Raw genomic sequence first — 71,741 nt, forward strand, 5'->3', positions numbered from 1 at the left:
ATACCCAAAATCACTAATACACAAATTAAAAACATAACTTCTAAAAAATAAACAACAAAAACAATAATAAAAAAAACTAAGGAAGCGTGATGCTCTGTTTTCAAATCTGAAAACAGAGCATTACTCTTCCCCTCTTTCTTCTCTCACAAACAGAAGGTTCCGTTCCCCTGTTTCTTCTTCTCCCTTGGACCAGCCGGCCACCCCCCTTCAGCCGAGAGCTTTGGCCCAACCGAGCTCTTCCTCCTTCTCTGGTTCTTGGCCTCAACCCCCAACTGAGCACACCCTCCTTCTCTCTTCCTCCTTCTCCTCTTATAGCCGCGGATGGACGCCTGATGCGGAAGGGAGATGGCAGACGCGGTGAGGACGCGGGGAGGAGTCGATCACGGACGAGATCCGGGCGCTGGGAGCAGGCTGGATCGCTGATCACGGGCGGAAGCTTCGTGGACGGCTGCGAGGCGGAGGAGGAGCGATCTTGGCGTGATCCGTGGAGGAGATTGACCACGGATGCAGCAGATGCTGATTCGGGAAGCGGTGAGATGCGGTTCCTTGATCACAAACGGAAGGAGATGCGATGAAGACGCGGTGGGGGATCGTCGGGATTGGAAGCGGAAGAGGAAAGATGCTGGGAGCTGAAACGGAAGGTGGGAACGCGGTGCGGGATCGCCGGAAATTGGATCACGGCTGGGGCTTTCTTCTTCGGGTGCTGGGATTTCGGGATGATGGGATTCCGGGCGTTGCTGGCACGGTGGCTGGCTAGGGCTGGAAGTGGGCTCGGGCCGGCCCGAAGCCCATCGGGTCGGGCCGCCCGCGGGCCGGGCTATGGGCTGAATAATTAAGCCCATTTCTATTTCGGGCCGGGCTCGGGCTGAATAATTAAGCCCATTTCTATTTCGGGCCGGGCTCGGGTATCTCATTGGCCCGGCCCGGGCCCGACCCAAGCCCGAGCGGGGGAGGAGGAGGTCGGCGGGGAGAAGGGGCAGTCGGAGGCGAGGGAGAGGAGGGAGGAGCGGAGGAGGAGGAGGTCGGCGGGGGAACATGTCGACAGCGAGAGGGTCGGCGGATGGGAGGCAGGGGAGGAGTTGGAGGAAGGGGGAGGGCCAGAGGGTGGGGTACTCGAGGCGGATGAGGGCGGCGATGACCTGAGCGAGCTTATTGCGGAGGAAGGAAGGGGATGAGGGTGGGAAGGGGCAGTCGGAGGCGAGGGAGAGGAGGGAGGAGCGAAGAAGGAGGAGGTCGGCGGGGGAACATGTCGACAGCGAGAGGGTCGGGGGATGGGATGCAGGGGAGGAGTTGGAGGAAGGGGGAGGGCCAGAGGGTGGGGTACTCGAAGCGGATGAGGGCGGTGATGACATGAGCGAGCTTGTTGCGGAGGAAGGAAGAGGATGAGGGTGGGAAGGGGCAGTCGGAATTAGATCTGTCTCCAGATGCATCTGCCTTCCTCTTCCGATGTTTATCACCATCTCCAATTTCGACGTCGGCGACTTTACTGTGACTATTACTGGTATAGGAGCGCAGCTGGGCGAGGTGGTAGTGGCAGAGGGAGTGGGGGAGGTGCGCCGGTCTCTTGCAGCGCCATCCTTTGCCGTCTCTTTTCTTGCATAGGACAGGAGTATCGGTGGTCTCCTTAGCAGCTGAATCAACCTCCCTCTCCTTCCTCTTCCTCCTCTTCGCTACCTTCTTCTTCTTCTTATTACTCTTACATTCCTTCTCATCTGCTCCCTTCTCCACCTTCATCTCCTCACTGTCATAAGAATATCCATAGAAATGCGAACACTTGGACATAAGAAGCTGCCGCTCTCTTCCATTATATATATTTGCCAGGATCGGGCTGGCCCAATTGGGCTCGGGCCGAGTTTCTGTAAAACTGTTCGGACCTAGGCCCGGCCCGAAGCCCGGAAAATAATTTCGGGCGGGGCTTGGGTAGAGGTGTGGCCCGGCCCGGCCCGGCCCACTTCCAGCCCTATGGCTGGCACGCGGAAGGACTTCCTTCTTTGGTTGCTGGGAAGGAGCGGAAGGTGTGGCTGGCTGGCGGGCTGAGGCGTTGAAGACGGGAGAGGAAAATGGATGCGTGATGCTGGGGATCTAACGGGAGCTGGCACGCAGAATCAAGATGCGCGCGATTGGGAGCTGGAATCAAAGTTGGGCTGAGACAACGGTGGGTGGCAGCCGGTAGTGACTCGACTCCATCAGGGTGATGCCCGTGGGAATTAAGACAAGTCAGATGCAGTTGGGCTCGGTTGAACCTGGACATGGAATGTGGGATGCTTGCACAAATAAAACATTAGTTAGTTAATTTTATTTTAAATGATTAGCTAAAATACTAATTAAAATGGCCTGACGATTGCACTTTTGTGCTCTCATTATTTATTATAATATATTTTATATGATTAATAAATATATGATAAGGGCTACTAAAAATAGAATATGTGACAAAATTATGAAACTATTATAGAAATTAGCATATAGGCTTATATTTTTGATTCATGAGAATTAAAAACACATAAAAGTTCTATCTAAGATATATCAGAGATATTTGTGGTATTATGTGATCCGTGATCTTGGATCTCCGTACCATACCAAACAAGTTACTAATGGATATCCGAAGATTTTTAATCACTGAATCATGGCCTACCAAATACATTGATTTTAAATCACTAGGATCAAATCACTCTAATATTTGGATTACCAGAGATCTTAAATCACCATGGTGATCCTGTTGGGGTTATCAATGAGCAGATTCAACAACCTTAATTTTATGAGTCGGACAAGGCCTTGTAGTCCGCGCCCAGTTAAACGAGAGTCGGCGATCGGCGAACCGGATCTACCGATGGGTCCGTTGAGATAAATCGTAGAGGAAATCGGTGCGATCCATACTTTCGGATCGTTGTGGGAGAAGCTCAACTGGAGGGGCAGCAAGAAATTGGAGCTTCCCTTCATTCTTTTGTTTTAGCTCCTTTTTTTTTTTGTTTCTTTCTTCATTTCTAGGTTTTTCCTTTTCTTTTCCTCTGCCTTCGATACGTCGGTGGAGATCGGCGGATTCCACCCAACTCATCCGCGATCGCAAGCCTTAATCTTCGAATTTTCGACTCGATTTCCTGAAGAAAACAGTCGGATTGGATCAAGGTATCCGGATCTTGGTTGGATCTTCCTCGAGGTTTGTGGATTTGATCGACCGCTTTTCTTGATCCCAGGGCTTCTATACCTCAGAGTCTCATTGGATTTCTTTTTTCTCTAATAGCATTCATGCTCGATCTTTCTATCTTTTCAAGTCTGACCGGTTCAATTCCCCTGTGAATGCTGCCAGAAACCGATAGGATTCTTTTCTCGAATAAAATTAAACTAAAATTCTACGGAATTCAAGGTGTTATGTAGAGAATCTCGATCCAGCTCTCTGCAACGGGTCCTTGTTTTTCTCATGAATAAATGGTTCTTGAATTTGGGAAATATGGTTGTTTAGAATTCCTTTGGTGTCTTCAAAAGATAGTGTATCGTAACATTGTATTTTGCTCATTGATGCAGAATAGATCCATGTCTATAAGGTTGGCATTTTGACTTTGGATCGAGTGGGATTCTTGTCTCGATTAGAGAATGGCGTGGTTGGGGAAGGTCTCATTGGGAGGCTTCCCAGATCTTGCCGGGGCGGTGACGAAACTGAGCGAGAGTGTGAAGAACATCGAGAAGAATTTTGATAGCGCTCTTGGTTTGGAGGAGAAACCAGAAGCTAAAGCTGAAGGTAATGCTATTTTCCTACATGTTCATGTGTTTGTAAATATACGAAATAATTAGTTTGCTAAGGATTAGGATGCTTGGATTTTTGAAAATTTTGATGTTGGTGGTGGTTCTCGATCAAGTATCCTTGGGTTAATTTCAACCTCATCCAGATGATATGGTCGAGGATAAAATAATAGTTACGAGTTTTAAGTCAAGCCAGTTATACCCTGCTATTCAAATGTGGATCTAGAACTTTAGCCATATGAATGTTTTTTTTTTCTTATTTTGTTTTTTTGGTAATGAATTAAGGACTTTTAGATACAATAGTGTAAGGACTAAGGAGTCTCCTTCAAACTTTGTTAATTATACCTGCAACATGAGGACAGAGTCATGCACTTTCTTGATCTTTTCATAGGTTTACATTGATCTTTCATGTCATTATATTAATCTGCTGATCTTGATTGGTGATACTTATATTCAATTCTTTCCGATTAAATCAATAGGACTTTTGTTAAAGGTTCTTATCAAAATCAATGAAACTCCTACATACTGATTTCCCTCACTGCAAATTGCCAGAATGCTTCAAATTTCCTCAATCTTCCATTTCTCGGATATGTTAAAGTTCATGGCTTAGACATTTACTTATCTAACTTGTTCTAACTTATTAAGTTGTCTTTTGTTTTACTACTTTTCCATAGACCAACATTGTTGAAACATAATAAATTTGTTTTCAACTATGTTTTAATGGACCAATCACTTTTTATGTGTTTTTTTATTTCTTTTCAATCATTAGGTTCGGGAGCATGGGAAGCAGCGTCAGAAAGGAAAGGGCTTTTTGATCTGGGGGGTTTTATGGGGCATATAGGAGATGGAAGTGCTCCTGAAGCATCAGTAGAAGCAGAATCCTTGGTAAAAGAAGAATCATCAGTAAAAGCTGAAACATCAGTGAAAGATGAATCTTCAGAATATCCTTCAGCTTATGATAGTATTACTAATGAACGATTACCTACATCTACGGCGGAAACAATTGCTTCTGTTGAGATGGAAAAAGAAGATTCTGAAAGCAAGGATGAAAATGTTGATCCTCATAAAGTAGATATTTCATCTAATGCACCTGGAGAACTTGATGAAGACAGAGTTGATGCTAAATCAGATCATTCACAAGCTGAGAACAATTTATCTACTGCTAGGAGTATTGATGTAGTAGATTCTGTTCTTACATTACAGAATATAGCAGATGCTGAGGTGGGAACCGTCAATGAATTACAGCCAGGAGATTCCATGCTAACAAGCACAGATGGCTTAGAACGAATTGAGAGCAATGCTCCATCTACACCAAATGAGTTGCATCATATAAAGGATTCACAGGTAAATCAAGACAAACATGAGATGGAACCTGAACAACTTGTTGATAAAGGTTCTCCTGATCAGGCTGATGTTTTAAATAATGGGCAAGTGAGCCTTGAAACAGAGTTTTCAAGTGTGATACCAGTTGGTATGCCAAAGCATGAAACTGCTGAAGAACAATCTGAGGATCACATTCCAAATTCTATCAGCTCTGAGCAGGATCCAGCAGTAACTCCTGAATCTATATCTCATGATACCGATGCATCTAGTGAGTCAGTGGAAATGAGCTTCCAAGGGAAGGATCTTGAAACTGATGAGAAGAAGCAGTCATCGAGCACAACAGTGAATGTACCAGGTTCCACAGATCCTTTAGTTGAAACAGAGAAGGTGAAAAAGGAAATGAAAATGATGGAAGCTGCATTGCAAGGTGCTGCTAGGCAAGCCCAGGTAATGTTTTAAATACTTAGACAATGAGAGTAATTAGAAAGTCTATAATTAGCTCATGCTACATTTTCTGTATTTTGTTTTGCGAGTATAGTACTTAGTTCAGTTGACATTTTGAAGTTATCACTTCTAAATGGTTTTTTTAACAAACTCTAGTGCATTTTTGTAGCTAATGCAGGCTAATTAGGATTTAGAACCAACTATTTTGAACAAGCTATTTTTGTACTTGGTCAGTCAGCTCCAGCTGGTGCAGTTCATCCATGATTTTTAGTTTCTAAAAGAATTCTCCTTACTCTAGCAGTATTCAGTGGCCCGACCAACAAAGCAACCAGAGAATATAATTAATGATCCAGCACAAGCTGTTCATTTTCTTTACATGAGCTCCAAATTATGCTCCTCTGAAAGCCAAAAAAAAAATCCAAGTTGTAACAAAGTATACTGGGTCGAATTGACATCTGGTATACAGACATAGAAAAGCCTATTTAATATATCATTTATATAATACATCCTCTTTTCTTTCAACATAAAATGATAAAATGACAGTGCAAAAGAGATGAAAAAGGACCTTTTGCTTGTGATTGTGGTTTTCATGATATTATGTAGCTAATAACTTTCTGGTATAAGAATGCACAAGCGGAAAAAAAAAGATGTATAAAGTCTTGGCATCAAGTGGCTTTTAGTTCTTATGGTCTCATGCTTCTATCTGCATTAGGTTTAGAGCATCAATTATTTCAATAGCTTGTCTTGTGTTTTTGCTTTTCTGTAGAGCGTTAAAAATTTAAAACCATCTCATGTCTGGAGACAGCACTCTAGTGGAGGGAAAGGGGAAGCTCTGAACTGTAACCTTCATATAAGAGTTTCTGCACTTATGTCATGTTCCATTACAATTTTAATATCATCAGTTTTTTTATCTAGGGACTGCGGCATCACCATATAGTAATTCTTAGTTCATCTTACAATGAAGATGAATTATCCTTCAACCATCCTGTAGTATTATCTACCAGACATTACGTTTATATTTTCCGATGCTTTTGCAGGCCAAAGCTGATGAAATTGCAAGACTTATGAATGAGAATGAACAGTTAAAATCTACCATTGATGATCTGAAGGTAGGTATGGAGCTTAATGCTTTATATTCTCTTGCTATTAAGAATACAGCAGATGCCATCAGTTGGTATTTGTGGCAAATTGTGATTTCTTAACTGCAGAATTGTGGATTGGTGTATGCATAGTCATGTTTTAATTGCCCCTTTTTTGATACTTGCCGCAAATTTTGATTTCTTAACTGTAGAAATGCAGATTGATGTATGCACCGTCATGCTTTCCCTGCCTTTTTCCCAATGCTGCCATTGGTTATCCACATTCAGGTGGGCTTATTGATTGTGCAGGAAAATGGTTTCCTAAACAACATCTGCCGAGATTCAATTTTGCAAATGAGAATATCCTTTCACCTTGGATTTAAATATTTTGTAAACTATTGTATGAAGAAATAATTCATACAGATGAGTTATGTTTGTGGGCACCATTGTAATGGAGGGAGCATGCAGGGAATGTGAAGGATATCAGCTTTTATACATACCACATGATCTATAAGTTTAAGAAAAAGGCTGAACCAATAAAAAATTCCAATATAATTAAATTAGAAGTAATATGCTCGTGTATGCTTGATCTTAGGCTTAGTGGTGAGGCAAGTGTAGGGCACATGCAGGGGTGATGAGATAATAGATGACACCCCTGAAAAGTTGATGCTGAAGAATATTTTTCTTCTATTCCCAATATACATGTTTGACTGTAGTGTGTGGATTAATTGGAATTAAATGGATTTGGTGGAGTTGTTCTTAAAAATGATACTCTATGGATTAGTATAGATGTGCTATATCATCATTGCTGATTCATCATTCCTTGTGAAACTAAACCCATGGGATCTGTATTTGTTTCATGTGTGCTAATTACTGAGTTTTAAAATTCATCAATCTTGTTTAGATCTTAGAAATTTTTTACTAACCCCCAGGAATCATGTTTTTATGTCCACATTTTCACTAGTTATGATTCAAGTTCTGCTAATCGTGAGACATGATTGACGGCTAAGCCTATGCCTATAAGGCTATTTGCTGCGTTGCTCCCTTGATCAATCTGCCCACTGCGACAGTGCCTCATATAATTGGTGGTACTATTGAACCAGACATACAGGCATACAGCTGGCAAACAACCGATATAGTACACTGAGATAAATTATCCCTGTTTATGCAGCAACTAGCTATTTGGTTTTTCAACTGGCTGGCAAAAGTTCAATCCAAAATCACATGTTCTTACAGTTGTCCATTTATATTATGTTGGTGTTTATACTAGGGACTTCTGAATTAATGAAAAGTTGGGTGCAAATTGTTACTTTAATGGTTGAGTGGTAGTAGCAATTGTTTAATGACTACATGAATTAAGAGTTGTTTCTAATACATTTTTCATTTATATAATGTTTCTTCTCTTGATTACTATATGTCAGAGAAAATCCACAGAAGCAGAAATCGATGCATTACGAGAGGAATATCATCAAAGGGTGGCATCTCTTGAAAGGAAGGTGCATTTCGTTCGCACAATTTACTCATTTTCTTCATCTTATCCCCAATGTCTATTTTAAACTGTAACAATCAGTCCCTGACTTCATGTTACTGTAATGATTCCTTTGTTTATTACTTTGGAGTTGTGTTGGCTTTTTGCACAAGGCTTGCTTCATTTGCACGTCTCAAATTTTTATATATGGTATAGTGATGGGATAAGGCTTTTTAATTATGGTCTATAGATTTAAGTTTCTCTCAAAGACCAATTTTACATGTACTTAATGTGAAAAGGAGTTACTCATGCACATTACGACACGAAGTTAGCCAATGACCGGCCCTTATCTTAGTACTTTACGAAGAGTATTCTAGACAACTAAATACAATATATTTCAGAAGATAATATTTTTTTACATCCATAAATAAAGTATTTCATAACTTCTTGGATTGCTTGGTGCAATGATAAAAGACTAGATTTGACAAGTACAATGACATGGGTTCGAGTCCTGGGCAACCACTTTGTGCTAAAAGATGCTAGAAGTTAGGTCTGTCCCACTTTTCCCCTCCCAAGATTCCTGATTGTTGGGATCATAACTGCGTAGATTACTTTTATAACCTTGTGGATTGGTGGGAAGCCATCTCATGTTTATCCTCATCTTTATCAATATTCTCGCCCACATTGTGACGTTGATGATGGTCACTATTATTTGCATGATTCATCTTGCAATAGTAGTGTGTTATTGAATAGATAAACCTAATTTATTTTTCATTCACGTGTATTTGTCTTGTTAGTTTATGCTTGGTTGATTGATATTTGGTACTTTATTTAAGTGATTGGTACGTTCATGTCATACACTCAATATAGATGCAATATAGTTTAATTTCAGATTGAAAAAAAGGCGTCTCAATGCACAAGGCTCTCGCCACTACGGGGTTTGAGGAGGGTCGGATGTGGGCAGCATCCTTGCCCCCACGTGTGGGGAAATTGTTTCCGTATTTCGAATCCATGACATCCAGGTCATAATGGAGCAATATTACCATTGCACCAGGGCCTACTCACTAATTTCAGATTCAAAATACCCAAACTATATATATTTTGATTCTAGATAACTTAAAATACAATCAAATGATGAGAAATGACTTGCTTAATGTTTAACTTCAGCCTAAAACTACCCAAACTATATAATTACGAACCTAGATAACTTAAAACACAATCCAATGGAAAAATAACTTATCTTGCTTTATTTTTTTTTTACTATTTTTAGATATTTTTTCCTATATTTTTTTGGCTAAAACTTTAAAACCTGGAGCGAAGCTGCTGAAGCCCAAAATCTACCCAAGGTGCTGAAACCAAAATAGGAACCAAGTTGTGAAACCTTTTTCAACATTAACACAGAATTAAATCATTATAATCACTAACTATTAAGAACTAATAAACACTATTTGACTAGAGTTTGATATAAGGCTATCAAAATGGGTTGATCAGCATCATCCACTACTCCTGCATCATATGTAGTACCTTGTAGTTATGTGTGTATGTAGTAAAGTACTTTTGAACCCTTGTAATTGATTATATGACTTTCAATAACTAAATTTGATTGATTCGATTCCCTTTTAGCTATTCACACACAGAGTTTGACTGTGCTTGAATTTAATTTGTGGCAGTTATTTTGTGTCCTGTTTTGCTAATAATTTTTTTTGTTTTTTTCCACTCTCTTTACCATGTACCATATACCTTCTTGTAAGTCCATTGTGAGGAATTTCTTGAACTAAGGATTCATTAGGCTCAAGCGACACCTACTAGTGTTTGCTTTTGTTGGAGATTAGTATCTTTATAGAGAGGCTTAATTGGTCCGATAAAGTTGTAGTCCTGTGGTTGAGGAACTGTTTATTGGTTGGTTTGTTCAACTGTAGATTCATGAAGTACATGTGTTCTGTTAGAAGGGACATTTGAGGGGGCCTCTTTCACTTGTATACTTATGATTTTGTTAACTATGGCATATTATATTAGTGGACAAAAGAAAGATGACTGCAAGGGATGCCAATTTGTGGGTGGTTAAAATCCCCAGGCCAGGCCTGATGTGCTGTTTGCATAGCAAAACCTTGTCTTTAAACTACAGCAGAATATCCTGGTCCCAATGGGAAAAAGATTTTTTTTTCCGTTATGATTACTGAGCTTGGCCTTTGTCACCTCCTATCGTCTCCTACAAGGGCATACGGTTTCCTCCATCCCTCTTGTGTTCCATGCCATGATCACCATCTCAGAGACTCAGACCTAACTATAGTCACCTCATGCCTCCTGACACCTTTACCTTTCTCTCCCATGTCTAGCCCTCTCATCCTCCCATGGCTCCTAGCATGCACCCTCTTATGGACCTTTATTGCCCCTTCTTTGAGGTTGGGGCAGGGGTATTTAGCAATGGAAGGAAAGTTGGTGTCTGTTTATGGCTAAGTCTATTTTTCTTCCCTTCCCAATGAGAGCAATGAAGAGGAAACATTAACTGACTGTAGCTCGGTAACTTTATTAAGAGCAGCTGGTTCTTGTGAATAGCATTATATTATTTTTCTAGAGAATTTTAATCCGGAAGTAGTCAATGGGTTTCGTGATCTGAAACTATAAACCAGACTCGTAGCAGCCGGTGATTGGTGCACCTTCGATGAGCATGTCACCGGAGCAGAATAGAAAGCTGCATGGGAAGGCATAGTGCATGCGAGGTGCGAGTTGGGAGCAAATAGTATCTACTTGGAAGGCGACTCGGCTACGGTGATCGCCTGGATTCAGAGTCGGCATGGCAATGACAATCATGATTCGAGATATCTGCAGGATTGCTGGGGGGCTTGTCGCTTTCGGAGCCATTCATGTTTTTCGGAAAGCGAATAGCGCCGCCAACTAGATTGCTTCTTATGCTGCACATCACTCAAGAGCATTCCTTTGGGAGTGCCCCGAGGTTGTTCCTCCCCCCTTTCCTCCCTCCCTTCGTCACCTCCTCTTGTCGGATTGTACTGGGTGCACCCACGCCCGTGTGGTGTGAGTCACGGTGTATCAAAAAAAAAGAAAACAAAAACAAAAACAAAAGGAGATCTTTGAGAGAGCTGAAGGAGTGCAACATGTTATTTGGAATTGTGATGTTTTATCCACAATTGCTTAAACAAGAGACGAAATGGAGGGTGTTTTGCAACTTGACTTCCTGTTTTTAATAATTTTAATACAAAACAGAAGCTCCAGTTACTCGGGTTACAGGATATTTGCCATCTCTGCATCCAAATGGAGGATAGGACTATAAACCTCAAGGACTGTCCTCACATGGGATGATAGGTTTCATAACATATGATGAATATATGGATTCTGTAATGTTTTTTTGTCCTACAGCATAAAAAATCCCAACTATGCAACCATGCCCTAAAAGAATTTATGCAGATTTTAGTGTTGGTGATCGAAGCTATTGTTCTGTTGATATTACACCTATACTCTGAAATATCTTGCATCTTGCTCGCCATGTTCGAATGTCAGGAAATAAAGGAAGTGTTATATGTTTTAGACAGGTGTTTAAGTGAGCTAACTTGCTATGAAATTTGTCTGCTATTTATCTGCTTTTGTGGCCCGTTTGGCATGTTGGAGCTTGAAGTCACAAGTGGAGCAATTATTGGAGAAATAGATGCCAGGCTGTATTGATGTCTCTTGAACTATTCTAAGGGGGCGTACTTGCATCAAATAGAAGTATATCCTAGTACGACAATATAAATCACATACATATAGAGTCACTAAATAGAAAGTGAGTTGGGAAGCATAAGAAACAAATTACCAATTGAAACCTGTAAATGTTCTGGAGGAACTAAATTTGGAATTGATCCAGTGTTAATCAGGTAGAAATTAATCAGTGGATGAATTTGCTGAATCCGCAAGAAAATGGTAAGTTGCATTAAACGAGTCCTTGCTGCAGCAAACACATATTTCTAATATGGATAGAGGGTGAATGCTTAGGATTAAGCTTTTGATTATTTCTTAGTGATGCTGCAACTGTACCAGAACTCTATCTTTTCTTCTTTCTCTATGTTGCAAACATATATCTGCACCTTTTATCACATTCCATTTGATGTTATTATGAGTTGCAAATGTTTGTAACCATGAAAAGATACTAATCGGGCTAAATGATACTTTGGTGTGCGCACAATTTACTGTCTCTCTAGAAATCTTTTGCAGGGTTTGGTGAAAACAGTAATGGAAATCAAATCAATGACTCCACCTTTCTTACTGCTATTGTTATGTAAATAACAATAAGGAAAGTAATAATAATATTAGTCTTAGCGCGTGCGCACACACATATAGGGATGAATTTCGCTCCTTTCAAGAGGAGGAGGTATCTACTTCTCTCAGGTCCAAAATCAATAATCAGGTATTCAAACTGAAGGTCCACACCCTTGATTATGATCTATACCTCTAAAAATGCCTAGAAACAAAAAATCACATGTTTCGGTGTTCTCTATCCTTTGCATTAAGTAGATAAAAATGGATAGTTTTCATTGTGCTAATGTGCTAAAATACATGATAAAGCATTTAAATTAAGACCATAGCAAAATATGTATCGATTGAAAATTAATAGATCTTAATGATTAGACCCTAGCAAAATACGGTCCCATATCATTTTAACTATATATTTTTATGTCTGATATTGATGCATAGGTTGGAAACCACCACACTACATGACTTTTGGTTTTTAGACATTTTCAATGATACAAATTATGATCAACGGTGTGAATCTAGGATTTGGGTGTCCGGTTATTGATTTTGGACCTGGAAGTAAAGGATAACCTCTTTTCTTGAAAGGAGCAAAGTCCATCTCTTATATATAGAGAGAGAACTAAGGAGGGAGAAATCCTTGTCACAATTTATGCGAAGGGGAAACTCATTTAGGTACTTGGTACTAATTCCCAAAGACTTTACCAGCTACACTAGTTATCATGACAATTTTCTTGTTCAACTGGGCTTTAAGCAGTCATAGCTCACATGTATGCTCTTGATGGAAGAGTAGTGCTTTTGACGTAAGAGTTCCTTGCTTGAAAAATATTATCAGCCATGGAGAATGTTCAGGAATAACAGGTAACTCGACCAGTTGTTTTATCATTTCAAAGCTCCATCAGAACAACTGATTTAAAATTGCTGCTTCGTCTGTAATTGAGAAAGATATTACTTGTCTGGAAAGGTTTTATATGTTCAGTTCATCCTTTTAGATACAATTTACATAGTTATTGTGCAGTATTATTTCATGGAAACAGCTTGTGTGGTATGAAATAGATACTGCTTGTTACAGGTTTATGCTCTCACCAGGGAAAGGGATACGTTAAGGAGAGAACATAGTAGAAAAAGTGATGCAGCTGCTCTTCTGAAAGAGAAAGATGAGATAATCAATCAAGTTATGGCTGAAGGTAAATATCAAAAGATCCATATGCATTTTATTTGTGCAAACCAAGTTGTAGGCCTTGCAATATTCTTCCATAATATTTGCACATTATTTCTTAAATTTTTATAAGCAACATCAAGGGTAATACTGCTGTGGTTACTGTATAATTTACCTTCATTAACGTGGTTGTACATCTATATTATCAATATAAGATGATTTGACTCATAGGAGTAAAGGCTAGAGTTTGTCAAAGCCAATAAAAAAAGAAAAGAACATTGATAGGACATAAAATGGATCGTCCTATTCCGGTATAGACTCATCCAGTTCCGGCCAAGTAGACCTCAGAGCCGAGCAGGCCGAAGAGGTACAATGACGTTCCGGTCCGAGCACCGGGGCACCCTACAGTGTCGACCGCGAGCCGAAGAGGCTTCCTCGATCACAGGCAATGCCGTGAAGAGCCAGGCAGACCTCGGCCCCGCCAAGAGTCAGGCAGACCTCGGCCCTGTGATGAAGACATGAGGAAGGTCATTAGAAATGCAGCAAGGAAAGCAAAGCGAGCCGAAGCTAGAAAGGCAAAACAAGTGGTGATTGGTTGTGTACAAGGTTTGGAAGGGGGCTTGCATGGACGAATTGCAATTGGGTGTGAGCCTAAATTGAAAGGAGGCGTGCAAGGCTTGATGGACCAGCAAGGTGGCATGGCATATGAGGAGCATGGCATGTGGCTTTCTAAATCGTAGAGGGAGCAATCAGCCATTTGAATTTAAATTAAAAGGCATGTGGATGAGCCATTTGAATTTAAAGACATGTGCATGGGCTTGGAGGTTGACTTGGTCATCCCTTGAAAGGAAGAGGATCTTTAGGCTTTAGAGTTGCTGTTTTGAATTTGAAATGTGAGTTTGAATTGTCTTCTTTTGAAGAGATGGCTGAGATCCTTAGAGGATCCTATAAATAAGCCTCTCATGTAATTTGAAAGGATCTTTTGAATGAATAAAAAAATTATGGACATTAGCTCTAAACTGACCCAATTTATCCATCACATCATCAAGCCCCAACCAGCCATCCTACCGTGGGCGTTCATCCAACACTTTGGTGAATCCTAACTACTCAACACACCATGAACACAGCATCCACCATTCATCGTTTGAGGGCTTCCATCACCCCGCCAGAGGCCAGAGTCGACCTCCACTAGAGGCTAGAGACCGAGCCGACCTCGGCAAACACATGTTGCAGCCATTGCCTGCAGCAGCCTCACTGCGCCGTACTTGGCTTATTGGTCACGCCATGCGTGTCAACCAGGGCCATACCCTGCCATATCAGGGGCTTTACCCTGCCATACCTGCCAGGGGCTATACCTCCGCCATCGGGGCACCCTGGTAAGAGATATAAAAGAGGCCATGAAAAGGTACTCAGGAGGACTCTCTCTCTCCTAACCACAGCAGGATCCTCCGCTAACTTAGCCATCGGAGGGCCTTCGCCGGAACCCCCGGTGAACGCTTTGTGCAGGTATCCCGGACTGCAGGAGGTGGCTCTCTCTTCTCCGCCCCGGCCGACGTCTTCCTGGAGGTACCCTGGAGCACCGAAGGTGGCCTTCTTCTCTGTCCCGGCCGGCGTCCCCTCTACTCCCTTATGCGTGCTCACTCTTAGGCTAGATTTCAACCACAACATCTAACGCTAGAGGAAGGGCCTAAGTCGTGGTCATAAAGTTGAGGATTACAGGAACCTCTAATGCATCGAGGCGCCGAACACAGATTTCCGGTGACTCGCTCCAAAGCCCGCCCCCTGCGGCACCGGCAGATGAAACTCCTTAGGTCATGCTAGAGCAGTTCAATCTGCTTGTTCAGCAAGTCCAAACACCCACTGTGGCCGTTCAGGGCTTGCAGCAAGTAAGAGTCCAGCCTGCACCTCCTTTTTTGCAGGCACGGGTCCTTATTACGACACTCGCGATGTCACTCCCTGCTAGGCAGTGAACGGAGGCCGGCAAAAGGGAGTGTCGTCCCTATCGAGCTCGGTCCCTAGGCCTGATGCCCTGAGCATGGGAACAACCATCAGAGATGGGGTCCGGCCTACGCCGAGTTCAACAGGAAAGTCGAGGAGTTGAAGCGAAAGATCCAGACGCTCCAAAAGCCATGGGTCCTACATGCTAATGGCTCCTCGACCTCGAGGGGCAGCGGCGCAGGCCTCCTCACCAACTCGGATTGAGTAGTAGCAGAGCAACCCCTGCACTTCGAAGTCTTCGCTTCCAACAACGAGGCGGAATATGAGGCGCTAGTTGTAGGGCTAAAGTCGGCGAAAGAGCTTGATGCCCGCCGCTCGAAAGTTTCTAGTGACCCTCAACTGGTGATAAGCCAAGTTCTGGGGAATTTCGAAGCGTGGGAGCCGCCAATGATAAAATACCTCTAAAAGGTATCAAGCACAGAGGACCCGAAACCAGTACGGTGCAAAGAAGCTGAACCGAGCTGGACAGACCCTCTTATTAACCTCCTATGAGGCGGGGTCCTCCTTGCGGATAAGCTTGAAGCCCGACGAGTTGACGCCAAATGACAACATCTCATGTGCGAGGGCAAGCTATACCACCAGTTGGTCACATCGCCACTCCTTAAATGCCCCTGCCCTTCAAAGGCTGACTACGCAATGAGGGAAGTGCGCGAAGGAATCTACAATGACGCCCTTGGAGCCGAGCTCGGGGCGCTCTGCAGAGTCGACCGCACACCACAGGCTCCCTCAACCGCAGGTACAATGATGCCTCGACTAGAGTGGGGCGCCCTGCAGTGCCAACCGCGAGCCATAGGCTCCCTCGACTGTAGGTACAATGACGCCCCGACCAGAGTTCGGGGCGCCCTGCAGTGCCGACCGCGAGCCATAGGCTCCCTCTGCCGACCAAAGTTCGGGGCGCCTTGCAGTGCCGACCGCGAGCCATAGGCTCCCTCGGCCGCAGGTACAATGACGCCCCGACCAGAGTTCGGGGCGTCCTGCAAAGTCGACCGCGAGCCACAGGCTCCCTCGACCATAGGTACAATGACGTCCCGACTAGAGCGGGGGCGCCCTGCAAAATCGACCGTGAGCTACAGGCTCCCTCGACCGCAGGTACAATGACGCCCTGTCCAGAGAGTGGGGGCGCCCTGCAGAGTCAACCGCGAGCCACAGGCTTCCTCGATCGTAGGTACAATGATGCTCCAACCAGAGCGGGGGTGGCCTACAGAGTCAACCGCAAGCCACAGGCTCCCTCGATTGCAGGTATAATGACGCCCCGACCAGAGCGGGGGCGCCTTGCAGAGTCAATCGTGAGCTATAGGCTCCCTCGGTTGCAGGTACAATGGCGCCCCGACCAGAGTTCGGGGCGCCTTGCAGAGTCGACCGCGAGCCACAGGCTCCCTCGGCCACAGGTACAATGGCGCCCCGACCAGAATTCGGGGCGCTCTGCAGTATCGACCGCGAGCCACAGGCTCCCTCGGCTGCAAGTATGATGACGCCCCAGCACCGGAGCGCTTTATTGTGTCGACCACGAGCCAAAGAGGCTCCCTCGACCTCAGAGAAAATTTAAGGATGCCTCGACCTTAGTTCGTGCGTCCAAGTTGAAGCCTAAAAAGATCTACAAGGTCAAAAGGCATCAAAACTCACGACGACCTTCTATCTAAAAGAGACCCCGACAAACTATAGTGAAAGTTAAACGGGTCGCGAGCTCAAAAGGTTCGAAGCAGACCTGATGTCCGACCTCGACGCCTAAAGCGCGTCGGCGGATGAGCTCAGAGGCAGCGGGCTCTTCATCGACTTTGCGTGACCATCCCAAGTCTAAGTTGGAAGCAAATGCCAAGCGCAAAAATCCAACACAAGACGCACAGTAAGACGAGCTTAAGCACTTGCCAACATTTTAGAATAAAGTGCCAAGAAAGTGCATTTTATTGATGTCAAAAGGCCAAAGGCCGACTACAAAAGATACCGACCTTGAGGTCAGATTGAATACAAAAGAGGTCAACTACAAAAAGGCCTAAGTGGCACATTTCACAAGAATAGCAAGAAAAGGAGCAAAAAACAAAGGGGTAAAGCTCAGGCGGCCTGCGCAGCTTTAGGCTCGACCTCGGCGGCAGCCCCGGCTCCGACCTCAGCAGCGGCCTCTGCAGAGGCCTCAGGAGCATCTCCGTCTGCATCAGAATTGGGCTCGTGCAACTCAGCGAGCTCGCCCACTTCAGCCGTGATCGCAGACTCGGCGGCTCCACCCAGAAGCGGACAAAGGCCGCTGAAGTCGACCTCGGGGCAGAGTCGCTACGTTTGATCGCGGCAGTTCTCAAAACTCCGGATTAGGCTGTCAGTGGCCTCCTCCAGCTCGTCCAGGTACACCTCGGACTGGCAGTAATTCTGAACGGCCTCCCAGACCCGCTCCTCGGCCGACCTAGCGAGCTGTTCGGCTTCGCGCTTCTGGCCGGCCAGTACAGCCTCGAGCTCGAAAATGCGACCCTCGGCGGCTCGAAGTATCGAATGAGTGTGGTTGCGCCCGACCTCGGTCTGAGCTTTGGCCGTCTTTGCCCTCTCCTTGGCCTCTTGCTGCCGTTGCATGGCAGCCGCCACTTGGGCCTCAGCCTCCTGTTTCTGTCGCTTGGCGGCCTCCACCTTCGACCGAGGCAATCTCACCCGGTCTCGGTAGTTGGACACGGCGTTCACCAACATGTCAATCACATGAAGGTGTTGACACAAGAAGCAAAGCATTAGCCGAGGTCAGGTATATAGAAAAATATAAAAAGCAAGAGTGTGATATCACTCACCATGACGCCAATAGAATATGCCTGATCGACGAAGCCCTCGTACCCCAATTGTTCCAGCCGTTCTCAGTCGGTCGGAAGAGGCGCAGTGGACGATCTCGCGAGCAACGTCGCCAGAATCGAGGGCCAAATCATCCTCGAATAGATTATTCCCGGGAAGGAATGGTGTCCTCCCGGGCTCGGAGGGAGCAGTCTCGGAGGGAGTGAGGTTAGCTCTTGAAGAGCTCGGGGCCCCGGACAAGGTCAGAACCCTAGAAGAAGCCGGAACCCCGAGCCCACTCCCTGGCTCAGGCCCCGATCTCTGCAACTGGACGACCTTGCGGGCCTTCCGAGTGTCGCCGCCAGGCGCCGCGACCGCCTGCTCCACTGCGGCTCCTTCAATCGGCGGGGGTTGCTCAGCTTCATGAGCAGGCTTGCCTCGCATGACATCGGAGGAAGACGCGGCCCTCGGCCTCTTCGACCTCGGCTCAGGCCGAGTTCCTGCCGAGCCGGCCATCCTCTTATTATATCGGGCCATCAAGGTCTCGTCGCTGAAGACCGTCCCTGCAATTTCTGACAGTAGGAACTTAAATAAGAGTCAAGTGTGAGAAAGAAAAAGAAAGAAAAATTACTACATCGCCCTTACCCTCGAGATGAACTGAGCTCAGGCCGACGTTCACCAAAACTTCCTCACTGAGCAGGTCGGGAAGCTTCACAGTTCCGCCCAGCCGGAGCAGCCCGTCTACAATCTCCCGCTTGGACTGTGACAGCTTGGGTGCTTTATTGTTCACCGCGGCTAGCGACGAGCCCCAGGTCGGGTCAAACCCCCATGACCGCTCGGAAGTAATGAAGAGTAACTTATCCTTCCACCCATGAATGGAGAAAGGAGCACCTTGGAAGAGTACGCAGCCTCCTCGAAAGGAGTACCACCGCCCTTTGTCTGCGGGGCTATCCCTTAGCATGAAGCAGCCCCGGAAGACATTCCAAGGTGTGGAAACCGTGAGCTAGGCAAAGCGAGAGGAAGCCTATAATCATTCTCCAGGAGTTCGGAGCGAGTTGTGCAGGAACGAGGCGATAAGTCGTCAGAAGCTCGTTCACGAACCTATGGAGAGGGAACCTCAGACCAGCTCGGAGCGTCTCCACATACACCAATCTAGCCTCGAGGAGGGTTGGTCATCCGAGCCCCAGGCCCCGGGAGCTCAAGAATGAACTCGCTAGGGAAGAAAATTCGAGCCCGGATCAAGCCCAGCTCCTCTTCGGTCAGACTCGAGCTGATTCCGCTCGGATCATGATCTAGCCCGAGCTCGCCCTCCCCGCATTCGGAGAAGCCCGAACCCGAGATGGACCCGCGCTGGGCCTAGAAGCTCTCGAAGGCGAGTCCATTACAATCAAGGGCTCCGCCTCGCTCACAGAAAATCAAAAGAAGGATAAACTATCCGAGCGACCGACAAGGAAAGAGAACACCTACCTAAGGCTCCCTCGGAGAAGATAACCAAAAAGAGAGCAGGATCGCCAGAAACCGAAGATGCGGAAAAGAAATCCGCTGCAAAGCTCCCAGAATGCTCTAATAACAGCTTGAGGACGATGATGGCGGCGGCCAGGAAGAAGAAGAGTGAGAGCGTTGAAGGTCGAATAGGGCCCCTAAGGCCTCCCTCACGGCTTTATATAGCCTACCTCGACGACTCTGATCGACCCATTCGGGCGGTTGAACAGCCAGATCTTGCTATATGGTAGATCCGAAAGCTTCCTCAGCAAATCTTCCTGGATCGTGGCGTTAAAGGCCGATCATCATGATGGCCACTTCAGGAGACAGAGCATTGATGAGTGGCCCCTCGTATACCGTCAAGTAACGCCTCGAAAGGGAGCACGCAGCCACGCACGCAACGTATTAAAGAGCTCCCTTGGCCACCTTAGCCTAGAGCAACGTGCCAGTTTGGAATCGCGTGGCAGTTTAAACTATCCAAGCTTGGCTCGAAAAACTCGACCTAAAGCTACTAGCTCCAGCAACACAAGAGGTGCACCCTACTCGGCACTTATATCTTCACAAACGCCTGACTGTATTGCAGGACGATCGATGACTCGATTACTCCCTTTGCCCGAGCCAATGAACGACTCGAACTCGAAAGTCGAGGGACAAATGATAGGACACAAAATGGATCGTCCTATTTCAATATGGAGTCACCCAGTTCCGGCCAAGTAGACCTCAGAGTCAAGCAGGCCGAAGAGGTACAATGACATCCCGGTTCGAGCACCGGGGAACCCTACAGTGTCGACCGCGAGCCGAAGAGGCTTCCTTGACCACAGGCAACGCCGCCAAGAGCCAGGCTGACCTCGGCCCCGTGATGAAGACATTAGGAAGGCCATGAGAAATACAACAAGGAAAGTAAAGCAAGCCGAAGCTAGAGAGGCAAAACAAGTGGTGATTGGTTGTGTACAAGGTTTGGAAGGAGGCTTGCATGGACCAATTGCAATTGGGTGTGAGCCTAAATTGAAAGAAGGTGTGCAAGGCTTGATGGACCAGCAAGGTGGCATGGCACATGAGGAGGAGCATGGCATGTGTTTTCCTAAATCTTAGGGGGAGCAATCAGATGAGCCATTTGAATTTAAAAACACGTGCATGGGCTTGGAGGTTGACTTGGTCATCCTTTGAAAGGAGGATCTTTAGGCATTAGAGTTGCTGTTTTGAATTTGAAATTTGAGTTTGAATCGTCTTTCGTTTGAAGAGATGGCTGAGATCCTTAGGGGGTTCTATAAATAAGCCTCTCATGTAATTTGAAAAGATCTTTTGAATGAATAAAAAAATTCTGGGCATTAGCTCTAAACCGACCTATGGAAATAGGTGCTAGCTTGAGCTAGTCCTATCTCCAAATCCCACCATCCTTTGATTTTTGGTGCTGCCCCGAGGTGGGCCATTAATCCCATCCATCCATCACGCCATCAAGCCCCAACCAGCCATCCTACCGTGGGTGTTTATCCAACACTTTGGTGAATCCTAGCCACCCAGCACACCATGAACACAGCATCCACCATCCATCTTTGGAGGGCTTCCATCATTGGTGCTTTCATTGAGATGCATCCAACCCAAGGAAGAGGAAGCTATTGATGCCAACAAGAAGAAGATTATGGCCGAAAGACAACCAACTCATAGGGAGCGGATTGAAGCCTTGGAAGCAACCTTAGAGGCTCAAAACGCTGCTGCCAATGAGAGACTAGGCCGCGTCGAAAAGGTGCTCCATCAGCTCGTGGTGTCCATGAACAAACAAGAAGGAAGAAGAGCCAAGGGGGACCAAAGCTCTAGAGGATCCGAGGGATCTAGGGGCAAGAGGCGCCATGAAAGGTTAGAAAGTTCAAGTTCATCTAGTGAAGCATCTTCAAGTCAAGCGGAGGAGTCATCCGAAGGGAGTGAAGAAGATGAAGAGGACCGAAGGGAGAGGAGGATATGAGAGAAGACCGAGGGGAGGGGCAGCTATGCCTAAGATGTATTTTTTCAAATTCAATGGGGACGATCCTAGCACATGGGTTAGCCGAGCTAAGCAATACTTTGAGCACCATCCCATGAAAGGTCAAGCAAAGGTGTCTTATGCTGCCTACTTCTCAGAAGGTAAAGCTAATCAATGGTGACAATGGATGAGGAAGACCTACAAAGCCCAAAGAAAGGAATTGAGATGGAAGAGGTTTGTCAAAGAGCTCTTGAGGAGGTTCGGATCCCCTGATTATGTTGACTACCATGAAGCTCTTTTGAAGATCAAGTGAGCGGGTTCCTTGAGGGACTATCAAAAGAAGTTCGAGCACCTATCTACTAGGGTGCATGGCTGGTCCGAGAAGGCTCTTATTGGGTCTTTTGTAGGTAGATTGAAGGGGGAATTGGCTGCTAAAGTGAAGCTTCGGAAGCCAAGGTCACTAATGCAAGCTTTGGAGATTGCAACGATGAAGGATGATCAAATTCAGGACTTAAGGAGGAACAACCGGTTTGAGGTAAAGAAGACAATCCCTATGGCTGCACCATTTGGGGTCAATAAGGAATTCAACAAGGGCTTCATCCCGGGAGGTCCTAGTGGGAGTACATCTAGAGGCAAGCCTTCTATCAAGGGGATAAAGAAGTTATCCTGGGAGGAAATGCAACAAAGAAGGGAGAAGGGTCTTTGCTTTAATTGTGATGAGAGGTTCACACCGGGTCACAAATGCAAGGTGAAGCATGTCTACCTCATTGAGCCAGTTCTTGAGGGGGAGGAAACCCAAGAGGAGGGCCACAGTAGAGCTTGCAAGGAGGAGGAGATTGATGAAGCCGAGCATGGGGAGCCACACATTTCCATCTATGCCTTGGCCGGGGTTGCGGGTTCTAGAACCATGAGGACTCAAGCACACATTGGCAAGTTTGAGGTAATCATTCTCATTGATAATAGCTCTTCTTTAAACTTCATAAACTCTAAAGTAGCTGAATGTTGAAGTTACCCTTGACTGAAATTGAACCTTTTGAGGGCAAGGTAGCTAGTGGTGATAAGCTGGAGTGTAGAGAGATGTTTAAGGGAGTGTATGTGAAGATGCCAGGGATTGAGGTTGTGGCGGACCTATGCTCTTTGCCAATTGTAGGGTTGGATGTAGTGTTGGGTGTGCAATGGTTAAAGGAGCTAGGAAAGGTGGTGTCGGATTATAAAAAAATGAGTATCGAGTTTATGTGGGGGGAGGAAAATGAGTCACTTTGAGAATGAATGGAAAAGTTGGAGGTAGGACCATTGGGCTGAATGAGATGGAAAAAATTCTGAGGCTTGGGGGGCAATGCTTTGCTATCACTATTGCCTCTCAGTCGAGAGCCTTGAGTGAGGGTGAGGAAGATGAGAGTGGAGTTAAGGGTGTGGATTTGAGGGCTGAAATGCCGGAAGATTTGAGAAAGATGTTGCTGAAATATTCTGAAGTGATGGAGAAGTTAGAAGTGGGTGGACGAGGAGTGGAAAATAATGAAGTACAAAATGGGCTCTTGAAATATAAAGGAAGGGTGGTACTGCTGAATGTAGGGTAGCTTAGAAAAAGGGTCATGAGCCACTTTCATGATTCTAAGGAGGGAGGACATTCGGGGGTGTACAGAATTTAGGCAAGGGTAGCTAACTTGTTCTTTTGGGAAGGCATGAAAGGTGACATAAGGAGATATGTGGGGGAGTGTGATACTTGTCAAAAGGTGAAGAGCGAGAGCTGCAAAACAAAGGATTTGATGCAACCCTTACCAATCTCTTCTAACACATGAGAAGATGTCACCATGGATTTCATCGAAGGGCTTCCTTTTTCCAAAGGGTTTAATGGAGTACTTGTGGTGGTAGAACGGCTGTCCAAATATGCTCACTTGGCTATGATGCATCCCTACATCGCCAAGTCTATAGCCAACCTCTATGCGAACAATGTGATGAAACTGCATGGCATGCCAAGGAGTATCGTGACGGATAGAGATTGGATTTTCATGAACAATTTCTAGAGGGAGTTCTTCAAGATGCATGGCACAGAGTTGGCAAGAAGCTCCACTTACCACCTCCAAACCGATGGCCAAAGTGAGGTAACTAATCAGACTCTTGAGCAATATCTTAGATGCTATGTGCGTCAATATCCAAAACAGTAGGAAGAGCATTTATCTTGGGCAGAATTTTGGTATAATACTTCATACGACCGATCCATCAAAGCATCACCATTTGAGGTTCTCTATGGAAGGCCGGCCCCTACACTATCCTATGAAGCTGGAAGTTCACTTAATCATTTGGTGGACATGGAACTTAGGGAAAGAGATGAAGTCTTGAGAGAGCTCAAGAAGAATTTGGCAAAAGCTCAAGAGCAAATGAAGAAGCACTTTGACAAAGGGAGGAGCATGGAGTCCTTTGAGCCGGGTGAGTGGGTCTACCTCAAATACCTACCAAGGAAGCACAAGGCTCTATCAAAGGCAGCACTCAGCAAATTAAGGGCCAAATATTTTGGTCCTTATCAAGTCTTGGAGAAGTGTGGGCAGCTTGCTTACAAGTTAGATTTGCCAACCGAGGTTCTCATCCATCCGGTTTTTCAAGTCTCATGGCTTAGAAGAAGAGTTGGAGATTCAGGCAAGGTTGTCAATGATTGGCCAATGGTGGATGAGAAAGGAATGGTTGATGTTCAGCCAAGGAAGGTATTGGAATACCGGCAAGTGACGAAGGGAGGCCAAATTCGAACCGAAGCCTTGGTGCAATGGAGAGGACTTGTAGCTGAAGATGCTACATGGGAGAACATTCAAGTTCTCAAAGAACAATTTTCCGAGTTGGACCTTGAGGACAAGGTCAGTTTTGAAGGGGGGAGGAATGATGAAGACATGAGGAAGGCCATGAGAAATGCAACAAGGAAAGCAAAGCAAGCCGTAGCTAGAAAGGCAAAACAAGTGGTGATTGTTTGTGTACAAGTTTTGGAAGGGGGCTTGCATGGACCAATTGCAATTGGGTGTGAGCCTAAATTGAAAGCAGGCGTGCAAGGCTTGATGGACTAGCAAGGTGGCATGGCACATGAGGAGGAACATGGCCTGGAGCATGGCATGTGGTTTTCTAAATCTTAGGGGGAGCAATCAGCCATTTGAATTTAAATTAAAAGGCATGCAGATGAGCCATTTGAATTTAAAGACATGTGCATGGGCTTGGAGGTTGACTTAGTCATCCCTTGAGAGGAGGATCTTTAGGCATTATAGTTGCTGTTTTGAATTTGAAATTTGAGTTTGAATTGTCTTTCGTTTGAAGAGATGGTTGAGATCCTTAGGGGGTCCTATAAATAAGCCTCTAATGTAATTTGAAAAGATCTTTTCAATGAACAAAAAAATTTTGGGTATTAGCTCTAAACCGACCCATGGAAATAGGTGCTAGCTTGAGCTAGTCCTATCTTCAAATTCCACCGCCATCCTTTGATTTTTGGTGCTGCCCGAGGTGGTCCATTAATCCCATCCATCCATCACGCCATCAAGCCCCAACCAGCCATCCTACTGTGGGCATTCATCCAACACTTTGGTGAATCTTAGCCACCCAACACGCCATCAACACATCATCCACCATCCATCGTTTGAGGGCTTCCATCACCTTGCAAAGAGCCAGACTGACCTCGGCCCCGCCATGAGCCAGGCAGACCTTGGCCCCGCCAAGAACTAGGCAGACCTCGGCCCAGCTAAGAGCCAGGCAGACCTTGGCCCCGCCAGAGGCCAGAGCCGACCTCGGCCGGAGACAGAGCCGACCTCGGCAAACACATGTTGCAGCCATCGCCTGCAGCAACCTCACTGCGCTGTACTTGGCTTATTGGTCACGCCATGACGTGTCAACTAGGGCCATACCCTGCCATACCTACTAGGGCCATACTCTTCCATATCAAGGGTCTTACCCTGCCATATCTGCCAAGGGCCATACCTTTGCCATCGGGGCACCTTGGTAAGAGATATAAAAGAGGCCATGAAAAGATACTCAGGAGGACTCTCTCTCTCCTAACCACAATAGGACCCTCCGCTAACTTAGCCATCGGAGGGCCTTCACCGGAACCCCCGACGAAGGCTTTGTGCAGGTACCCCGGACCGCAAGAGGTGGCTCTCTCTTCTCCGCCCCAGCCGGCGTCTTCCTGGAGGTACCCCGGAGCACCGGAGGTGGCCTTCTTCTCCGTCCCGGCTGGCGTCCCCTCTACTCCCTCTAGCGTGGTCACCCTCAAGCCAGATTTCAACCACAACAAACATAATATAAAGTAATCTGATAAAGGTAATCATAGGAATCTCAGGATCACCTATATTATACAACCATAATTGCCTCAAACCCCTGTATGGGCCGGTATCACTGCTAAGGGTATCATGTCTAATGTCTGAGGTTTGATTATATAGTTTTGGAATTTACTTAAAAAAGTTGGTATAAGTTTAGAGTATGCTTCAGCTGAGCTTCAAGCCTGATATTTATAATTTATTTCATTCGGAATTGTATTGGCCAGAAATGTCAAAATCAAGAAATAATTTAATATTAAACATGTTACTGACATTGTTAAGGAGGCTGATATTTATACCACCCAATTTTTTCTTAAAAAAAGAGATCGAGAAAATTATTAAAATGACTAGAATACAATAGAATATAATAGACCTGGAAATACAAAAAACTTTAGTGGAAAATTGTTGAGTCATTGATGTGTGTCTTATAGTGCCCACTTGCAATTCCTAAATGATGGGAATGAGGTCTCAAATATTGGTTTCTAAAGACCATGTAACTTCTTGTTTGTTGCTTGTCGCAACTGGATATTGATTGCATCACAATTTAACCGAGGCATGTTAATGCCATGGATCTATGGGACTCCTTTATAAATGTTTTTGGCATGTGTTCCTTTCTTCCCCAACCCACCGGGCCACCAGCACTATCACTTGAACAGAAATAGGCATACTCCGCTAGTTCATTCTTACACTTGTGGAGATGGGCTGAGTATGGGCTTAATGAAAATTTTGTTAAACCTTTTCTCCACTACAGAGGACCTAAATTATTGAGCTAATTGTGAAAGCATAATTTAAAGTTCTTGGAAAAATTTTGCTGAAATCAAGAATTCACAAGCTATAAAACGAGATATGAAATCAACCTTCCTTATCCTTGAACTTAGTTTGCATCATGAATTTTCCAGGTAGATGATTGTCTACAAAAGTTTTAAGACCCAAAAATTTGCTGTAACATTGGTCTTCTGCAGGAAAAGTCATCATGATGTTAAGCTTCATTGAGAAACTCATTTTAATCTGTTTTTTTGCACGAGCAGGAGATGATGCCTTCACTGTAATGGAGTGACAAGAAATATAAGAGTTACCTCTGCATGCTGTATGAATCTTATTTGAGATAGTGTGCTTAATGTGCTTCTAGTCTCAGTTATTGCTTGATATCTGATGCATGGCATCTCTTTGTGAGTTTAAAGGAGTTCTGCAAATTTGTACTAATCTCTCCATGGGTTTGTTTTACTTTTGAACAGGTGAAGAACTATCTAAAAAGCAAGCTGCCCAAGAAGCAACTATCAGGAAACTAAGGGCACAGGCATGGAATAAGATTCTATCTTCTGATCTTTTTCATGTCTTTAACATTCTTATTTATAAAATACAAATTTTAATGTTATTTACTAATCTGTTGTATTGGAGCCAGATCAGGGAGTTTGAGGAAGAAAAGCAAAGGCTCAACTCAAAGCTTCAGGTAATTGAGTGATTAATCTGTACACTAAGTGGATGATACAGTAAATTAAATTGGTCAAAAATTTTCCTCGCACAAATACATTTTTGCTTATAAATTTTGAAATGGTGAATTTCTTATATCTTAGTGTGTTTGTATGAACTGTAAGGTGTTCCATGTGCAGGAATGTTTTATTCTGATGTCTTCATGTTCAATAAGTAATTATAGTATCTCTATAATTGATATTTTAAGTACTGATGGCCAGAAAAGAAAGGATGGATCTCAAGTGTCGTTGCAGAAATCTCCTGCAATCCTACCTTGGATATTTTATGGGCTCTTGGACCTATCTAGGAGCTCATGCACCTTTTCCCACAAAGCTCTCAAACTTTTTTGAACTCATAACTAACAATTGCTATTATATTTGCATATAGTCACTAAGGTATCCTTGTTTTTCCTCTCTTGAATCCAGATGCTACCAATCTTATGAAAGGAATATCATTAAATTATATATCAACTTTTACAGTGAATTGACTTAACTGCTTCCTTAGCAGTGCTGCTTCTTTTGGGTTTCTCTAAACCTTCCAAGTCAAGTTTTGCATCTAAAGCTAAGATATGAAAGCAGCAATGTTCTATATTTGGTCTCAAGATTCATAAAGATGTATGTCAAGGAACTTATGGGGTTACATATTAATCTTCTGAAATTTGAAAAGTTCCAATGGGAAACTTCACTCGAATTTTAATAAAGTTGGATATGTCTTTGTGAATTGTTTGGAGGATTCTAAATGAAAGTCCTTATGTTATTTGAATCTCAGCTTCCCATTGAGAAAACTGCTGCAGAAATTTCTATTTATCTAAGAGTGCATATTATAGCAGACCCTGTGTCCATTTTTATCTGTACTAGGGTGCAATTTTTTGATTTTGTTCGACATAACTATTAGTTTGGACATTACTGGCTTGAATACCATTTTCAGTTTGCATGAATTCTTATTCATTCATTCATGGGTCATTCTAGGTTGAGGAGTCAAAAGTGGAGAGTATTAAAAGAGACAAGGCAGCAACTGAAAAGTTGCTGCAAGAAACCATAGAGAGAAATCAAGTGGAACTTGCTGCTCAGAAAGAATTTTATACCAATGCACTTAACGCAGCCAAGGAGGCTGAAGCATTAGCAGAGGCACGGGCCAACAATGAAGCCAGAATAGAGCTCGAGAGTCGCTTGAGAGAAGCTAGTGAACGGGAAGCTATGCTGGTTCAAACACTTGAGGAGCTGAGGCAAACTCTGAGCAGAACAGAGCAACAGGTACTTTTTGAACACAGTTATCTCCGTCTTCAGTCATTAGGAACTTCTCTTTGTAGACAGACTTTATAAATTTTCTGTAGTTTGTTTAGACCTATTTTTGTCCCATGTTATTCCACTAACCCTATCTATTTAAAATTAATCTTTCATTGGAAAGTAATTCATTTACGACTGGGTCAATTATTGCAGGCAGCTTTCAGAGAAGAAATGCTCAGAAGAGATATTGATGATCTTCAAAAGCGCTATCAAGTATGTGATGCTTCCTGATCTTGAAAGTTTTTTATTGTTCATATCTAGTTGTGGTTGATGGTTTTCAAGGCTTGTATCTTAAATTATATTTTCTGATCTCCAGGCAAGCGAACTTCGTTATAATGAGTTGATCACCCAAGTTCCTGAATCAACCAGGCCACTTCTAAGGCAGATAGAAGCAATGCAGGTTTTTTATTTTTTAAAATGTTTTGCTTATTTCTTGTCTTTGAGGCACCTTCTTTCTTTGTTTGCATGATCAGCATGGTGCAGAGATTGTTTTGTCAACAATTAATGCTAGTCTAATTCTTCAGAATTACATTTATATTATCAAAATTCATTTGTTAATCTTTTGGAATTTTTAATTTTAATAGGAGACAACTGCCAGAAGAGCAGAAGCCTGGGCTGGTGTAGAGAGAGCCCTAAACTCTCGCTTGCAGGTTGTTTTCTCTTATTAGAGATATTGCTCACATATCTTTCTAGTTTTATTTGTCAATGCTGCCACTTCAACGAACATACGCACAAATCTATTTTTGAAGCAGCAGTAAGCAATGAATGGCAATAATGCCAGATTTATGGGTACGAGATAGTAACTGCTGATAAGTATGCCAAATTTTATGGAAAGCCTCTGGAAACTGGTTTTCAGTGGTTTCGCAGAAGGTTTATATGCTTTCTCCATATCTCGAACCACTCTGATAGTTTTCCATGTTTGTTGAGGTTTTCTGCAAGGCATTTCCCATTTGGACTTTAGATCTGGTCAAATTAGTTACCAAGCTAGTGTCTCAGAAAACACCTAGTTGCATGTGGAAACACAACCATGGTTCTTCTTATCAGTACTCACTTGAATTGACAGGAGGCAGAAGCCAAAGCTGCGGCTGCAGAGGAAAGGGTGCGGGCACTGAATGAACGTCTATCCCAAAGTCTTTCTCGGATTACAGTTCTAGAAACCCAGGTACCCTTTTGCCCCTGGCTACTTCGTTCATGAAAGTGATGGAACTAAGCTTTAATTAATCCATGGGACTTTTCAGATCACATGTCTTAGAACAGAACAAACACAGCTGAGCCGGTCCCTTGAAAAGGAGAGGCAGAGGGCCTCTGAAAGCAGACAAGAATATCTAGCTGCAGTGGAGGAAGCTGCAACTCAAGAGGGTCGGGCCAAACAGCTTGAAGATGAAATTAAAGAGCTTAGAAGCAAACACAAAAAAGAGCTGCAAGACGAAGTGACACACAAAGAACTTCTGGAAAAGGTAACATTTGTCTGTTGCTTGTTAAGTATGCATCATTTTTCCATTGAACATAGTAGTCATTTGAAAGTGCACTTCGCTTCCTGCATTAGAAGCAAACTGACTTCCATAATTTGTATGTGCTTATTTGACCAGCATTGGCCAAAACTCTTTTCTTATTATACTGACATAATCAAGATGTGTTCAAGCTGATGGTTCTTTTGTTATTGAGCCAACTTTCTATCTGCTATCTGATTATGTGTTTTTTCGGAAATGAAAAGATTGAAGCTTTTAACTAGCATTCTTTGTCCTAGGTATTTGGAGTATTCATCTTTGAAATTTATTCGATTGTTGAGTTGCTAATTATCAGCATCTTTGAATCCTTTCTCCTGATTGCTGTCTAGAGTTTCTCATCTCAATTCTTGCCAACCATTACATACATCTTTGCCTGATACTACAGCCTTCTCCAGCTGTCATTGCCCAAGATCATACCATAACAATCAGTTTTCTGTCATTTTTTATTTTTGTTTTTCCTTAGATTTTTTTTCTTTAATGTACTGAACAGATTTTGCAATACCGCACTATCATAAACCCAATGAAACTTTCACATCTCAGCTACGTGCGTTATTGTGAAATGTCCTTAAGCTTGAGATTATACCTTTATCCATAAATACAGAAGGTCAGGTTATTTATGGTTGAGTGGATGGTTGTAAGGTAGTGTGCTAATCTTTGACCTGTAAATTTGATTCAATATCTCTGTATATCAACCATTTGTTTTATTTGAACTTGTGCTTATTTGTAGGAGCTAGAAAGAGAAAGAAATGCGAGATTGGAACTGGAAAAAGCTGCTTCTCGTGAACTTCCTGTTGCTGCCAATCAAGACCCACGTAAACACACTAACCCTTTTGTTGAAAATGGTAATTAATAGATTCTGAACCTTTTCCAAACTATAGTAGAAGGATTTTTTTTCATAAAAATGTCTATCCACTTTGGTTTTGTTTGTTCTTTCCCTTCTTTTATTTGCAGGTAATGTCCCCAGTCATAAGCTTTCAAGTGCTAAGAGTCTGAGTAGCATGGAAGAAAGTCTTTTCTTGCAAGCATCTTTGGACTCATCTGACAACTTTTTGTCTGAGAGGAGAATATCAGGGGAAACAAGCATGTCCCCTTATTTTCTGAAGAGCATGACTCCGAGTGCTTTTGAAGCAGCACTTCGTCAAAAGGATGGCGAAATTTCATCATATATGTCACGCTTGGTATGGAGACAACATATCCTTTTTTTCATTTGGAATTGCTTTCTAAGAGTTCATTGAATAATCTGGGTTAAAGAACAGTAGCCCGGCCATTTTTTAGTGCAACAGTTAGTACTTTTCTATAGCAAATCTTGAGAAGCAGGTGATATGTTATTCTTCAGCTCAGGTTTGGGGAAGCAAAGTTGCTTCCTTGCTGTTCTGTCATTGTAATAGAATGAGGTTATCAGTCCAATCTTATTTCCAAAACCTCATGTTGCTCGGTAATTGAATCTGCAATAGTGGGCATATAAACCTAGAGAGAGAGAGAGAGAGAGAGAGATGAGGTTTTAAATACTAGTATGAACCCTGCAATAGTTTTGTCCCAGAACAGTACGGTACTGACAGCATGTACCAAGACTACCAAAATCAATAAAAATGAAAAGTAACAGGTACAGTTTCTGTATAGACTGTTAAGTACCAATCAATTTCAGCATCCTGAGGGTGGTAGTGGTGCTGGTTTTCCATTGGAATGATACCACCAGTATCTTACCATTGCAACAGTATTTGATTCTTTAGATGTAAATTGTGGGATGATGCATGTATGCCTGCATTTTTACTAAGTTTTGTTTGCATTCTATGCTTTCTGGTTGTCAAGAAAAACTTTCAACCGAATAATATATAAACTGATAGAAGTTCAGTAATCATGTAATATTTTCATTTATCCATGATGATTATCTGACCTATTTTTGAGCGATCAAGTTACTACATAATCCAGGAATTCTGGCTTGTTTTTGATATGCTCATTCATTGCATATTAATTTTTTATTTTCTATTTTTTCTTGTGCTGTTGTTGTTGCTGTTGTTTGTTGTTATTACCTCTACCTTGTTTTCTTTGATCTTTTTATTTTTCAAATTCTTCCAGACCTCTTGGTGAATACTGTGTTCAAAACAAATTTTGATCTGTTTCAAGGGTGAAACTATTTCCAAATTCTGAAACTGTGGCTGCATTTGGTCTCACTGCCTCTACTTATGTTCTGTAGGCTTCGTTGGAATCGATTCGTGATTCTCTGGCTGAGGAACTGGTGAAGATGACAGAGCAGGTAAATTTCCTTGCAATTTTTCTTTTGTGGAATCTCTCTGCCCTGTATCATGCACAACTGTAATGCTGGATTTTGGTTTCTGTGCAGTGTGAAAAGCTGCAAGCAGAAGCAGCTGTTTTGCCTGGCTTACGAGCAGAGCTAGAAGCCTTAAGGCGAAGGCACTCATCAGCTCTGGAACTTATGGGCGAACGTGATGAAGAGGTATTCTTTTCTCTTGCAATGTTTGCATGATTTGTCACTCACAAAAGTGACAGGTACACATGTATAGTGATCATTCAAAAGTTAGCCGATTTTATCACCTAGTTTTTCTTATTTAATGTCTTCTATGATTCCATCTGTTGTTATAAAAAGCTGTTCCTTCATCAGGCAGAGATACTAGTTCTATGTGGTACATGTCTTCAAAATTTGGATTTTTTTTCGAGTCCAGTTCAAAGCTGCCTACTAATTTAACAAGTGTTACATTTTCCTGACAAGAGTTAGATAGTTCTAAAATACATTCTGCTTTGGTTCCGAAGGAGCCGATTGATGCGGCTCGGTGGGAGTGGGAAGGGCGGGCGGCGGTGGTCCGGAGCTTCGGCCGCCGTGCCCCAGCCGAGTGGGTGGCGAAGGACGTCGCCGCTCAGACAAAAACAAAGGAGGTGGTGGCCGTCCCGCTAGCGGACGACTACCTAGCCCTACGGTTCTGGTCGACGGAGGACCGGGACTGGGCACTGAGTGAGGGCTCATGGGTGGTGGCGGGGCAGCTCCTCGCCATGAGCCCATGGGTCTCGGACTTCGAATCCGGGGAGGAGGCCGTGCAGACGGCAATGGTGTGGCTCCGCCTGCCTCGTCTGCCGTCGGAGTACTGGTCGACGTCGACCATCCTCCACATCACCGCTCGGGCGGGCCGGCCGGTTGCTGTGGACGGCGTCACCGAGCAACGGCAGGCGATGGGATTCGCCCGGGTGAAGGTGGCGGTTGACACCACCAAACCCTTGCTACCGGGTGTGTTGATCCAGGGGAAGACGAAGGTGAGATGGCAGCCCTTCGTCTTCGAGAACGCCCCGGCTCTCTGCTCCCGGTGCAGGCGGATGGGTCACCAGGCCGCGGCTTGCCGCTTTGCGGTGACCGCTCGCGCCGAGGGGGGTCTGGCTTCGGCGGAGGTGGACCCGGGGGGCGGGCCTGCTCAACCGCCTTCGGGTGTCGGGGAGGAGGTCCAGGGACCGATCTATGGCCCCTGGATGGTGGCGACGCGGTGGAGGCTCCCGCGGGAGAATCGGCCGCCGCGGCCGGGGGAGACGACCGAGTCGAAATCGGGGCCTGGGTCGTCTTCGACTCGGCCGCCGTCTCCGGCGGCTTGGCCACCCACGCCGGTGTCCCCGGTGGACATCGACGGCTGGCAGAAGCCAGCGAAGGTGGCAAGCTGCCAATCGCTGCTGGCCATTGGGGGGGATGGGCCTTCGGAGCTCCCATTCGGCCCCATCCAGGTGGACTTGGCCGATGATCTCTTGGCCGAGTCGGGGGACCCGGGGCTGAGTCGGCGACTCAGCAAGGCCCCGGTGCGGGCCGATCCGGAGCCCAGCCGAGCGGCCATAGCTCGGGCCAAAACCCAGAAGCGGCCTAGGCCGCAAGCGGGCCTTGCCCCGCTTGGGGGTCTCGGACAGGGGGCCCAGCAGGCCCACACGAATGTGGGCCGAGGAGCCCAACGCACCCGGGCCCACAGGGCCGGGCGCCAGGGGCGCGGGCTGGCGGGGACACAGGGCGCAGGCGTGGCCCATGCCATCGGCATGCCTCGCTACCCGGGTTCGCGCCGGGCGCTGGAATCGCGCCCGACGCTTCGGTCGCGAGGGCCCAGGTCTCGCTGGGCTCCTGCGAGGACGCGCGCGGTTGAACTCCCCCGGCCGCGCAGTTTGCTGAAGGCCCGCGGTAGCTAGGCCTTCAGGCCCAGCTCGTGGTTGATCCCTGGGCCAGGGAGCTGTAGGCCAGGGCCTGGGGAGTCAGGCTGATCTCGCTCTGCAGGGCCAGAGTGAGGAACTGGCAGGGCCATTTCAGTACAGCCCCCCTTGTCGGGGGGTTGACCCGTCCACGATTGCCAGGCCTTTCTCACGTCGGGCGTGATGAGTGAGGCACAGCCATGGGACGTGCAGGTGGGTACTGATCCTGATGGAGTTTTCCGGTTCAGCCCTCTGCCTCCGGCTGCGGGAGAGCAGGTAGAGGCTACCTCCAGTGGGAGTGGGGTGGGGGGCCACCCCGTGCCGCTTCCGGAGGGGAGTCAGGCCATGCCACTGACGCCTGAAGGGGGCACTGACCACACGACTGCTTTACAGCGTGTCAGGGTGGCAGTCATGCAGGTCATATCTGATGAGCACGGGGTGGGCCCTGGTAGCGCGCTTGAGGCTGGCCCGGCGACCCAGGGGGAGAATGAGTCTGAGGCCGACTACGTGGACTGTGATCCATGAGGGTCCTAGCCTGGAATTGTAGGGGGCGGCCAAACCGTCCTTCATGTCTTCCTTCAAACGGTTAGTACAAGTTCACTGTCCGGAGATCTGCTTTCTTAGTGAGACCCGACAATCTGGTGAGGGGCTTGCACGTCTGAGACGGCACCTGGGGAGGGACTGAGAGACATATGCAGTCGATTCCCATGGGCTGTCGGGAGGTATCCTGCTCCTGTGGAGGCGAGGGGTGGCGACCTTTGATGTCTTCCACAACTGTCCCCAACAGGTAGTTATGGTTGTATCGGCACCAGATGTTGCTCCATGGGTACTGTGTGGGGTGTACGCGAGCACGGATTACAGGACCAGGAGGATCCTCTGGCGGAAGATCACCAGTCTCATCGCCCAGGGTGTCCCGACAGTTGTAGTTGGCAATTTCAATTGCATCTTGAGTTCAAGTGACAAGAGGGGTGGGGCTGCTTTCATGGATCGAGCGGACAGGAGGGAGTTTCGCGATTTCGTGTCGCATATTGGCCTGGTGGACTTAGGGTTCTCTGGATCTCAGTTTACTTGGTGCAATAATCAGCTTGGCAGTGTGAGGGTTTGGGAGCATCTAGACAGGGCTTTTGCATCCCCTGACTGGATCCTCCATTTTTCCACCTGCAAGGTTAGTCACTTACCACGGATCGCCTCGGACCACTGCCCCCTGCTGATCTCTACATCATCGGGACCTAGTCATCACAACCCCTTTCGTTTTGAGAAGGTTTGGCTATCTTACCCCCAGTCCTGGGATATTGTCCGTGATGCATGGCGCACCCCAGTGCGTGGGGATGCTATGCACCGGGTGTTGCGCAAACTAGAGTTGGCTAAGAGGCATCTCCGGCGATGGAACCGCGAGGTTGTGGACGATATTTTTCGGAGAGTTGAGGGGGTTGAGACTGCGATCGCTGAGTTGCTGTTATATGTTGGTAAATGAGGATTACTTGATGCATGATGCTGCGAATGGAAAATTTGCACACGCGCGCGTACACTCATATATACACATACACACACATATACATGTATACAACACACACATATATACATAATTCACATATATATATATATATATAGATAGATAGATAGATAGATGTGTACATATACATACATATGGATACATATACATATATAAATATATACATATATAAATCAAGGTTCGCCGTCTTAGTACCGGACCCGTATCGGTGCCACACTAGCACAGTGTTGGTATGGTATGATACGAAGTATTTTTGACGTACCGAGTGTCGGTACGCCATCCGTACCGGTACTGAATCGGTACGGTACGTCTTGTACTGTCCAGTTTGGACTGGTATGACATACCATGATATAAATATATACATATAGATATAGATACATATACACATACATACATATAGATACATATACATATACATATGTTGCTGTATATCCTGTTGATGTGAGCTACTTCTGTGGATTTACAAGACAACAAACGAGGTCAGAGGACTCGCTAGATTGGTCCTGGCCAGACACTCGGATGCTTAAGTCGGAGAGGGTTTTTTGATGGGAGATAAGGAAGAAGAAGATAGAGAGATAGAAAGAATAAGGAGCTTAATAACGATGGCAGTAATAATATCGATACTAGGGATTCGCTCTCAAGGCATGTATTAGAGGACTCATTCCTTTCTTGTGAATCGTATCTTAGCAATTTGGAGTCATGCTTTAGCCATCTGGGATTGCACTATAACCGCTAGAAGATTCGGCATAACTATGAGAGGCTATTAGGTTAATTTTCATCTTTGACTTGGAGGGAACATCTTTCTACGTAGGGCGGAAAAACTGCCAGCCGAGGTGAGAGGATTCAAGTTAGTCTGGAAAGGGTTCCGAGCTAGAAGAGATCCACCTGAGTTGCAGAACTTCACATCGAGTGACATACGACCTTGGAGGTCTGCTGGTCTACTTGTCCAACTTCTCGACTTACCCCATGCAGATTTGGTTTGGCTATGCGGGACACCACATTAGTTTTGAGTTGGACCGATTAGGTCATACCATGTCACCAAGCTCTTTTTCTACCATAACACTGTCCCCCTTTTAAGTCCAAGCCATCTTCTTTGGTTTAGGCGAAGTAACTACATTAGACTCTGTACTGCTTTGAAAAGGGTATTAAATTTTTAGTTGGCATGTCTCGAAGGATGAACTGCCTTGTTTCAATTCTGAGGGCGTTGCTGACCATCCAGAGGAAGGTAGATATGACATGTTTGCTGATATGAGTAGAGAAATGATCAGTCGAGCTGATCCGAGTCATTCAGGGCTCTATATAAGGAGAGCAAGCCCTAGAAATTCTGCCATAGTTGGAAAGTCTCTAGAAATCCTTTCGAGTTCATTCTTCTATACTGAGAGTTTTCGCTAGGCCCCTTCTAGTAGACGATCACTTAGGTTGCTACTAAGTGGTGGTTTCGTAACTTCGTCCTTGTCTTTGAAGGGTTGGAGGCCAGATTGAGATTTGCAAAATGCAAGTTGGGGGTTGCAGAGGACCGGGCTAAGATGACTGAGCTTCGAGCTGCCACGACTGAGAAGGAGTTGAAGATTGCCAAGTTCCAGGCTGCCAAGGTGGAGAGGCCCTCTGAGCTGTGGAGGAGTATAAGGCTTCGTGGGACTATCATGTGGAACTCGCCGTCGCCTTAGTTGAGACTTTTGTGGAGGGCTTCAACGAGTGCAAGGGCAAGGTGGCGAAGCTCTTCCTTGGGGCTGATTTCAACAGCCTCAGCCCTTTTGAGGGCAATGACAATGCCGTTAGGGAACCTTCAGGCCCTAAGGAGTTGGTCTCTTTGTGAACTTCTTGCGCTTGGCGCCACTGCCGAGTCGAAGTCGTTGACCTTGTAGAACCGGGGCTCGACCCATTTTGATCTTCTTTTGCAATGGAGCCTTGTGTGGTCTTTGACCTATTTTGTGATCACATATTGTAATAGTAACAAAATAGAATTACTTTTATGTGTACCACTACTTTTGTTGTCTAGATGATTGACCTCTCGTTTCGAGAATTTGTGGTCGTCTCACAAACGCTAAGGTCGAACGAACTAGACTAGAGTACTTTAAAGGTGAGCTTAAGTATGAGGTTGGCTAAGTAAAATTGAGTGATGAGAAGAAAGCTGTGATAAAACCATAATCACTTTAGAAATAATTACAAATGCTTGAGATCAACCGAAGAAACCTTTAAAGGCTGACTGAGATAAGATCAGAATGCTCTTGGAGATAGGCCGAGATAAGTCCATAATGCCATAAGATAAAATGAGCTATGATAAAGTCAGAATATCTACTGAAATAAGATAAAGCCATAAGCACTTTAGGGATATGCCGAAATATGGCTACAACACCTTCTAGAGATAGACCGACATACGATTAGAATGCCATAAAGAAATTGGCTGAAATAATACTTTTTAGAGATAAGCCGGGATACTTCTGCAGAGGTTAGACAAAGATATAACCCATAACCCCGCAAAAATAAAGCCAGAATTTGATAAGAATATAGCCAGAATTTCATAGAAGTAGGGAGGTCGAGATAGCTAAATCCGGTTCTCTGAGGCCATCAGGCCTTGCAAGATATAGTACCTATCGATTCTCGGCATTGTTTGGCTGAGGTGAACTACGGTCCTTTTGAGGTGGCCACAGGGCCTTGCAAGGTATAGTACCCATCCTCAGTTCTCGGTGTTGCCCGACCAAGGTGGCCTACGAGCCTTTCAAGGTGGCCAACAAGCCTTGCAAGATACAGTACCTATCCTCGGTTCTCTGCATTATCCGGCCAAGGTGGCCTAGAAGCCTTTTTGGGTGGCATATGGGCCTTTGCCCCCCATTCTCAGCATTGTCCGGTACGGTCCTCGGGTGTTGGACTACAGTCCTTGGTGGTCAACGAGTCTTTACCCTCAGTTCTTGGCATTGTTCGACCAAGGTGGACTATAATACTTCCGAGGTTGGACAACGGTCCTTTTTGGTAGCCAATGGGCCTATGATTGGTTGGGTTTTTTTGGAGAGCTAACACTCGGGTGATTAGGTTGGATGTGCCTCCCATTCGAGCGTAGGCTAAGGTAGGACTTTTTGAATGGAGGTATCTCTGCCTTCAAGGTCGACAGCTTTTGCAAAACACGTACGATCTGTGACACTTTGGCTTTTCGGGATGATTTTTAGCGAGGAACTAAAACAAAATTTCATTAATGATTAGTAATAAAGGATATAGAATCTAGTGTCATGATTCTTACTGATGACGTACCATGAGGTTGTCAGTTTTTCATATGCGAGTTAAGGGTACCCCTTCAAGCTTTTCGTGCTTGGCTATTTGGCATGAGTTCTCCGGATCTAGTGCGGGGCTTTTATGCTCCACTCTCTGCGGCTTCTTTTCATGGAGCTAATTCTTTAGCTTGGGCTGGTTGGTCATAGGCTGGAGGACTGGGTCTTTCAACGATGAGTCCTTCAGAGATAGCGATGTTTACCCAACAAGTGGTTGATCATCATCTCGTCTTTCGAGGGTTCGCCTGTCCCGACTGGTGTTTCTCCAATCGTCCACATATTGGCCGAGGTACCCTCATTGGATAAAGGTCTCAATCTCATCTTTTAGCTGCAGGAACTCTTCGATATTATGCTTGTGATCGTTGTGGAACTGATAGTATCTTCTCGTGTCCCTCTTCTCGGTAGAGGCTTTCATCTTTCGAGGCCAATGTGGACACCTCTGATCTAGAATTTCTATCAAGATTTGAGTTCTCAGAGTTTTAAGAGGAGTGTACTTCTTGAACCTTCGAGGTGGACTCTGAGGTTGCATGGAGTTTCTATCTTCTTAGCTATGCTTTCTCCTTAGCTCGTCCTTCACATTGTGGCTCTTGTACTTCTTGTCGTTTTTTTCTTCCGCCACCTCTTTTCAAGCAGCTATGGCTTCCTCAACATGGATGTACTTATCTTCCTGAGATAGGAGTTTCGCCAAGTCCTTGGGAAGTCTTGTCTTCAGTGAGAAGCTGAAGCGCAAGGCCTTCAGTCCGTTCATTGCTGCAACTATTGCGATAGAGTGATCCAAGTGTATCTCTAGCATCTCGGTGTTGAGCTGGCTGATATAGCATTGGATGATATAGCATTGGAGGGACTCATCTTCCCTCTACTTGATGGCAAACAGGCTGATCGAAGTTTTCCTCTGCCTCTTGCTACTGATGAAGTGGCCGATGAATTGGTGCCGGAGTTGATTAAAGGATTCAATCGAGCTAGATAGAAGGCTCGAGTACCAGAGCCGAGCCATCTTCCTGAGAGTGGTGGGAAAGGCTCATCACATCATGGCATCAGTTGCTCCTTTGAGTAGCATGAGAGCTCTGAAGCTCTCGACATGGTCCATTGGATCCATGGTGCCATCATAATGCTTGAACTAGGGCATTTTTAACTTCTTCGGTAAAGGCTCTTCCATAATCTCCATGGTAGAAGGTTTGCTCATCATCTTTGGATCGTCCTCTATTTCGAGCTTCTGCCCATGCAAGGTCTTGATCTCATTATACATCTCCTCAATCTTACGATCGAGGTAAGCCTCCCGCCTGGCAAATTTTTTAGGCTGACAAGGAGAGTCGTCGAAGTTGGAACTTGTTTTGGAGGGGGAACTAGAATAATCATTCCTCGAGCCCTTCTCAAGGCTCTTGGGGCGAGGATGGCTGCTGTTTGGCGCTGTCGCCCTGGTGGTTCAGATGGCTAGCAGGGGGATTGACGACCCGTTGTTGCAGGTCCTACATTATAGTCGTGAGGGCTTGCATCTATTGAACGAGTAGGTTGAACTATTCAGCATCGACAACTCCTCTGATTGGTTGAGGGGGCTGAGATCTTGGAGAGATGTGCGGGAAGCCATTAGACTCTAGTTGGGCAACTCCTTGATGGTTATTCCTTCTGAGCTTCATGGCTTTTCTTCCTTCATTCTCACAGACTACGCCAATCTGTTGTTGTTGAATCCTAGATTGCTGACATGGGGCTGCTTCAATGGATCTGCAAGACAACAAACGAGGTCAGAGAACTTGCTGAATTGGCTTTGGCTAGACCCTTCGGTGCTTAAGTCAGAGAGGATTTTTTGGTAAGAAATAAGGAAGAAGATAGAGTGATAGAAAGAATAAAGAGCTTAATAATAATGCCGGTAATAATGCCGGTACTAGGTATTCGCTCTCAAGGTGTCTATTAGAGGACTCGTACCTTTCTTGCAGGAGGTCATGGCCTATTCATGGTTGGGATCTTGAATCTTCTGTGAATCGTATCTTAACAACTTAGAGCCTTAATGTAACCATTTGGGATTGCACTGTAATTGCCAAAAGATTTGGCTTAACTGTGGGAGGCTATTGTGGTAATCTTGTATCTCCGTCTTGATCGGGGGAACGCCTTTCCATGCAAGGCAAGAAAATCGCTAACTGAGGTGAGAGGATTCAGGTCGGCTTAGAAAGGATGTCAAGCTGGAAGAGTATCCAACTAGGCTGCGGGACTTCACATCGGGTGACACGTGATCTCGAAGGTCTTCTGGTATGCTTGTCCAGCTTATCGACTTGGCCGAGGTAGACTTGATTTAGCTACCGCGGGACACCACATCAGTTCTGAGTTGGACCAATCAGGTGATGCCATGTCACCATGCTCATTTTCCACTATAACAATACATACATACATACATACATACATACATACATACATACACACACACACACACACACATATATATATATATATATATATATATATATATATATATATAATATGTTTGTATGCATATGTATGTATATATTGATCATTTTCTAGAAGCAACCTATAGCTGATTGAATTCTGTAAGAAGAATTATCTGTTTTTTTTTTCTAAAAAATCTCTAGCTGTAGAGATCATTGGGAAAAGGACTCATTATAGACATGAGTCATCTGTAAAATGTTGAGGTTGTCTAAGGAATACCCTCATTGGAGGTTGCATCTGGATTTTTTGAGTTCCATGAATGTACGAGGCTAAGCATATGGTGTTAGTAGTATGAACAATAAATGACTGCTTGCATGCGGTGCTATAGAAAACACCTTTTTGTTTGCCTTTCTTTATGCTTCATCCAGTTTATTTGACACCGTAAATGTCAGATTTATATGCTTGAAATTTAAATGCTTCCTTTCAATGCCAAAACATTTTCAATTTAGCACATGGTTTGTGGTTGTGTTTGTGCGGGAACTCCTCAATATGCTTTGTGAAGTATGCTAGAGACCTAAGTTCTGTACTAAAGAAGTTGACATCCAATTGCAGTTGGAGGAACTCCGAGCTGACATTGTTGACCTGAAGGAGATGTACAGAGAGCAAGTTGATTTGCTCGTAAACAGGGTATATCCGCTTAGCCACTGATTTGTTTGTTGAATCGTTATGTAACTCTGATCTTAACTTTATGATGTACATTCTGATCATAATTTTCATCAACTTGTTTATCTGAGCAGATTCAGATGTTTAGTTCTTCTGCTGGTGCATCTTAATCAACCACTGGATGCTTTTGTTGATTAAAATATGGCAGTGCCATTGTGCGGACTCAGAAATTTGTACTAATCTGTTTAGTTAAGCATATTATTGGTCAAGCATATTATTTGTCTGGCTGGAATCTGTAACTGCGCATTCAGACAACAGCTCTCATGGAAAAGTCCTTTCTGCAGCCTCGTCACTTGTGTTCCTAGGCAGGAAGCAGTGTTGTAGATTGAAATGAATATGAAATTCAATTCTTCCATTCTTGTCATGTAACAGAAAATTGTGTGCTTATCCTGTGTAAACTTAATCTTCTTATATGGATTTTTACCATTTTATATAATACTTAAATAGAATTTTTTGTTTCCTCAAAGCTATTTTGTATATTTTTCTTGACCTACGCAATGCCCAAGATATGGAGAAAATTTTGTTAGGTTCCTGTGGGTGGTCTTGTTAAGTGTTCCTTGTGCTTGAATGCATAGGGGTACTGAGCATGCAGTGGGGTGTTGAATGTGGGGTATATGCGTAGATAGCTTTTTGTTTAGGCATCTGCGGATTATTTGCATTCTAGAGTTTAACTTAAAAGTCAGATGCTTCATAAATTAAAAATTCATTACTTTGTGATTCTGGCTATGTTATATGACCTGATTGGTGCTCGGTTTCTACTCTGCATGAGAACAATTTATTCCTCGATTTGAAATTGTTGTGGCAGAATAATATAGATCTATGCGATAAGACCCTAGAAAGTGTCAAACGGGATAAGTAGGCTACCGGTGATTGGACTTGAGGGAGGGTGATTAAACCGGATTTTAGAGTGGTGGGTTTGGTAAAGTGGTGGTTGTCATCTTTCTCATTATTTATTATTTTGCCGTCAAATTTTTCTAACGATTGACACTGCTTCCAATTTCCATGTACTGTCTCCCATTGCCAAGAAGAAAAGCCTCCAGGAGAAAGGAAACACGGGCGCTCCGACCACCACGTCTTCGAGACTCTCCTCCACCGGCCTGTCGTCCCTACCACACGCTTAGCGTGCCCTCCGCCAACAACTCTCGCGGATACCGAGGGCGAATCAGCCCTCCTCCAGCTCCGATTTCCGAAGGAAAGAAAATAAATTAGAATTGGAGAGAGAGAGAGAGAGAGAGAGAGAGAGAGAGAGAGAGAAAGGAGAAGGGGTCGGAGTCCTTGGGAAGAAAAGTTTTCCTTTTCAGTGTATAAGAATTCGTTTGGTTCGCAGAAAAAAAAAGAAAAAAAGTATGGTCGACGGAAAAGTAAAAAAATACCTCTTATTTGATTGAAGTTTTCAAAGAAAAGAGACGAAAAAATTATATTTTCGTGAAAATATGATTCTCACGTTTTATGGAAAAGTCTTTTTCATGAAAAACATGAAAAAGTATTCAATGACCAACTCAAGAGAAATCCATACGTACCGCGACAAGATCTCGTCGTTTAAGGTATCTCTCATTACATCTTTATATTATGGAGTATAACATAGTACACTTCCTCAAAAAAAGAATTTATGTATGAACTACTAGTTAGGTAGTTTGGCACCTAACCATTTTCACGGAAAAAAAAGAAAAAAAATGATATGGTGATATTGTAGTGTAAGATTATTATTAAATATATCAAAAATAATACTTTTATTACCTCCGACATATGCGGCAGCAAATATATCAAACCTTGCTTTACCGGTAGCGGCTCTCTTGACAAAATAGGTGTAGAATATATGATCATTGCATTTCAATTGTCTTTATGCTTTACTATAGACTACATATAGCATGCTAATACTGAAAAAAGAAGAATTACTAATCGTATTCAGTTATATCGAGGAAAGAGATTATATATGGAAGGTTAGGTAGTCTCTAATTGGCTTGATACATGAATGAAGCTATTTTCATGCTTTAATGACTTCTACATAATCAACATATAAGATTTGAGAGCCTTCCGGGAATATCCATCACATAGAACAAGTGCAATTTATGCTTAACAACTGCAAGGCTTGGCTTTGTGGCAAATGCTGATCTTTCTTTTTTACTTTGTTTTTTGCTCTATGAGAAGAATACAAGATTCTACATCTCTATAACATGCACTACAAATTTGATTAATTGCAAATTTTGTCAAAACAGGACCGTGTAATGTGGAGAGCTTTTGGAGGGCCAAAAACCACTTTCTGACCTTTCAAAAGTACCTTTAGATGTAATAGGAGTATTTGGTAAAAATTTCGGAAAGCTGTTTTAGCTTTTCCAGAAAGCTAAAAACAGTTTTTTTGGAAGAAACTCTATTTTTTTCTTTTTTTGCTAGAGCGGGTGGATCATACCTGACGAGTACAGATGCACCCAATAAAATCAAAAAACAAAATACCTTAGAGTGTCAGGGGTAACTCTTCATCACCAGCCCACAAGGTACCACCGGAGTAACTGACTACGTAAGTGCCATCCAGTCCGCAGCCCCATTAGCTTCACGGAACACATGCTTGGCATGAAAGACCCTCCATCCCCCACCATTGCTCAGATATTTCGGAGCAAAGGGTGAATGCAACTATGTTGGAGCTTTCAGAAAAGCACTTTTAAGCCCGGTCGGAAAGCTGTTTTTTTACCAAAATATTCGTGATAAAATATAACAATTACACAAAATGTCCCTTTAATAATTGTTTAACCAATTTTATCATATAGCTAAAAAATTTGTTATATTATGAAAAATTAATTTACGCTAATAATTATAATATTTTATATCTTTATTATTGTATTATACTATAAACATAATATTATATTACATTATATCATAATACATTGATATGTTATGTTAAATAATTTAATATTATATTAAATTATTATGCTATAGTATATAATATTATATTACTATATTATAATAATATTATATTACGTTACAGTAATATTATACTATATCATATATTTATGTATTAATACATATTATATTTTATTATGCTCTGTTGTATAATATTATGCAATGTTTTTTATGGTCATTTTGTCATACCAAAAGTACTTTGTTAATTTGTTTACCAAACACATGTTAAAGCGGTATAATACTTTAGAAATATAATTATCAAACAACAAATAGCTTTTTATAAAAGCTCTATTTCAGAAAGCTCTACTTTCAAAAGTTCTACTGCCAACAGCTCCCCCAAACGGAGCCTGAATATTGAATTAGTCTGACATAAAAAATGCTTGCAGAACATATTCAAGCCTCAAACCAGTCCAGCCAAAATCAAACATGAGGATCCTAGGCCTGGGCCCAATCTCCATCACCCTCAATGACATGAAAATTCACCTGCCAGGTCAGTGTTTGCAGGATTTGCGAAGAAACATTCAAAAAAAATGTGCAGACTAATTTTTGATCATCTAGGGGTCAAAAAAAGCATACAAAAGCACCCTTGAAATATCTTATCATTAGATATAATTCTTGATAAGAATTTATACTAAAAAATCTGGAATTATCCAATTATCAGATGGCCTGCATCCAAGCATCAATCATTCAGAGAAACAATCAAAAAGGGCATCAAAAGATCTCATTTACCGACACTAAATGATGGTAAATTTGTCTTTAATTTTGAAAAAGAATAAAGCAACTACACATCAACATAACTAAAAAAAGTGATAATTCGCCTGCCTTCAAACTTTCATACACAATCAAGAAGAGTATCAAGGTACGTAGGAATCTGTTCCTTAAATGACGATAAATTTGTCATTCAATTTGAAAAAGAACAAAGAAAGTGTACATCAACATAATTAAAAAATCATAATTGATTACCATTTAAAGAACTTATGTTGGAACTCATAAGTATTGTAACAATCGACGACCTCACCCAAAAAGGCTAGCTTGAAGGTATTATTTGGATTCCTTAATTCTGTCTATGTACCCAATATGTACCTAACGAATAACCGATGTTGGACTAAACAAATTGCCAGCATGGATCCTCACATACTCTCTTCATTTAAACCCTGACGTTCTCGTCGAGCTAAGAGTTCAAATTTATTCAAATCTAATCACAGGCACTACGATCGGTCCGTAGTCAGCTTCAATGGATCCATGATGCAGTGTCCCCTAGTCCACAGATTATAGGCCGGGTCCGCTCTGATACCATTTGTAACAATTCAGGACCTCACCCGAAAATGCTAGCTTGAAGGTATTATTTGGGTTGCTTAATCTTGTATAAGTACCCAAGATCTACTAGGAAATAATTGATGTAGGACTAAACACGTGCCCGCACGGGTCTACTTGATCAAGGTATAGTGCTGTGTATATCACTACTGGTCAGTTAATGTGAGACGACAACTGCTAACATAGGAATTTTGCTGTTGATGTCTAACTAGACATCAGCTTTGTGATTTTTATTTTCCCCTGCAAGATGTTTGTGTTAATAAAGTATCTCTCTTAAAAATACAAAGACTCCAGGTTATAAATTATATGGGGCTCGGAGCTGCTTGTGCTAACTGCAAATTCCAGGAAATCAATGTCTAATCAACTCAAATCAGGATCACAGTTTCTTAGTACTAATCGACCTTGTCAGCATTATAAGTATGCAGCAAAGGCTGGTGAAAGTCCCTGAGCCACCACTTGCCTTCTTGCTATGCAGAAATTATCCCTGCTAGATCTTTTGCCTGAACCACTGCTTGCCCTCTCGTGATGCAGAACCATCACTACTAGCTCTTTTGCCGTAAATTTGAAGCAAATACAGAAAATTTTGGCACCCAAGAGAAGGTCTTCAGACAAAAATTTCCGCTTAATATATAGATCTATCCATATGGGTAAATTCCAGACAGACACAAGACAGTTACAAAAGGGTGGATCATCAGAATTACAAAACAAAAACAGGGGAAAAGTCTGGTCTACCAAGTTAAGCTCCTGAAATACCCCTCCAAGGCCCCACCTGTATTAAAAAGACCAAACTCCTATAGCTAAGATTAGGGAAAGTCCATACCTCAACAAGGGCCATTGCAAGAGGTGAGAAAACACCTTTTGTAATCAAACATATGGTGTTATGGTTATGGAAAGCTACTATTCCTTCGAGGGATTATGGAAAACTCCCATTCCTTCGAGGGTGAAACTCTTCCTTGACTTTTTTTTTTTTTGAAGAATAACTCATCTCCGACTTGTTACTCTTGAGAAAAACTTCTAACTGTAGATAATTTAGCCAAAAGAGAGTGGGCAGTCCCTCCTTCCTACCTTCTTTAGCGGGTGGACAAAATTTTGCCTCCATATTTTCAGTAAGAAATTATAAGACTGATCTTATCCTTCTCAATGCACGAAGGACAGAGTGCTACACTAGCCTCTGTTCAATTATGCAATGTTTCGCAATATTGTGTATCTACGATCAGGAAAAGTGACGAAATTTTTTTTTTTTTTGGCCTATCAAATCATGTTGGTAAAAGTTCTCTACGATTTGGGTCAGTATCCAGTCCACCATCCAACACAGTATTACAGTAGCCCCAGCTTTTTTGTTTTCCTCTCAAATATGCAGGAGAGCAAAACACGTCCAGAACATATATGCCATCTCAAATATACCATGATGATTACTTCAGAAACATGATTTGAAGTTCAGCAACATGTTTCAAGGAGCATAGTCTAGTCTCATACACTGAATATACAAACTTATAATAAAGCTTGTAGTTTTCGTGGACTTAACTTTACAACTCTGAGGCAAAATTATTTATATCCTTGATTGGATCTTGTTTTACTTACAGGTTCCCAAAATACAAGGGTCTCATGCAATACGACAAATACAATGGTGTCCCGGATCGGACTGCAAAACATCTAAAGACAGTCTCCGAGGTTGCAGGATTTTATTTTCTTTTGGTAAGGACTATACATTGCATGACACTAAACACCGGAAAACACAGCCATCTCTGTCCATATACAAAATGTCCAGCAACTAATGAGGGAAGTGAGACTGTAGGAATTGATAATCTTGATGGACTGTTGTTGATCAAAAGTAACGCTCAAGTTCTGCTTGATCGAGCGTCTAACAGTGACTCACATTTGACACATGCCATAAACTTTACTGCTTCAGGGAGGAAATAATATTAATTGGATTTCTGCGACCACATTAAGAAACAAAAGTTTGAAATCATTTTTTTTCTTTAATGAATAGTATTTTTTTTTCCCTTTAAAGAATGTCTCAGAGATGAAAAAAGATGCAAGTGATGAGGCAGGAAGAATTTGGTGGACTAAAAATCAACACTCAAATTACTTGAGCATCAAATTTATGAATACAAATTAATAGCGGTTATCAAAATGTTACCAAAACGATTGCCACTTAAAGACTGTATCCATGAAAATCCATCAAACATAATCTCACATTATTCTATGAATCATGAACAAATATTCTTTTACATATTGGTAGAGTACCTTTTCGTTAGCAGCACTGTGGGTCAAGTCTTTGCTAGGAAGAGAGAAAATTGTGCAAAACCTTATTATTTTCTTTCCCATTTACTGTGGCATCAGCTACTGGAATATATCCTCCAAGCAGAGCATCGCTCTTCTTCTAAACCTATTCATGATCACAGCATACGACAGATCACAAGCTAGCCTTGTTCTTGGTATCTGTCCAAAGACCATGACGACGTGGAGGCACCGTACAAACCTGGATTATTCTTTCTCAATGCAAATTAACTAACTTCCAGATCAAGTAAATACTGCTAATGAAAGAAAATAGACAATGAAACACTAATATTTCATCAAAAAGAAGGAAAAACAGCTTATCAAGATAATATGCACAGGTAGGAATTTTAATGCAAGGGCAAGCTTTGTCCTTACAATATATTTTGTATTCAGAGTAGAGAGTCCCATTTAAACAGGAATTTATTAAAAGAGTACCTGTAATATCAGCAATTGACTCCTAGATCCCTCGCTGGCATTGTCTTTTATATGCAGCACAGCTATCTGATCGTTAACCTAGAATCAGAAGTTGAATCCCATCCAAGTCAGAGAAATGTATGCCAATGCAAGAGACTATGGTATGACTCCTGCACTTCTTGGTAGTGAAGTTCTGCACCCTACACAATATAACTAACTAAATTCCAAAAACAAAGATGTGACAGTTTTTACTCGACCTATGCCTGTGGTACAGATGAACCATGCAAAGAAAAGCTTGTTATGGATCACAAGGCTACCGAACAATTGCTATTTATCGAGGGACAAACCAATAAAGTCTAACAACATCTTTTATTAGATAAATATTATAAATGAATAAAACAACTAAGTGAATGCCTTTGCTTTGAATAAAATAGGCTGATAGTGGTAGCTATGATGAACTCAGAATCCACACATCATGACATCCACGACTCTGGAATAGTGATGTATTTCTAGATTTTCTTAGGTGATTCATACTATACATTTCTTACCGGTAAGTCAGTTGCACTTGCACATCAGGTGGATCAAACTAGGTTCATCTTAAATTCTATATGGGAGAAAACCATATGTGCTAGATATAAATCCTTTTTCTGAAATTATATATTCAACAAATTATTTCAAAAACTTACAAGTCTAAATCTCTTATTTTTATAATCTAGTGGTGTGTTGCTAGGACAACAACGATACTTCAAAAAGCTTTCATAAAAAATTCGCAAACTAATACATAGGCTTAGATTACTCATTTAAGTTGATAGCCAACTATACTCAGGCAAGTCAAAATGTTTCACATATTTAGCATATGAATATTACTATAGACTCAAGAAATTAGAGACTAAGAAATAAATATCCTTGTAATGAGCAATATGCAGAGCACGCTGAATGAGATTATAGGGTAGCATTGAAAAATGAATTGAACAACTTAATACATCAGAAAGACTTAATCCTACGATTATTGGGAAATCTGATGTCTTGATCAATAAGTTAACTGATAAATGAATTAGCAGTTCAATGGTATAGAATTGTTAGTTGCTGCTTTAACAACGAAATATGGTTTACAAAATCTACATCTCAGAGCGTTTGGTATTGTTTTATGTCCTTTTTTTGTATGCAAAGAAGTTGACCATTTACTCATTGTGGATAAAAAAGGCAGCCTAGTGCATAAGGCTCCCACTAGTGTAGGATCTAGAGAGGATTATATGTACGCAGCCTTGCTCCCGCATGCAGAGAGGTTGTTTTCATGTTTTAAAGTCATGACCTCCAGGTTACAATAGAGCAACCTTACCATTGTGCCAAGGCTCACCCTCTATTCACCCATTATTGATGCAAATTAATAATACATAAACATTCTCAAAGCATCACGATCAACCATAAGCATTCATCAGTAGATTTTTGTATGCAAGAAGTTTATGCAATTCTGCTTATGTGCACCAATAGAAAACTTATAAATGCAATTCCATAATGCCAATTCTCTGGAATCTTTGTGGTCATCTAAAGGGTTTTGAGCAAGTATGTGCATCAATGTGCCAAAGGGGAAAATGCATTAATTCTATTCCTTTTATTTGAGAAAGGACAACTCTCTTGAACCTTCGAGATCATGCAAGATATGTCAAATTATTATGTGCATTTAAAATCGAATAATCTCGAAACTGCAAAAAAAAAATGTTTTTAAGAACTATGTGCATCATGAATGTATGCTACAAAGAAAAAAAATATATAAATGCAATTTCTTTTACTTAAACCTTCAAGATCACTTACAAAATTTTGAATCATTATGTTATTTAAAATTGAATAATCTTGAAACTGCAAGAAAATATAAGGTTGTGAACAACTGCACGCATAATAAATGTACTGCAAAGGAAATACATAAATGCTCGAATCTTCAAGATCATGCAAGAGATCGCGATCCATTATGAGCATTTAAAATCAAACAACTCGAAACTGCGAGGAAACGCTATAAAAGCAATGGCTAGAGAAGCCTTACCTGTAACCTATTAAGTTAATCAACAAAGGGAAGATGCTGAAGCCAGATGCTGCCCCAACCTGGAGGGCAGGCATCCCAATTTCTGAAGCCCTTCAATTTGATTCCAACCAGCCTCTTATGTTTTGTCCAATACCACCCTTACCTAATGTTTTGAGCCCACAAATCCACCTCCTCCCCCAATAGAACAGAGAGACACCCCTCAGCAGTCTCATCCATCCGATCCCCCTCTACCTGACAGCCTCCAATGGCCCATGGCAATGAATTACAATGAGAGTGCACATGGACCACCTGGCTAGGAGATCCGAGCGCCACCCAACTCCGACAATATGCATGGGGTGCATGACCGCTAGAGCAGCCCAGAGAAGGGCTGTGGGCGTACTGACCCTTCTCCTCCAACAAGGATTCAAGACCAAGAGGAAAGGGGCATACAGAGAGTTCGGTAACGCCATGAGTTGGGATGCTCAGCAAGGACGTAATCATATCTTTATCAGCCTCCTTGATTTGGAGAGCCAACTGCAGATCGTCTTCTACTATATCTCCTGACATGAAGGTTTGACATTCTTTTTGTTCCTTCACCTTCGCTTCTTGTAGATGCCTCTTGTTCTCCTTTTTCATATGTATATTATGAAGCTTGGGCTATTCTTCTTATTTCTAATGTGCTTAAAAAAACATTTCAGGGAAACAAGAGGGATCAAAGATCAAAGAAAGGGAGATTGTAGAAGGGGAAACAGATAGAAGTTGTGGTGGTTGCCGGTGCTTGAGATGGAGGAAACCAGGATCAAGACGATGCTAAAGACTGGAAAGGGAAGAGACAAAAACAATTGATGGGACAAGGACTTATTTTAATTAAAAATCTCTTGGGTAGCCCCAAATTATTTGTGAGTCCGTTAGCTAGCTTTGTAACTTGTAATAGAGCATTTGGTGAAAAAGACCATTGTATTATTTCTAACACAGACTCAGATTCGCTCATATTTGTACTTCTTGGAATTCACACTGTATCAAAATTATACAAGTAGTCCCTGTTTGGTCCATAAATTACTTATGAATGCCCAAGTTTCAATTGCGGACTTGACTTTACATGGAAATATGTTGAAGATATAAATTATCTATATGATCCCTAATTGGTTGACTCGGGGAGTTTTTTGTAGATGGCTTTGACCCATCATCAACCAACAAAAGCTTGAGATAGGTATTCGGATATTTAAACGAATATTTTTTTTTTGTGAATATGGTAGGATAAATATATCTTATTTCAGGGAGGAGGATTTTAATTGGTTTGAATGTATTAAAAGAAAAAAAAGGAGGAATGCAAGCTTAAATCAGAAATTTCAATCAGAACAAATCAATCAACTAAATTTCAGCCTTTATGTGTCCCTTTGACTGACAACGATGGAGACAGCTAAATTTCCGATATTTGAACTGAACACTATGGATAATTTCAGATCATGGCACAAAAACCTGAAAGTTGAAACCAAATACTCTTATGTTTTGCTGGTAGATGGCATACATTAAGATCATTTTGAAATCATTTTAGCAGTTTTATCAACACATACATATATCTGAATATACAAAAGAGTAGTGTTACAGCAGTACCCCAACCACTCTTTGGTTTATGCAATTTTATAGTTGCAGATTAAGCCATGAATTCAGAAGTTTCATTGAAGCATGTTGCTTAGGCATTGAAAAAAATGTTCATCTCTAATATCAGAACACTAGGCTCTTACTTACATTAGCTCATCTAAGACTTCTAGATTGTATCAAACTGAGGCATGTGGCTGATTGTTCCTTTGGGGGATGTAAGCAACATCTAAGAGAAAGAGCAACAGCTCCACTTCATCAGGAAACTTTTCAAAGTATTGGTGGGAATTAACTCTTTTTGAAGCTCCAATTCCATTAGGAAAACACCAAAGCGACCTGCTCCAGAGACTGGATTGTGGAGGATCCTTATGGTAGCAATATGTTACCCTCTGCTTTATGTTTCTCTCATTGACTCCCAAGGATTCAATATGCTCTGTTTTGAGGACTATGCTATATAGCATGGTTTTCTTCTTCTTTGATACTGGGGAAGAGTTTTCTACCCCCATGCCCTACCCTATACCCAACCCCCTCCAACCCTCTTCGAAAGGTCTCTAGGCAAACTGAACCTAACATTTACTGAACTTGAGTAACTGGGGCCAAATGGAGGGTCAACACCCTGCGAAATTGAAGCCCTGTCCCTTCTAAGTGCCTTGTGTTCTGTAATATTTTATATCTGAAAATTTTGGGAATTTAGGCAGTTTCTTATAGATGAGGCATGTTAGTCTCCTACTAGTCATGTTCTAGATGTTTGCTTCATCACACTACAGAATAATCATATGGTTGATCAGCCCTTTCCACTTAAGCGATGAGGGAAAAAATGAAGTCTTCACATTCAAATAATATAGCATCTTGAAGTACTTGTATAATAAGCAACAACACTCAAAAACTAAATTTTTATCACTTTGCACTGCGAACCCTCCTGACTTGCTAAAGTTTCACAGCGAAACAAATTAAATATGCTTGATTTTGAGGACTAAGCTATATAGGATGGTGTTATTTTTTATCTGAAACTAATGTGGATTTAGGCACTTTCTTACTGCTTGGGCATGTTAATCTCATACTGGTCATATTTTACATGTTTGCCTCATCAATCTCCAGATTGATCAATCGGTTAATCAGCCCTTGCCACTTCAGAGAGGAGGGAAAATAAAATCTTGACATTCAAATAATATAGCATCTTGGAATACTTGTATAATAGGCGACAAAAACCCAAACAGAATTTCCATCATTTGGCATTGATCGGAACCCTCATGATTTGCTAAAGATTCACAACATAACCCAACATGATTGCATGAAATCAGGGTCGGCAGAACCTTCCCAAACCGGGCAGTTCGGATCGTACCGAGCCGTCTCGGCGGCTGACCGGGACGGTTCCAGTAACGAAAACGAAACCCATTGTCGGAGGGGGAGAAGGAGAAGGAAAGAGAGGAAAAGAAAGCGAGCGGGGGAGGGAGGAAAAGGGAGAGGAAGGAAGAGAGAGGGAGGTGGAGGCCGGCAGGCCGCATGGAGCCCTCCTCCGCCCGGGTCGCTGGCCACCGCCGGCCTCTGCCACCCTCCTCTCTCCCTCCCTCTCTCCCCATTCTCTCTCTCTCTTTTTCTCTCTCCTGTTCACCCTCTCCCCCACCTCCTTTACTGTGTTGGTACAGGGCCGGCACGGAATGGTATAAGGGCGTACCATTCTGTGCCTCCAGGCTGCCGGTCCAGGCCCCGGTTCCGGTACAACAAACCCTGCATTAGATACTCTTTGGGGGCACTATGCTTTGAACAAGATGCCCTGGGATGTAAAGCGTGATTGACAAAATTATTCTTGTAGCTTAATTCTAAACTAAAAATACAAATCATGCATTAAAAGTTTTTTCAGAACATAGTTTTTTGAAAGGGAAAAGGTAACGAGATAATAAGGTGGAACTACCTGGCTAGTACATAGATCTCAAAGAGAGCCTAATCAATATATAAAAATATGCAGTAATAAATCCTTCAAAGTAACTTTTAATCATGTATGATTATATCCTCCTAGTTTTGCACATGCAAGAAGAAAACAGTATAAATTGAAATCTTATTGGACTAACTGTTTAGAAAATGAATGTCCAATTGTGGTTGCATTTCTGCAATAAATAGATCATGCAATTACAAAATTAACAAATACAAGCAATAAGGTTGATGACCAGAAATATTGCTGACATGAAAATGTTTCATGAAAATGCATGTATAAGTAGAATCAGAATGCATATAATTGCAAGATTACACTGAACATTCTAGAAGCAAATCACTAATATATGAACATTCCAGAAGCATCAAGAACAAATATACACACATATCAACACTTAATATAGGATGGGAATTTACCAACTCTATCGATAAAACCCAATGGAAAAATAATAAATACCATTTTATTTATTCAAGACATGAAATATTTTGATCAATTATTTTCAGCACAAATGTGTCACAATAGATAATATATAGATGGTGCTGCAATGGAAAATACTAAATGCACTTCCATTTATGCATGAAATAGCCAATTCTCTCAAACCTTCATGATCATGCAAGAGATTTGAAACTGTTTACATCAAAATTTGAATAATCTCAAAACTGTAGGATAACACTATAAAGGGATAGGCTAAGATATACTAGGAACCCAATAAGTTCATATACATATATACAATTCCTTCTATGCACGAAACTGCCAATTCTCTCGAACCTTCATGATAATGCAAGAGATTTCAAACCATTTGCACATTAAAAATTGAAGAATCTCGAAAATGTAGGAAAACACTATAAAAGCATAGGCTGAGGAAGCCATACCTATAACCTAATAAGTTCATTGGAGATGGGGAGATGCCAGAGACAAATTACCACAGCACCCTGGTGGGCAAGTACTGCTATGTTTGAAGCTCTTGAATATGATCCCTTCCACCCTTTAATGGTTTGTCCCATACCAACCATACCTAATTATGGAAGCACCCAACCTTGCCTCCTCCTATTGCCTGAGAAACTATGTGGCCTCTCCATGTAGGATAAGCCAATGGTTTGCTCCTCTGCAACATCCCTCAACCCACAGGTATACTATTGTGATATTTTTCTTGTTTCTTTGCCTTCTCTTCCAGTAGATGCCTCTTATTCTTCTCATGTATATCATAAATATAGGAAACTTGTTTTTTATTCATGTAATAAAGCTTAGATTATTCCTCTTATCTACAAGATGCTTCCAAGCATTTCAGGGTAATAGGAGTGACTACCAAACATGTGATCAAAGAAAGGGGGACTGTAGAAATGGAGATTGACAAACTGATTGTGAGAATAAGTTTTGGTGTGTGTCCTACAAAGACAAGAAGAGGCTCCCAGTCTGTGATCTGTCCTGCAGCACTCAGATGCCATCTCTATAACTCAAGAAAATCTCAAGCTTGAAATTGGGCAATGACAGGAGAAAGAAGGGAGATGATTTGAATGATGGAGAGCTTGAGTGTTAAGAGGCTGCAGCACTGGGAGGGTTCAAGTCTGACTGTCATTAAAGTCTCATGCCATCACTTAATTCATCGAGCAGTTCACTCCATAGTTCTGATGACCCATGTTCAGAGTCTGCACAGAGCACACATGTAAAAGAGGAAGAAGTATTTGACCTTATTAGCTTTTAAAAAATTAAAGCCAAATTTTGTATCATTATACTTTATTTTCTTAAATGTTTTGCAAGCTGAAAATACATGAACATTCTAGAGAAAGGAGTCTTTTGTGGATGGTTATAATCTAACTGATGAGAAAATTGCAATTAAAATTATTAGGCATGTCTTTTGGCATGCGTCTGCATGTGATCCAGTCAAGCAGTATTTTATAGATGGCTTTCTAACAAATAAGAAAAAGCTTGAGATAGGTAATCTGACATTTAATCTTTTTACTATCAAATAATAAATATGACATGTTCAGGGAGGGGGATTTAGTTTGTTCGCAATTACGAAACAAAAACAAAAAACAAGAAATGTTAGCACAAATCAGAAATCTCAAACCAGTAGCAGTGACTAGCTCATCTTTTTTGAGCACTGGGAAAAACAGGAGGAACCTGCTTTAGAGACTTCTGGCTGACTCTTAGGACCCTCATGCAACAGATGATTAGCTCTGCTTTATTCTTCTCTTGTGCTGACCTCCACGATCCAATATGCTCTCTTTTAAGGGATATACTGCAATGTATAGGTTTTTTTCCTTGATAGACGACAGGATATCACATCCATTAATTATGGCACAAAACTGGATCTGCTTGTATATTCATATATACATCATTGACAGAAGCTCAAATGAATACTGTTGATGGAACTATAGTTGAATGATACAGGACCATGAGTTATTGCTTACTAGAATTCATCATGTGCAACAAACATGGGTAAGAAACGATAAATTTGTGGAGCTTTCACCAATGCACTCTCTAGAGCTTGTGTTATATCATAAAATTGATATGTATGGTTCACAAAGTCTGCATATTAAACATATGGCTATCTATGTCCATTGTTGCATATGAATTTCACCATATATTGTTTCATCCATTAATGCATGAACATTTTAAGCATGAAGAATGACCATATATGCTTATAAGCAATTTCTATTCATGCAAAATTTATGCAAACGTACCGAAATGCAAAATTTATGTAACTTAATGGAAAATCGTAAATGCAATTCAATACGAAATGCCAATTCTCTTGAATATTTGTGATCATGCAAAATGTTTTGAACTATGTGCATCATGAATGTGCGACCAAGGAAAATACATAAATTTATTTCCTTCTGTCTGACAAACAGTCTCTCTCGAACCTTCAAGATCATGCAAGAGATTTTGAACCGTATGTGCATTTAAAATTGAATAATGTAAAAACTGCAAGAAAATGTTAAGTTTTGAACACTTATTTGCTTCATGAAAGCATTGCAAATGGAAATGCATAAATGCAATTCCTTTTATTTGAGAAACAAGATTTCTCTTGAACCTTCAAGAACATGCACGATATTTGAACCATTATGTGCATTTAATATCAAATAACCTCGAAACTACCTGAAAATATTAAGATTTGAATAATTATTTGCATTGCAAAAGCATTGCAATGGAAAATACACATATGCAATTCCTGCGATAGATTTTGTCTTGTTATGCGCATTTAAAATCAAGTAATCTTGAAACTGCAAGATGTTAAGTTTGAACAAATATTTGCATCATGAAAGAGTTGAAGAGGAAAATATACAAATGCAATTCCCTTTATTTGAGAAACAACATTTCTCATGAACCTTCAAGATCATGCAAGAGATATCTAACCGTTATGTGCATTCAAAATTGAATAATCTCGAAATTGTAACAAAACATTACAAGTTTGGAACAATTATCTGCATCATGATGGTATTGCAGAAACACATTATTGTAATTTCTTTTATTTGAGAATCAAACCCTCAAGATCATGCAAGAGCTGTCGAATCATTATGTGCTTTTTAAATCAAATAATCTCGAAACTGCAAGAAAACATAAAGTTTAAAATAGTTATCTGCATCATAAACCACTGGAAATGAAAACACATAAATGCAATTCCTTTTATTTGAGAAACAACATTTCTCTTGACTTTCAAAATCATGCTGATTACAAACCATTATATACATTTAAAATCAATAATCTCAAAAGTATAAGAAAACTAAGTTTTGAACAACTATCATTGATGCACCACAAATAGAAATGCATAAATAAAATCAACATTTCCACAAAAAGTACCGTCAGGATGGAAAAGCTCCAAGCGAAGCAGAGAAGAGGGACAATCTTCAAAGAACTATGACAGGATGCGGGAGCTATGCCCTCCGGGTTGGCGCACGTACTCAAGGCGTACGGGACATGCAAGATGTGCGCATATGGTTAGGGGTCGAGTGGGTTGAGTGGCATGCAAGACGTGTGCGTATTGTTAGGAGTTGAGGGGTTGAGTTATCCGTTCTTTTCCCAATTGTCATTTGTTAGTTGTCATTTGTCAGTTCCTAGTTGTCTTTTAATTATGGCCAAGGTGAGTTGGCAATGTAGGACGTGAGGCTATAAAGCCATATCCCTGTTACTTATGAAGGCAGAGAGTATTTCCTTCTAAGTTCTAACTATCCTCTTCTCTTCTTCTTCCCAACCCACGTTCTTTCCATCACTCTCTCTTCTTTCCCATAAGAAGTCTTGGTGAGATCTCAGATCCTATCAATTTGGTATCAGAGCCTAGCATGGACACCACCCGTTCCACCTCTAATGAAGACCGATTGTCGAAGCTCGAAGTCGACATGCATACCATGCACATGACGTTGCTCAAGCATGCCGATCAGTTCGAGTCCATTGATTCACACCTCGACACGATCGCCACCAACATGTCGCTGCTCATGCAAGAGAAGACTGCTGATTCGGTCACCAGGACTCCAGATCGCGATCCTCGCCAATCCCGCCTGGCCGCGCTGGAGAATGGAAGCATACAGCCCCGTCATACCAGAGTTGATTTTCCTCGTCTCTCGAGTGAGGAGCCGACCGGGTGGATTTACAAGGCGGAGCAATTTTTTCGTTACCAAGGAACCCCGGAGGAAGAGAAGGTCCTTTTGGCCTCCTTCCACTTGCAAGACGAAGCTCTACAGTGGTTCCAGTGGTACTCCTCTTCTCGTCCTTGAGTCACTTGGCAGGAATTCACTCGGGATCTATGTGTTCGTTTTGGACCGTCCGAGTATGAAAATTTTGATGAAGCATTAGCCAAGCTTCAGCAAACCGGGACAGTCCGTGAATACCAAAACCAGTTTGAACACCTAGCATCCAGAGTTCGTAACTGGCCGGAGGAAGCTCTTCTTGGTAGTTTCATTGGCGGTTTACGGGACGACATCCGGATGGAGGTGAAGCTTTTTAGGCCAACCACAATGGCACACGCCGTGGGTCTCGCGCGCCTGCATGAGGAGAAGATGCTTCGGGTTAGGAGGAATTCACCTCGAATGGGTCTTCTTCCTACCCCTCCTCATAGGCCTTTGGTGCCTACACCTGTGGCCCGATTTGCCAACCCCATTGTACCTGTTCGACCAACCCTAGCGCCGGGGCCTCCTCGACCACCTACGGGCGTGGGCTTCAAAAGGCTGACGTGGAACAGATGCAGGCACGATGGGAGAAGAACCTATGCTAAAACTGTGATGAGCGATTCGTTTCGGGCCATGTTTGTAAGACACAACAATTGTTTTTATTAGAGGTGCCTGTGGATGTAGAAGGGGAATCAGCAGTCGAGGAAGAGGCATCGGAAGAGGAACATGACTCGCTTAAGTCTCCAGGGATATCGATACATGCATTGTCCGGATTTTCTTCTCCACAGACCATGCGTGTCTCCGGGATAGTGGACAGTCGGCAAGTTTCCATTTTGATTGACAGGGGCAGCACTCAATTCTGTGAGGGATCGTTTGGCGAAGAAGCTCAGTTGTGTTACATCACCTGCACCACCCTTCCTGGTGATGGTGACTGATGGCAACCGGCTATCATGTAAAGAGATATGCCGAGCAGCGGAAGTACAGATACAGGGGCATCAGTTTCAAGTTGGCATGTACCCATTGGGGCTTCAAAGTTCAGATATTGTCTTGGGCATTCAGTGGTTAAGCAGTTTGGGACCCGTGTTATGCGACTGGGATAAGCTCACCATGAAGTTCACGGTGGATGGAGCTCGATATTACCTGGAGGGCGATTCAAAGACACCAGTATTATCCAGCACCTTGCACTCCATTCAGCATCTACTACATCAGGGGGTGAGTGTGTACATTATGATGGCGGCTCAATCGGAGCATAAGCACCCGGGTACAGGTGAGCATGCACCACCTCTTGATTCATTGCTCAAGGAATTCAGTAAGATTTTCGAGGAGCCACGGGGGTTGCCTCCCTTGCGCTCCCATGATCACGGGATTGAGATTGTGCCTGGGGCAGGTCCGTCCAATGTGAGACCTCACCGGTATCCGCACATCCAGAAGACAGAAATCGAGCGCATAGTGCGTGAGATGTTGGACACTAGCATTACTAGGCCCAGTACAAGCCCTTACTCTTCTCCGGTTCTGTTGGTGAAAAAGAAAGATGGATCGTGGAGATTTCGTGTGGATTATCGAGCCTTGAACAACATCATCATCAAGGATCGGTATCCCATACCTGTTATTGATGAGCTATTCGATGGTTACATGCAGGGGCGGCTTGGGCCTAAGGCGAATCCAATGAACGAGGCCTCTTTTTTTTAATAATAATTTTTTTAATAAATATAAAATACTTAAAAAATATATGAAAATAGATAGCTATCAAGTACACTATTTCAACAAAGATACATGAATCTAACAAAGATAGACAAGAAGCCTTTTCAATTTAATATAATTCTTGAATGGAAGCACATAAAAGTAATTACTCAAAATGAAAGGCCATGAAACTGATTAAATAACTGAGATAATGCTAGGCAATACTGTTTACCATGTCAAGCAAGAGCCGAATAGGAAAAGGTCATCCCATGGCACTTCATGGTCAAGGTAAAGAAAAGAATTTGTCCATAAAGGAACCTCTCTATAAGAGTGTCACGCCCCCGCCTCTGCGAGGCACGTGAGGCACCTAGTGCCCACGTGGGGACCATATGAGGGGGGAACACGGGGCTCCCCTGCCAGATATTGTTCGGTTCTGGGGCTTCACGCAAGCGTCCTTCACCCCTTCCCGATTTTGTTTTCCACCCAAAACACGTCTGCAGGATTTGGAGTGGCCCGCCTCATATGCCCAGGCTCTGGAACGAGTCTTTCCGATGTGGGACTATTGGGCCTTACACCCTTCCCACCATCGGACAAGAGCCGTCCTCGGCTCTGATATCAAATGTCACGCCCCCGCCTCTGCGAGGCACGTGAGGCACCTAGTGCCCACGTGGGGACCACATGAGGGGGGAACACGGAGCTCCTCTGCCAGATATTGTTCGGTTCTGGGGCTTCACGCAAGCGTCCTTTACCCCTCCCCGATTTTGTTTTCCATCCAAAATGCGTCTGCAGGATTTGGAGTCACCCGCCTCATATGCCCAGGCTCTGGAACGAGTCTTTCCGATGTGGGACTATTGGGCCTCACAAAGAGAAAGTAGGGTCATTATGGAAATTCATTCCATCTAATTAATAAAAGTCCCATCCCACCATCTCCCCTTCAAGTGAGTACCCAACCAGCAACTGCAACATCACAGCACAGCAGCCATTCAACCCCCTCCCTCCTTTTCTCTCTCTACCACCCAAGAGGGGAGAAGAAACCGAGAGGAGAAAACTAAAAGAATCTCCACCCTCCAAGAAGTCCATCTCTAATCCCCCTATCTTTCTTCCCAATGGCCCAACTGGATCAGGAGTAATGTGAGGGAAGGAAAACCAAGACCAAAACCAAAAAAGAGAAGGGATGAAAGATAAGAGTGGCTTCAGGCGTCTATCAAGCCAACCAAATCCCTCCTCTCTCTCTCTCTCTCCCCACCCAAAACAAAACTACTGTCCCCAACATCCCAAATTGCCCCTCTGCAGGCCAGGAAACTCTCCACCTCCCTTCCATCAAGGGGGAAGACTCGTAGCCAGCTCCTGATCCCGTTTTATATGGGGCCTTTGCTTCCTTTTGATCAGCCTCCCGAGGGCCTTCCATTGGCCCGGGGCCTTAGGCGACCGCCTCGGTCGCCTAGGGCTTTGGCCGGCCCTGGTTACATGGTGCCATCTACTTCACCAAATTGGATTTAAGATCCGGTTACCACCAGATTCGGGTCAAAGCCGAGGACGTGCCAAAGACAACTTTTCGCACTCATGATGGGCACTATGAGTTCTTGGTGATGCTTTTCGGCCTCACCAACGCCCCTGCTACCTTCCAGGCCGTGATGAATAATATTTTCAAGGCTGCTCTACGCCGATTCGTTCTCATTTTCTTTGATGATATTTTGATTTACAGCAGGACTTGGGAAGAACACATGCACCATCTCCAATTTGTCTTTCAGACCTTGCTAGAGCACAGTCTCTTTGCGAACTGGAAGAAGTGCACCTTCGGCAAGCAGGAGATCAACCATTTGGGACACATCATCTCGTTACATGGGGTTGCGGTCGATCCAGAAAAGATCAAGAGCATGGTAGATTGGCCATGCCCACAGCATGTATGAGCACTCCGGGGATTTTTTAGGTTGACTGGCTACTACCACAAGTTCATGAAGAACTATGGAAAGATTGCAGAGCCCTTGACAAAACTCCTCCGGAAAAATGGGTTTCAGTGGACAAAGGAAGCTGATCGAGCATTCATGGAACTCAAGGCCGCTATGACGACAACACCAGTATTGGCCTCACCCGACTTCAACAAGACTTTTGTGGTAGAGGCCGACGCATCGGGATGCGGGATAGGGGCGGTTTTGATGCAGGGCGAATGCCCGCTTGCAATTTTTAGTAAGGCCTTGTCAGAGCGCGCTTGGGGGCGATCTACATATGAGAAAGAACTTATGGCAGTCGTGTTGGCCGTCAACAAGTGGAGGAGTTATTTGCTTAGGCAACGATTCGAAGTGCGTACTGATCATCGAAGTCGGAAGCATCTTCTCGGACAACGCCTCACCACATTAGATCAACAAAGGTGGGCGATCAAGCTGTTGGACTATGGCTTTGAGATCGTGTACAGACCGGGACGAGAAAACAGCACCGCGGATGCGCTCTCTCGGCAGTATGAGGAGTCTACATTATTCGCCATCACTTACCCACGTCCGGAATGGCTGACGGAGTTGCGCTTGGAGGCGAGATCCAGCCCAGAACTAAAAGAGATCCGAGACAAAGTACAGGCAGGTGACTCAAGGGTCCAACACTTCTCTGTCATCGAGGATGATCTGTGGTATAAAGGGAGATTAGTGTTGCCTACTGACCACCAATATAAGAAGCGCCTGCTACATGAGTATCTTGATGCCCCAATGGGCGGTCATTCTGGAGTTTTGTGCACCTACAAAAGATTGGCCGATAGTTTCTTTTGGAGGGGTATGCAGCGGGATGTGAAGGAGTATGTATTGGCTTGTGACACATGCCAGCGCAACAAGTATGAAGCCATGTCACCAGCCGGATTGCTTCAGCCATTGCCAGTTCCAGATCAGATTTGGGAGGATGTTTCCATGGATTTCATTGAGGGTCTTCTGACATCATCTGGCTACTCTGTTATTTTGGTGGATGTGGATCGCCACTCCAAGTATGGGCATTTCATTCCTCTGAAGCATCCTTACCCGGCTAAGATAGTGGCCGATATCTTTGCAAGAGAGGTTGTACACCTTCACGGTATGCCCCGTTCCATTGTTTCTGATCGGAATCCTGTGTTCGTTAGTTTGTTTTGGTAGGAGTACTTCCGTTTACAAGGTACAAAATTGAAGATGAGTACTGCCTATCACCCTCAGACGAACGGACAGACGGAAGTGCTCAACCGATGCTTAGAGACTTATTTGAGATGCTTTGCTGGTCTTAAGCAGAAGTAGTGGGTTCGGTGGCTTCCGTGGGCGGAATTCTGGTATAACACATCATATCAGTCATCGACTTGGATGACCCCTTTTGAGGCAGTTTATGGCCGACCACCTCCTACTGTGCATCGCTATGAAACAGGTTCTACAAGTGTCGCTCTGGTCGACCAAGAGTTGCATGCTCGTGATGAGGTTCTTCGCCTGTAGAAGGATAATCTCGACATTGCTCGAAATAGAATGAAGGTGCAACAGGACAAGCATCGCAAAGAACCGGACTTTGCAATCGGGGATTGGGTCTACCTCAAGCTTCAGCCTTATCAGCAGTCCTCCCTAAAGATGCGCGGCAACAAGAAATTAGCACCCCATTTTTATGGTCCCTTCAGGGTGATTGAAAAGATTGGGGCTGTTGCTTACAGGCTTGACTTACCAGTAGATGCCAGGGTACATCCTGTTTTTCACGTTTCACAGTTGAAGAAACCGATAGGAGAAATCGGGCGAGCTCTTCCTCAACTGCCGACATTCACTGAAGAAGGAGAATTAGTTGTTGAGCCCTTCAAGATTACTGACTTCCGCTGGACTAAAACAGGGAATTACGCGGTGCAGGAGGCGCTAGTTCATTGGACTGGGTTACCAACTGAAGACGCTACATGGGAGTCATATGACAAGTTAAAGCTGCAGTTTGCTCATATGAACCTTGAGGACAAGGTTCGTTTTGAAGGAGCAGAGAGTGACAAGATGCGGGAGCTATGCCCTCCGGGTTGGCGCACATACTCAAGGCGTACGGGACATGCAAGACGTGCGCGTATGGTTAGGGGTCGAGTGGGTTGAGTGGCATGCAAGATGTGTGCGTATTGTTAGGAGTTGAGGGGTTGAGTTATCAGTTCTTTTCCCAATTGTCATTTGTCAGTTGTCGTTTGTCAGTTCCTAGTTGTCTTTTAATTATGGCCAAGGTGAGTTGGCAATGTAGGATGTGAGGCTATAAAGCCATATCCCTGTTACTTATGAAGGCAGAGAATATTTCCTTCTAAGTTCTAACTATCCTCTTCTCTTCTTCTTCCCAACCCACGTTCTTTCCATCACTCTCTCTTCTTTCCCATAAGAAGTCTTGGTGGGATCTCAGATCCTATCAAACTATGCCAAGAACTTGACAAGTTGATTACTACTCACCGAGAAGTGGTGTCCCAAATCCTTGTTCACATCGTGGCGATCTTTAAAAAGCTATACCAAGAAACCTTTGATCAAATCGAGAACGCAAGAATCGCAGAGAAAGAAAGGAGACGAGAGAATGAACGAGAAAGAGGCCTTATTCTGGTGGTTCTTGTAGATGGCGTCCCAAAATGTGGTAGGGTTTCTCTCGTGCTTGTTGTAGTGCTTCGGATCTCCGGTTGTGCAAGGAGATGAAATGCTTGAAGCGAAGTGGCGAGAGGGCAAGATCTGGATGTGGCGCCACTAGAAGGAGAGGAAGATCGCCGGCCCCGGCAGCAACGGCGGTCGAGGGCGAGGGACAATGTGACACCAGGCGGGCAGGGAGATCGCTGGCACCGGCAGCAACAGCAGCGGAGGAGGAGGGGCGAGGGCGCCACAAAGACGATGACAGCGGAGGAGAAGGAAGCGGACGGCGCTGTTCGCTCTAACCTTCGTTTCGGCCGTCCCGCTAGGCAATGCTTTATATGGGCGCCTATCCATCGACCTGCTTCAGTCGGATAGCGAAATACCTGAGGCCTTTTTATTTTCTAAAATAATATGGAAGTGCGGGAAAAAAAAAAAAAAAACATTGGAAGTCGCACAATGAATAATACGGAAGTCGGCAATTCTCGTACCGACTTCAGTTATATTGGACGTCCTCCCACAAATTCACTGAGGCTTGCCGACTACAGATAATACCTCCTAATCTTTCAATTCAAGAAATAGGATCACTCCATTAAAAGTTTGAAATAAATACAATAATTTGAAGTATATTGTTTAGGACTCCTTGGTTCAGCGAAACAATATTTTCCAACCGGAATGTCTTTTTTAGAAAAACGATTCCTAAAAATATAATATCTGAAAAAATGAATTTTTAGTTGATCATGAAAAAGTGATACATTTTAAAGTGGCTTATGTTTGATTGAGAATGTACTTTTCTGAAAAAGTTATATGAAATACTTATTATACTCATAATAAAGAAAAAAATTTATCCATAAATTTTGATGGCTTAAGAGTACTTTTGAAAAAAAAGAAACCCCAATTTTCAATCAGTGAAAAAGTAGTTTTTCTATGTTCCCCATATATTTTTCTTTTTCATCAAACATAAAGATCTTATTCCCACGGATATACTACTTTTTCATCTCTCTTCTTTAAAAACACCAACCAAACAAAAATTATTTCTTTGTTTTTCTGTTGACTACACTTTTTTCTTTTTTTTTCTGCTAACCAAACGAGTCCTTAAAATATTCTGCTCCGAGAGAAGAATGGATTTAAGTGTTGTTGGACCTTGAGAATATCAATAACTCTAGTTAGATTTCTTTCAATAGATGAAGGGATTTTAACATTGCTTGAATGAAATGATAGAGTAGAGAATACAGAGGAAGAGAACTAGTAATACTCACTTTTGAGCAAATAGGTGAGAATATATGAAATGAACTAGCAAGTGAGGTGAAGGTTCTCTCATGAGAAGAAAAAATTTAATAATAAATTAATTATTTTTAGGTATTTTTAAAATTTAGAATTATATTAATTATCTAAAATCTAAAATATTTTACAATCATGTGCATTTGCATTTACATTATAAATAGTATCCAAAAATATGTGGCTGATGTTATGGTTGTTTTAGATCATCAGAATTTGATGATGATCTTGTTGAAATACTGGTTTGAATAATATCAATAATAGTTGGCAATCAAGCCGGTGGCATTGTAACTATCCACCGATGCGCAAAATATATGCCAAATACAAGCATCTACAATAAATCAATAATAAAGTCCAACTCTTCATAGCCCACATAGATCTTTCCTAGCAAATTTTGTATTCCTTATTTGAAAAATCTGATGCAGTTATTGAAGAGCCAAGATGGAAAGGTAAGTAGGAAGCTGGTGAAAATCGGAAAAAGAGAAAGCCACATTATGGACTTGGCAGGATAAACATGCCGATATAACTTGATATACAAATAGATATCTACAAATAATTTTTAATGAGGCTTGGAAATATATATATATATATATATATATATATATATATATAAAAAGAAAGTTGGCTTCTTCTACGTACTTTAAAAGCATAATTGGTGTTCGACAAATTTGTGGACTTTTATGAAAAGCTTGTAATTTCCGGCATTTCCTCACCGGGGCATTTGCGATGTTCCAGCTTTTCCCTTGCCCAGGCCTTTAAATCCAACTGGATCCAAATCCGACCCGTTTACAGTTACCCGAATCCGATCTTATGCCGTTCCGAACACGGATTCTTTAAATTGGAGGCGACCCCGCCCGAGCCAAGTCTCCCTTCCGCCTCCCCCAAAACCCCTTTTTGAAATCCTCCGATCCACCACCATCGCCATGGCCACCGCCGCCCTTCGTCCTCAAGGCCCTCTCGCCGGCGACGCTGCCGTCTCCGACAACCCCGAAGACGACGATTATGCGGAGTATATCCCCGTCAAGAAGCGCCGAGCCTTGGACGCCCAGAGGATCCTCCAGCGCAAGGGCCGCCTCGCCTCCTCCTCCTCCGCCGACTTCGGCGGAGGAAGCGGTGGCCCTCCGTCCACCGCCGATGACGACCCGGACCGCCCCCGCCTCGCCCCCGAGGCCAAGCCCAGCCTCCTCGTCAAGGCCTCTCAGATGAAGCGCGAGCTCCCGGAGATCAGCCCGGTGGAGCAGCGCGTCCAGCAGGAGAAGGAGATGATCGAGCACCTCTCGGACCGGAGGACCCTCATGTCCGTCCGCGAGCTCGCCAAGGGCATCACCTACCCCGACCCCATCCCAACCGGCTGGAAGCCCCCAACTGCCATCCGCCGCATGCCGGCCCGGCACGCCGAGGCCATCCGCAAGCAGTGGCACATCCTCGTTGAGGGTGAAGACATCCCCCCTCCCATCAAGAACTTCAAGGAAATGCGCCTCCCCGAGCCCATCCTCAAGAAGCTCAAGGAGAAGGGCATCGTCCAGCCCACCCCCATCCAGGTCCAGGGACTCCCTGTCATCCTCTCCGGCCGCGACATGATCGGGATCGCCTTCACGGGCTCCGGCAAGACCCTTGTTTTCGTGCTTCCTCTCATCATGGTCGCCCTCCAGGAGGAGGTCATGATGCCCATCGTGCCTGGGGAGGGGCCATTCGGCCTCATCGTTTGCCCCTCAAGGGAGCTCGCCAGGCAGACGTATGAGGTCGTGGAGCAATTCTTGGCTCCGCTCAGGGAGCATGGGTACCCGGAGCTGAGGCCGCTGCTGTGCATCGGAGGGGTCGACATGAGGTCGCAGCTGGAGGTCGTGAAGAAAGGGGTGCACATTGTTGTGGCCACACCCGGGAGGCTCAAGGATTTGCTAGCCAAGAAAAAGATGAACCTCGACAATTGCAGGTATGCTCGCTGCAGCCTACTCTTTTGACGGCATTTCTGTTGTTATCTTGTCATCCAGTCTGGATATATTGTTAAATTTGGCAAGTGAAGAAGATTTAGGTTTGTTTCTTTAAAGTTTGGTGGAGAAGTTTGGTGTAGCACAAATATATTGTACTACACTTGAAATCAGCTCGTAATGAAGAATCAAAAATTAGTTTTCTGAAAACTTTTATCAATGTTGTCAATTTTCCTTGCAAACTAAAGTAGAATTGATCAAGATACCATATCAACAATCCCCATAAGTTTGTTATCCTAGGTGCTCTTGACAGGAAATTGCTGATGTGAAAGATGAATCATGAAAGAGGAATCTATATTAGGAAGGTCAACAATGTTGTCTGTTCACAATTTTGTTGTTCTGAAGGTATTTATCAAAACACCATTAACAGTTATTTGTCATTGTGAGCGTCTATTATCAAGAAATTTAGCAAAACATTGGGTTTTTGGACAGCCGGTGTTGACTTTGAGCCATCAGTGATTAATTGAACTTGAAACTCTATTAGAAATGCTGCAGCAAACCTGTTGTACTATCTTTTGACTTTTTACCCAGTCATTCCCCATGTGAAAGTTGTTAGCATCACTAGAGGAGTTTTTTTAATCCAAGTGTCTACAAATTGGATCACCGTTCTTATCATTCGAAGGAAACGGTGTTTGTTTTCCTTGCTAAACTGTTACTTGTGGCTCAATTTGAGGAGTGACTCTAGAATTCAAGATCACCATGAAAAATTGACGCTTATACTCGTGTTATATTTAACTAAGATTTCACCTTTTCTAGGAATCTTTTTTTATCACCAAATTAGTGGCATCTAAAATGTGCATGCACTTAAATTGTTTTACCTTAAACATGTCCTTGCAAGCAATGTCCCTGAACTTGGGCGTTAATTTGTGAAAAAAATTATACCTAGGGTCACACATGCTTTTTTGATTTTTATCCTTTCCTCTCGTCATCGGCTTCAACTTCTTACTAGAACACGTGATCTGTGAGACCTGCTTCCATACATTAGCAACTTTTGGTCCCACTCCCCCTATCATTGGATCCTTGATGGGAGTCTATCCATCTGAGGCTCTTGCAGCCTCTTCCTTTTTTTCCCCTTAGTTCGTTGATATGAGTATTTTTGTGAGGCTGGCTGCCTAGTCATGCAAATCAGCCCATACTTCAGGTCCCATTCCAAAATTTTTTCAATTAGGATCATCTTAAGATCGGCTATCTTGTTGAGATGAAGCAGAATGCAGAGAGGGTGTAGAGGAAGGGTCTGCCTGGGGGCAAGTTGAAGTCTTCCTTTGCGAACATCTCCATAGTTATGTCTCAAAGGATGTTGGTGTCATTCCTCTGCCATTATCATGTCTTTAGTTGTGATAGAGAAACAAAAAGGGACTCATCTTTAGTGGGAGTTCACCCAACTGGCCATTGAGTTGGGAGCTTCATGTGAGCTGGTGCTAAAGATGTCCATCTGCATTTGGTTTTGAATGCAATCACCCAATTGTTAAATGCTAAGAATAGACGACCCAATTAGGCACATCCTTGAAGAATAAAGGTGCTAGCACCTTACATCCAATCTGATCAAGTGTCATGCATTGACCAAATCTCATGTGAAGTATTAACTCTATTTAGGAGATATAGATTTTTGACGTATCTAACCTAGACACTTTTTTTAAAAAAAAATTGAAGTCTTCCTTTGCGAACATCTCCATAGTTATGTCTCAAAGGATGTTGGTGTCATTCCTCTGCCATTAACATGTCTTTAGTTGTGATAGAGAAACAAAAAGGGAGGCATCTTTAGTGGGAGTTCACCCAATTGGCCATTGAGTTGGGAGCTTCATGTGAGCTGGTGCTAAAGATGTCCATCTGCATTTGGTTTTGAATGCAATCACCCAATTGTTAAATGCTAAGAATAGACGACCCAATTAGGCACATCCTTGAAGAATAAAGGTGCTAGCACCTTACATCAAATCTGATCAAGTGTCATGCATTGACCAAATCTCATGTGAAGTATTAACTCTATTTAGGAGATATAGATTTTTGACGTATCTAACCTAGACACTTTTTTTAAAAAAAAATTGACTACATCATTACAAATCAAATGCAAGCAGTTTGGGCAAATAAGATTTCAAAAGGAAAATTACAAGCTTTTGCTTTTATTATGCTATCTGGCGTGTTTTTCAAAAGATAAACTACTACTTGTAGCTCATATTTGGATGTTTTGTAGCAACAATAATACATGAATTTGAAGGGATTAATTAATGACCATCTGGGAGCTGTCATTGCTTGCAATTTTCTATGGAGGTGACCTATATAAAAATTGAGAATGGGATGCATGTCTTATCTCAAGTTGCTCATAAAGGAAGAGAATTAACCTTAAATACGAGCTTTTGCATATTTCTTCACATTAGTCACCAACCCAAAGTTTAGCTCTATTATTACCTCCAAGTGGTCATAATGTAGTTTGATAAATATAGGGTGATGGTCAACTTCAAGCAGTGATGCAGCAAGTACTCCTTGATTCTTGCATCCACTTTTTATGGGAGAACTAGATTAAAATCAACTAGCATATGTAAACCATTTTATACTTTTTTAAGCTTTTCAACCTGGCCTTCCATTACTAAAACATAGTATAATGAGCCCTGAATTAACTTCTTATTTTCAGGAATAAAGGATAGAGTAACAAAGGAAAAAAATCAAGAAATCTTAAAGATAGATGAGATTTGTACTACAAGTTATGTAATCCTTGTACCTTCTGGTTCTACTAGCATAAGTTATTATATTAACTTAAGATTATGTACTGTATTTAGGATGTTGATTATAATTTATGTTAATAAGTTAAGTCAGTTTTGGCTTTTCTTACAATTGATCAACATATGACAGAGGAAGTAGAGAGCCTGCTGTACAAACACTTTTTTTTTTTTGGTTTTACATTAGGGCACTTTTTGCATTTATTAAAATTGAGCAAGCATAAACCATTAGCGCGATAATTACTTATTGGAGAATTGTT

The 71,741-nt window shown here is 43.0% G+C and overlaps 3 protein-coding genes and 1 long non-coding RNA gene across 11 annotated transcripts in view; 3 read left to right on the top strand and 1 right to left on the bottom strand.

Annotated features, from left to right (window-relative positions):
- Nucleotides 1-2,715: 2,715 nt before the first annotated feature.
- Nucleotides 2,716-42,681, top strand: LOC103706849 (golgin candidate 5). 8 transcript variants are annotated; one of them, XM_008791099.6, is made up of 20 exons: nucleotides 2,716-3,154; nucleotides 3,520-3,733; nucleotides 4,505-5,505; nucleotides 6,540-6,611; nucleotides 8,003-8,077; nucleotides 13,364-13,478; nucleotides 27,145-27,206; nucleotides 27,312-27,359; nucleotides 28,348-28,632; nucleotides 28,819-28,878; nucleotides 28,982-29,065; nucleotides 29,250-29,315; nucleotides 29,729-29,827; nucleotides 29,904-30,122; nucleotides 30,901-31,015; nucleotides 31,125-31,351; nucleotides 32,368-32,427; nucleotides 32,515-32,628; nucleotides 42,105-42,179; nucleotides 42,290-42,681. In XM_008791099.6, exons 2-20 carry the CDS (start codon nucleotides 3,589-3,591, stop codon nucleotides 42,323-42,325), a joined length of 2,958 nt encoding a protein of 985 aa, XP_008789321.2. In that variant the 5' UTR covers nucleotides 2,716-3,154; nucleotides 3,520-3,588; the 3' UTR covers nucleotides 42,326-42,681. The 8 variants fall into 8 exon arrangements, with proteins under 8 accessions (XP_008789321.2, XP_008789324.2, XP_008789322.2 ...); XM_008791102.6 differs by having other exon boundaries at nucleotides 30,901-30,985; XM_008791100.5 differs by having other exon boundaries at nucleotides 2,784-3,123.
- Nucleotides 42,682-48,769: 6,088 nt separating this feature from the next.
- LOC149768750 (uncharacterized) lies at nucleotides 48,770-51,296 on the bottom strand. The gene is made up of 3 exons (XR_016396560.1): nucleotides 51,157-51,296; nucleotides 49,140-49,217; nucleotides 48,770-48,906 (listed from the first exon to the last, which is right to left on the bottom strand). It is a non-coding gene; the product is annotated as an uncharacterized LOC149768750 (long non-coding RNA).
- A 7,720-nt stretch (nucleotides 51,297-59,016) lies between these two features.
- LOC149768751 (uncharacterized) lies at nucleotides 59,017-65,003 on the top strand. Its single transcript, XM_089926805.1, has 6 exons — nucleotides 59,017-59,301; nucleotides 59,389-59,632; nucleotides 60,113-60,860; nucleotides 62,657-62,828; nucleotides 62,910-63,983; nucleotides 64,383-65,003. Exons 1-6 carry the CDS (start codon nucleotides 59,017-59,019, stop codon nucleotides 65,001-65,003), a joined length of 3,144 nt encoding a protein of 1,047 aa, XP_089782931.1.
- Nucleotides 65,004-67,433: 2,430 nt separating this feature from the next.
- Nucleotides 67,434-71,741, top strand: part of LOC120110457 (DEAD-box ATP-dependent RNA helicase 35-like) — a 6,546-nt gene continuing 2,238 nt past the window's right edge. The window contains exon 1 of the mRNA XM_039125489.3: nucleotides 67,434-68,715. Within this exon, the coding sequence (XP_038981417.3) occupies nucleotides 67,706-68,715 (1,010 nt within the window). The 5' untranslated portion in view covers nucleotides 67,434-67,705. The remainder of the gene's footprint in view (nucleotides 68,716-71,741) is intronic.

This window comes from Phoenix dactylifera, chromosome 1, assembly GCF_051530095.1.
Source record: "Phoenix dactylifera cultivar Ajwa chromosome 1, Ajwa_hap1_PhDact_Kaust_v1.1, whole genome shotgun sequence".
In the NCBI taxonomy this organism is placed as follows: domain Eukaryota; kingdom Viridiplantae; phylum Streptophyta; class Magnoliopsida; order Arecales; family Arecaceae; genus Phoenix; species Phoenix dactylifera.

Bases quoted from the DNA above. Each gene is read 5' to 3' on its own strand.
- LOC103706849 (XM_008791099.6), top strand. From the start codon at position 3,589: ATGGCGTGGTTGGGGAAGGTCTCATTGGGAGGCTTCCCAGATCTTGCC. The intron at 6,612-8,002 runs GTAGGTATGGAG...ACTATATGTCAG, and splicing joins CTACCATTGATGATCTGAAG to AGAAAATCCACAGAAGCAGA. The intron at 13,479-27,144 runs GTAAATATCAAA...ACTTTTGAACAG, and splicing joins CAATCAAGTTATGGCTGAAG to GTGAAGAACTATCTAAAAAG.
- LOC149768751 (XM_089926805.1), top strand. From the start codon at position 59,017: ATGACGTTGCTCAAGCATGCCGATCAGTTCGAGTCCATTGATTCACAC. The intron at 60,861-62,656 runs GTATCCCATACC...GATTTACAGCAG, and splicing joins AACATCATCATCAAGGATCG to GACTTGGGAAGAACACATGC. The intron at 62,829-62,909 runs GTAGATTGGCCA...AAGTTCATGAAG, and splicing joins CAGAAAAGATCAAGAGCATG to AACTATGGAAAGATTGCAGA.